This window comes from Zosterops lateralis (genome assembly GCF_965231275.1).
Source record: "Zosterops lateralis genome assembly, chromosome: 5".
Classification (NCBI taxonomy): Eukaryota; Metazoa; Chordata; class Aves; order Passeriformes; family Zosteropidae; genus Zosterops; species Zosterops lateralis.
In genome coordinates this window covers 49508318-49569265 of record NC_139766.1, presented here as the reverse complement: position 1 = coordinate 49569265, position 60948 = coordinate 49508318, and the positions used below count along the sequence as shown (strand labels likewise).

General features: G+C 37.6%; 2 protein-coding genes across 2 annotated transcripts; both read right to left on the bottom strand.

Annotated features, from left to right (window-relative positions):
- Nucleotides 1-639: 639 nt before the first annotated feature.
- Nucleotides 640-37261, bottom strand: CENPE (centromere protein E; the record flags this gene model as incomplete). The annotated part of the gene is made up of 45 exons (XM_083860803.1): nucleotides 640-1451; nucleotides 2270-2532; nucleotides 2941-3100; nucleotides 3663-3760; nucleotides 4277-4389; nucleotides 4975-5178; nucleotides 5817-6038; nucleotides 7143-7352; nucleotides 7916-8125; nucleotides 9345-9557; nucleotides 12066-12212; nucleotides 12288-12488; nucleotides 13381-13623; nucleotides 14287-14445; nucleotides 14549-14836; nucleotides 15755-15958; nucleotides 16465-16707; nucleotides 17490-17648; nucleotides 17752-18039; nucleotides 18577-18786; nucleotides 19264-19422; nucleotides 19605-19916; nucleotides 20719-21033; nucleotides 22483-22637; nucleotides 23096-23273; nucleotides 23865-23999; nucleotides 24352-24474; nucleotides 24725-24799; nucleotides 26759-26926; nucleotides 27007-27063; nucleotides 27373-27467; nucleotides 28442-28586; nucleotides 28949-29107; nucleotides 30077-30196; nucleotides 30830-30956; nucleotides 31138-31225; nucleotides 32033-32084; nucleotides 33307-33378; nucleotides 33460-33527; nucleotides 33726-33807; nucleotides 34748-34867; nucleotides 35894-36012; nucleotides 36090-36179; nucleotides 36944-37035; nucleotides 37206-37261. The coding sequence occupies 45 exons, from the start codon at nucleotides 37259-37261 to the stop codon at nucleotides 1354-1356; spliced, it is 7095 nt and encodes a 2364-aa protein (XP_083716929.1). The 3' UTR covers nucleotides 640-1353.
- Nucleotides 37262-38448: 1187 nt separating this feature from the next.
- LOC310909160 (radial spoke head protein 6 homolog A-like) lies at nucleotides 38449-44329 on the bottom strand (the record flags this gene model as incomplete). Its single annotated transcript, XM_083860723.1, has 6 exons — nucleotides 38449-38668; nucleotides 39268-39385; nucleotides 39678-39816; nucleotides 41010-41753; nucleotides 43385-43619; nucleotides 44097-44329. 6 exons carry the CDS (start codon nucleotides 44327-44329, stop codon nucleotides 38449-38451), a joined length of 1689 nt encoding a protein of 562 aa, XP_083716849.1.
- Nucleotides 44330-60948: the final 16619 nt, after the last annotated feature.

Here is a 60948-nt window from a genome sequence, read left to right as displayed (position 1 = left end):
CTCCATCAGGTAAATAATCCTTGTGTGACTCCCCCAATTCCACTAAATGCTGAATGCTCAGGAACATCTCAGTGTAGCCATTTGCTTGTCAGTTTAGGTGACCCAAAGACGACCTAGCATCACTGAGAGATTTATTCCTATAAAATAAGGATGATGCTTTTGATGCAGGTATCTTGCTTAGGTATGACTTTCTCATCTCATGATGATTTCATCCTTAATGGAGTTGATCTCAGGTTCTGAGTGCCCAGTTCCTGTTTAGTTGGCAGTGGAGGGGAGGAAAGGGAGGAGGATCTATGTTTTACACTTCAACCATTTTTTGGCAAGACTCAAAGAATCAAATAAGAATCTGACAACAGGAAATTCTGCACAAGTAATTGCTGCACAAGGTTATAGAGGACAGAAACAAGAAGCATAATAATGATGGAAATGATGAAATTAAAATGGAAATGATGAAACATAAAATACAGTACTTTCATAACATTTAGCCACTGAATGTTGTATTCAGCATCCTTGGATCATAGCACAAGTAAACAGCAAAACCATTTTTACATATTTAACACAAAATTTTATTGTCAAGTTAAAGTTTCTTATATAAAACATACAAAATGTAGGTCTCACAATATAGATAAGTAGGTTAATATAATAGTCTATCTTGCCCCAATGATCTTATTTGTTTTCCCTTCACTAGAAAAGCAGAAGAGTGTTAAGTCCATTGCTTGCTATTAAAAAAAATCCAACACACAACTTCAGACAGGTATATTGAAAAATGCTGCAAAATTCAAAGTTACTCATGATACCATAATTTTGATGATCTGCAGAAACTTTTAAGGCGTTTAAGAGGAACCCTTGATTGTGCACTCTACAAACAGAAGATCAGTAACTTCGGTTGCAGTGTCCAAAGAAGTCAAGATTGTGGTGAAAATGCAGTTTCTGTTGGCTTAAAGAAAGTGTGGTATAAAAACCACATACTAAGAAACAAAGTGGTTCAAAATCACCCTAGAAAAGGGCTGTTTTAGGAAAGACAGAATGTGAAGTTTTGAGACTGAGAAGTTTCACAGTACGTTAGTTTGTGATCCATTCCTTTTTCTATTTTTTTCTTCAATACATTAGCTTCTCTTTGCCATCAAAAAAAATCCACATCAAAACCCCAAAGTAGAACATCAGCAGATTAGCAGGTTGCGGGACAACATCTAGTTTTCCATTTTCATTCTCATATTCCAGCTTTCCCAGTTGAGGGAAGTAGAAACTCCAAGAAGATGAAAGAGACTGATGGTTTTTAACTTGAAGCAATTTTTTTTGTATATGCAGATCATGACTTTAGCCACTGTAAGGGCAGCTTACGACAGAGCATCTTTACTGGGTGCTACAATCAGGGGCTTTATCTTTGTCTGAAGTCCCAAACAAGCGCTTAAGATGTTCTTCTGTGGACTCTGTGCCTGCAGGTCGTGTATCTGTACATAAGACAAGAACATTAGAGCCCTTTCTCAGTTAGATAAGCAGCAGGAATACAGTGATTTAATCTTGATTAGTGTTTTGTACATCAGCTGTGAAAGGTTCCCTCTGAGGAGCTTTGTGTTGTGAGGAAAGCTGCTAATACCAAGTCGGCCATCACAAAGCCAGCAGTGAGTCATGTTCTATCTGGAAGTCTGCTACTTATATCTCAAAAACTGGCTACTCTTCAACATGCCTGCTGGGGCCTCCCAAAAGCTCTGAGAAGCATGAGGGCAAAAGGTCTCTAGAAGTCAGCAGGCCAGATATAAGAAATCTGAAGTGAGGCTGAGGAACACAAGTTATCATCAAAACAGCTATTACTGCAGCTAGAGCCAGGCAGAGTAGCAGAAGCAACATCAAAAACTAAAGTCTACCATCTTGAAAAACTTCAGAAAAAAGTTAACCAGCAGTTAACTTTATATAGTTTTTTACCAGAAATCTGTTTTTAACTGATGTAAAGTTAAAAAAGCTGAACATTTCAGAGCACCAGCTATCAAATAACAATATTTTGCTGATTCATTTTTAAAAGTCACTCATCAATATTTCCGCAGCAGAAAAGGAAAAAAAAAGTTTGTATATTCTCCAGTGGGTGGAGGATTCATTTTGGTATTTCAATTCTGTAGAGCATACAGAAGCTTCACAGCTCAGATCAGCTTTTCAACAGTCAAATGACAAACCACTCAGGAAAACTGTTACCATGCAAGTTTCAGATTTCAGGCCATATCCCTTACATTTTGCATCTTCAAATCTTATGGGACACTACTACTATGTTACGTACCTGTTGGCACACCCAAGTTGGAATTATCAAAGAAATTGGTTGGACAAGCCAGAGGCAGAGGCTTGGGAACATCCTGAGTCACTATTTCCTGAGAAACAGTTCCTTTGGAGGGTGAAGGCATTTGCTCTTTAAAGAAATATGACACTGCCTTCTTAGGAGACTTTGGAACAGTCTCTCGAGTAGTTTCTCTTGAGGATCGTTCTCTCCATTTTAGTGCTCTCTCTTTCCATTTCCTGAGTTCCTCTTTCAGTTCAAGTTCATCACTGTAAAGAAAAGAACCTCAGCATTCCATTAAGAAAAGTTTAAAGCAGTTTCTTTAAGGAAAAAATCCTGAAGAACGGACAGTTCCTGTATTTTCAGATGACATATCATAGGCATGGCAATACAATTGCCATGTATCTTGGTTTCAGAGGATTTTTTTTGAGCTGAAATCCCTTCCAACATACAACTCAAGTGTATCTTTTAGCATTTAAGATTCTTAAGAAAGCAAGCAATTTAAAGCTCAAAAGGCCTTTCTGACTTTTTAAGCCATAAAACTAGCTTTAAATAAAAGTTTATGATGTGAAATCTAAAGTTAATGGTTACTCAATTCCATATGTCTCCCAGAAAGAAATACTAACAATGTACACAAATACAACAAATGATTTGTTGCTAGGCAGCTGTCCACTTACCTTAGTAGAAGGTCATTTTGTTTCTTCAGCTGCAAGTTCTCTTTCTGTAGCTTAGCTTGTTCAGATTTTAGAACAAGTATTTGTGTGCTCTGCACGATACCACTGCCACCACCACAAGTAAGGGGTATTTGGGATTGCTGAGGATCTGCTTCTTTCAGCACTAGAAAACAGATTTAAACATATGTGTGTGCACATTATCTGGAGAGTGTTCAAGCCAATACATTTTTTAGCCTATGCCTTCTTGTGGTCTTATATGTGAAACCTCACTGGGTTACAAGTGCCATTACAAAAGTTACTCTTTTTTCTACACAAAATACACCTCCCAGTATTCACACTGCCAGGTATTTAGAAGCATGACAGATTCCTCACTAGAATTTAGAAAAATTTAGAGGTAAAATAGTTATTGTTCCAGATATGCCACAGCTTTGATTAGAACTAGGTATTCATATGTCAGGGAAAAAGTGGCAATATGAGCTACCACCACTGCAGCTTATCCCTCCACAAGGGCAAATGTGGCTGGAGGAAAACATGAGAACAGCTGTGGTTCTTGTGCAGTCCATATGCAGCTAATTTAATCTACTTGCCATTTCATCTTCCAGTGCACCCAATTCTCCTCATACCCTTTGAATACAAGGCCTACATACCAATGTAGTCTTTACCCATATAACCTCAAAACTCAATGTTAAACATAAAAGAGTCCCTTCTATTTATCTTGAATTTACCAGTAACATCTTGGTCTTGGTGTGCTCTTCTTAGTTCTTCTTTTAGCTTTGTTAACTGTTGTTCTCTGTGTTCTGCAAGGGCTTTATAATTAGCAAGTCTATATGAAGCAGGAAGCAAAAAAAAAAAATAAATCAGAAAACCTCAGTTGAATAGTTATTACAGTCTCAGTGAATTCCAGTGAGCTATCAAATACAAGACACACCCACATTTTATAAGAAAAACTACATAAGCCTGGCTGTCAGAGTTTAGGTAAAGTGCACAAAGATTTTAGGTGAAATGCACCCAAAAGTTGCACTAATTATTTTTGGTGCATCCCTTCTCTCTAGTGAAGTAGAGAATGCTTTCAATTACTGTTTTCCACTTGCCTTCTTTTGTCAGAATAGTTATTTCATTTACGGTTGAACATGGTTGGTTGTGAAATATTGGTGGGTGTATAGGGAAAAAGTTTTGTAAGCAACCCAAGGTGCATATAGATTTTACTTTCTCTAACTACCATAAAAACTTACAACATCAAGCTGAATGCTTACTTCTTGTTATATGGGAAAAATAAAGAGGGAAGTAGAAGCTAAGAATAAAGCAGTGAGAATTGTAAGAAGATAAAATTTGAACTTACTTCACTTCAAAGGAGTTGGATTGTTTCATTCTTTCCAGATCACATTTTACCAATTGTGTTTTGAGATGGTCAATTTCTTCTTTGTACAGCTCAGCACCCTTATCTAATTTTGCCTGAAAATAAAATATTTAGTACAAATAAGGGCTTGTTACTTAGCAATAAAATTAAGGGTTGTTTCCCTTGTATCTTTCCTATTACTAGATTTTACAGGACAAGAGCAGGAATGGGAAGTTATTTTACACTAAGGTGGCTCACATTGCCAACTAGCAGTATGGTATCACTTGGTGTCCTACTCTGTATTACACGCAATCATATTTTAGCAAGGTTTGCTGATTTCTGTGCAGATGCAAAACTGGGAGCTTTAAAGTACTGTGCAAATGTATCACATTGAGTAAATACCTCATGCTTCAGTTTAAAAGTTTTAAAATGTTTGAAATGTTTCAGAAATGCATCACATACAAGTCACACATTTAGTTTCTAGTATCATAACATGGACTCTAAATGTTGCCACTGAAGGTTGTACTGGTAGAATGTGAAACTGCCCACTAAACAGGTGAGTGGAGTGTTTTACTCTAGGAGTGCCATACAAAACAAATACATTGACAACGGAGAGCTAAGTTTCACCTACAACTGTCGCCAAGCTTGCTTTGTGTCTTTCATCAGAGGAGAAAGAGAAAAGGGAAGGATTTTGCTCATACCTGAAGACTCTGCTTCTCTGTTAAGGCAGTCCTGAGGCAATTATCCATCTCATTCAGTTTGGCTTGCAGTTGAGTGAGCTCACTAGTCTCTGTTCTTATTCTTATCTGTGCTTGTAACTTGCTTATCCTATCATCTTTCTCTTTGACACTTTCTCCTACTTCATTTATTATGTTTTTTAACTTCTGAATTTTTACTTCCATAGCCTGTTGAGATATATCAGTCATGAGCAGTTATGTCAAAAGGTAGTAACAGTAACAGCACATGGTCATATTCTTGACAAAAACTAGCTAAAACCCAAACCACACAAAAAAACCCCAACAATACAGGCTCTATGGCAGCTCTTCATATCCAGGTCACTGTTTTGTGTCACCTTTTAATAGTCTAGAACACTCAAGTCTAAGAAAAGACAAAGTGCTTTGGAGAAGGGTAACCGTGACAAAAAAATAGGAGAGAGAAAGTGAGTTCTCAATTCCTGTGATTTAGTAGAGAATTCTTCTCCAGCTTTATGTCTGACATAGTGAATACCATATACTTACAGGAAGCATCAAGAGTAGCACCCTATTAAAGTCTATACTTCAAAAGCAAATAAAAGCATTTAATATGAATTTCTAATCTGAAATCTATTTGTGTACAGAAATCAGGCAATTAAAATAATCACGTTACAGGCAAGAGCTCAAAATTCCACTTTGGAAATAAAAGAGCAACTAAAATAAGTGTACTCTATTTGTATTGTGGTGGCATAGATGTACAGTTGCCATCAATCTTTAATTTCAGTTGGGAGTACTCTCCCTTGGAAAGCAATCATCAAAGGAACTTTTCCTTAGAAACAAGTATTGGTTACCTTTTTATCTTGTTCTGCAGCCTTTAATTTGTTATGAAGGCTATAATTTTCTTCTTCTAATGCCAGACTGGCAGAGCCACCAGGGGCCAATTTTTCTTTTAGAGTGTTTAGTTCCCGAAGCAACTCTCCATTTTTCTCTTTTCTCTGTTTTAATTCAACATCGGCATTTTTACTATAATCGGCAGTTCTGCCATCCAGCTCTGAAGAAAGTTCAAGAAGTACCTGAAAATCAGTAGCATCATATAGAATAATTTTAGTAATTTATTGATCTGGTAGAAATATGGCAAGTGAAGAAAAAGGAAGTAGCTTAGCCTGTATTATTTTCACATTCTTGTTTCAGTGCCCCTTTTGAAAATGCTTGCTGTCAGAAATGGTATCATTATCACTCAAAAGAACAGTTTTATTTCCAGAAGAGAGAGGAAGGCAGGAAAGGGGACAAGAAGATGATACTGTATTGCAGGTTTACTATTTCTGCATTAACTCAAACTCTAATATTAGAGAAATAAAGGAACTATATTGGGAAGACCTCTTGAATGTCAGCCACAGGAAACTGTAATTATTCACAAAATTTTTTACTAGAACGTATTCACTGACTAAAGGAAATTAAACCAACACATTGGACTATTCTAGAAACCCACATCTTTAACATGTCAGATACATAAAAACTTCACAATTATCAAGAAAATGACAATGGTTTCTAGATTTTTGTTTGTTTGTCAAAAGCTTTGATCCATATAATATTAGGGTCAGGGAATTCTTCCAGAAACCTTGCCAACACTGCAAAATTCCTAAGAAGTCGAGGCTGACTATTAACTCTACAAAAGGAACTTTAAAAAAATAGGCTAAACATAAGATTTAATCAGAAAGATGAAATCTTATGAAATCCTGTGCATGATGCACTAAACCCTGAAAAATGCTGTATAGGTTTTCAAAAGAGGCAAGAGGTAAGCATAAGAAAGAAAGAAGTGTAAATATAAATTTAACTGTGTTTTAAAAATGGCTATAATAGTTTTGATAAAGTTTGGCAATAAAAGTAACATTTTCCAGAATTAAGACTAATAAAACCTCAAATAAACAACCCCACACCCCCTCCCATTTATTACCTAGAAAGTCTTTTAGAAAGCAAGTTTCCAACTCTGCTTGGTACATTAGGAATCTTTAAAAGTCTTTTTTAAGTATTCCTATGTCTTACAGTTAAAATATGAGTAAGTCCCGATTATAAATGAAAGATCATTTAAGAGCCTTTTTTGTCTTTTTTTCCAATCATAGGCATTTGCAGAGTGTTTACACAAAATACATTTCTGATTCTATAATATTTAATTTCACCTTTACTTTAGGAGTCCAGAATTTAAAGACTTGCAAGAGTCTTTCATTATCTTTCTTTAGTTCTTCTTTCAGTTCCTCTGCATCCCAATGAGTTCCTGAACATGCTTCCCAGAACTGTATTGTTTCTTTTCTAGCACTTTCTTCCTGCTGTAACTCTGCTTCTATGCAGAGAAGTTCATTTTCCATTTCTGATGCATCTTTGAGAATGCTCTTAAAAAAAAAAAAAAAAAGGAATTAAAATATAAATAATGGTTTGATTATCACATGTCTAAATATACCTTCTGTCCTCTCAGCTATCAGTATAGCAGGAAGTCTGTTTTAGTATCTAATTATCGTACAAGAAGAGCTTTGCTAGACATAAAATTACACCTTGTTGGGAAAGCAAGAAGAAAATTACATTCCTGGGGCAGGTGGAAATGGGGGAAAGTAAGTGCTTATTAGCAAAAGTTTATTCCATTGTTTTAGAACAAGTCATCTTGGTATGGGATAGAATGTATTGTAGAGGGCAAACAATTAAATAACATTCCTGCAAACAAGTAAGTAACATTCCTGCTATTTTCTAACCTATTAATTTTATTTTCAGCTGCTTTACAAAGCAAAATCCTCTTATTATAGATTTAGTAGCATAAAAAACCAAATCTATTCCTTCACACCCTCCCCCACCCTTGAGTGAAGTTCTAACAGATAAACCCACTGCCATTAGATTCCCACCACCACGTGACCCCATGCCTTGGAATGGGTCTTTATGTCTATTTTTTTTTTCCAAATATTACCTCTGCATGCAAGTGGAAACTCTGGAGCCCTTCACTGCTGTTTAACTCTTGAGATGATACTTCATTCTGCTTCAAATTAATCTTCCGGAGACATCGAATCTGGGATTGTAGGTGATCTTGTTTTCTCTTTTCCTCAAGCAATTCCATTTCATACTTGTGAACAGTAGCGTGATAGTCTCTTTTCTTTGTGCAAACAGAACTGAACAGCAGCTGTTGCAAAAGCACAGGATGCATCAGTGGGCCTGTTTTAATACAGTACCTTGATCCAGCTAAAAGACAGTATTTTATAATTCAACCTGTTTACTCCCTGAGCCTCTAAATGTCCAGGATAACTAACACATGGCTAAGAAAATCAGGTTCACAAGTGCATTACAGTAACAGCATGTAAACCTTTGAGCTGAGACAGCACTTTTCCAGTATGCTGTTTTTTATAGACTCCAAAAAAAAGCAAGGGAGTTTAAAAGGCTCTAGACAGCCTTCCACAAATCTAAACTTTGAAAAACAGAATTAAGTGCTCTTTGTTACATTTATTTTCTCTTTAGTTGTGAAAGGTACAGATGATCTATGAGAATATTATCACCATACTGATTCAAAACTTTATTATAGCACAGCTCTCTAGTTGAATCTTAAACATTTTTAACCATGAAAGTTAAAAGCCATCTATGGAAAAAAAATTAAACCTAAAATGGCTGCATTGAGTTATAAAATGAGGCTCTTTGGAACATTAGTTCAATTTCCAAGTTAATGGATATCTATAGACATTACTGACTCTCAAGAACTTCACCCTTCTCTCCAGACCTGTGCAGGTTTCCATGCCCCAACCAAAAAAAACCCAAAAACCCAGCCCTTAATATTTCATGGTAAATAAAGAAACAGAAAAAACTTTATCATGTACTGTACTTCTGCATATGCTAACAGGAATTCTTGCCCAACTACCCTTAACCTTTTTGCTGATAATTTTAGTCCAATGGAGAAACTGATTCAAAACTGGGGAAGATCTGCAAGGCTGCAAAATCATCAAACTACTTGGGTAGTTTTGCAGAGTAAGCATGCATTTCCAAGCCATCTTGTGTGTATCTTTCCCCCACAGAGAAATGCATGCTTAGTCATCTATTATTTGATTTATAGAGTACAGAAAGAAATTTTCATTTTCCAATTAAAATGGAATAATATTAATGAAATAATTCTGTGCAAAGCAGCTGAACTACAGTTAAAAACTAAGTTTGATTTACATAACTAAGTAGGTTCCAGTTTTCTAAGACTGTAAAGCAATTACTATCAATTTATTTTCTCCAATGTATGGATTCTCAAAATCCAAAGCTAGAGTATATAAAATCCTAGCTGTTACCATTGAGAGCTTATTTAAAAACCCCAGACCCAAATCCAAGCAATATGAAGCATCCACTTAATCAATATCCTAAGTTGGTACCTTCAATTTGGTCAATAACTTCTGGAGACGAGTGTTCATTTCCTCGTTTTTAGTTTGAAGTGTTTTGACTTGTTTACTCTGCTCCAATGTAAGCTGAGGCAGTATCACAGCTATCAGTGCTTTCTGACTATTCAGTTCACTCTTTAGCTTAAGAGACACTGTGGAGAGACACTCATATCTCTTCCCCAAATTTGGAAATTTCTCAAGCAGCTCCTAAATGCAAGTGAAACAAATTAATTTATTCACAATAAGGAAAGGTGTGATTAGGTATAAACAGAAACATAAAATGAATTACCTGACTCCAGGACTAACCCCTACAGTATGTACTGGTTTTACAACAGGAAAAGTTATTTTGATTAAGATTTCAGTTTTGACTTGACACAGGGATATGACAAAAACACTAATCCAGGCACAAACCCAGATAATCTCTTAGTTTTCCAGCAAGTCATTTCACAAGCTCAAATTGTCTTTGTGGTTTAGATTGCCTGGCCACATCAAGACTAGTAAGTCAGGCATGAAAAAAAATTATTGCTCCTTCACAAGGCCAGCTGGCCTTCCCTCAGGATAGACTCTCAGGTTTATCTGCTTCTCCTTTCTTGAAGGAAAGGGCTCATGAAGTGGATCCTAGCACTCTGTCATGAAAAGGAGGGTGTCAACAAGCAGTGAACAGGCTCAGTAGTGCTACAGGCTTGAAGACCCAGTAAACTGCAACTCCAGTATCATGTTTAATTATGTCTATGTTTCATATTTTAAGATAAGTATAAAAATCCCCTGACCCACTCCTTCCTTAGTTCTTAGATGAAAGAACCAAGATTCACCAGTTTTCATAACACTTCACTTCACAGTAAAAACACTGGAATATTAGGAAGAGGTGGAGCAGATCCTTTACAGAAGCCAGAAGGGGAGAGTGCTCTTAAAAGGGATCAGCTGATGTTAACTTCCTTCATTATGATTTAACTTTACCAGTTGTGCTGGTATTTTGTTTTCCACTGGATTGTGGTTTGTAAAGAAAGTTCTATGTTGTTGTAGTAGGGTTTGAACTCTGCTCTTTGATTGAAGTTTGAGGGTTGTAAGGGTTTGTTTTGTTGAGTTGCAGTTTATTTCTTCATTATAATTTTGCATTTTGGGTTTGTGAGGCTTTGTTATTGGTGGTAGTTTACTTTTTCATTGTAATTTAATTTCTTGTTGTTTGGGTTCCAGATTTGACGATGCAGAGTCCCCAGGCAGTGCAAAGGAGAGCCATTTATTGCAAAAATCACATCTTTTGAAGCAGTTAGCTGGTGACCAGTTTACACAGTTTTAAGACACAACAAGCCCAAGGCAACCAACCAGCATACCTCATTATGTGGACATGTGGCAGCCACCCAGTGTCTCTCATGTCTCTCCAGCCCTGTTCCAGCTGAGTCACTCTCCCACAGTTCCCTTCTACTTAGCCAAAGTAGCAGGCCTGAGCCATGATTTTGCAAGGGTAACAAGGCCCTTATAAAATAAGGCTTGACATATATGCAATAATACACATTCATAAATCCTGGCTTGTTTTGGCTTTTGGTAGGTTACTAGCACTTCTCATACCTGTGTGAAAATGTTCTCAGGATAGCTAACTAACAAAAGATCTGAGGAATTCCTACTTTGAGGGCAGAAGCACTTGAATGAAATTAATTTATTTGACACCAATTTAGTATTTGATGGGGAACAATGGACAGGAGGATCTGGGGGGATTTTACAAAACCAGAGTGGCAAAGTGGTTCTATTTGACGTTCAACAAGGGGAACTGCCGGGTCAAAATACCTCCCATGCAGTACTACAGGCTGGGGGAATAGTGTCTGGAAAGCTTCCCAGAAGGAAAGGACCTGGGGGTGCTGGTCAACAGCTGATAGAACATGAGCCAGTGTGTGCCCCAGCAGCCAAGAAGGCCAAGGCCTTCCCAGACTGTGTCAGGAATCATGTGGCCAGAAGGACTAGGAAAGAGATTGGCACTAGCAAGGCCACACCTCAAATCCTGTGTTCAGTTCTGGGCCCCTCACTACAAGAACAGTGAGGTGCTGGGGAGTGTCCCGAGAAGGACAACGGAGCACAGGTCCTGTGAGGAGTGGGTGAGGGAGCTGGGGTTGTTTAGCCTGGAGAAAAGGAGACTGCAGGAAGACCTCACCCCTCAAAGGAGGGTGTAGCCAGGTGGGGATCGGTCTCTTCTGTCCAGTAACATGTGATAAGTTGCACTTTCATTAGAGGGAGAAGTTTAGACTAGTTAACAGGAAAAATTTCTCAATTGAAATGGCTGTCAAGTACTGAACAGGGTGCCCAGAGAAGTGGTGGAAACACCATCCCTGGAGCTATTCCAAAGATGTGTACACCTGGCACTTAGGGACATGGTTTAGCAGTGATTGTGGCAGTTCTGGTTTAAGGGTTGAAACCTATAATCTAAGAGGTCTTTTCCAACCTAAGTGATTCTATGATCCTACATGAGTAGTTACTTTCCTTGGGATGGCTGGACAGTAATGAAAGCAAGTGAGATGTTCTGTGAAGATTAAATTAAACTTCCCAGTTGACATGAGATATGCAATCACTGAACAACAACAGCAAATCCACTGATCCCATGGTATGCAGCATCTTAGCAAGATACGCAAACCATTTTATACATAATGCACAAAAGGTTTATGCTCCATGACAAGTGTCATTAAGTTCCTCTGTGCATTCTTAAAACAAGCTGAAAAATAAGCTTACCTTAATTTTCAAGGTTTTTTCTTTCAAGGTGTCGTCAACCACCTGCTCTGCAAAATCCACTGGGTTTCCCTGAATGGACATATTATTCAGGTTTCTCTGCTTCAGTTGTTCTAAAGCATCTTCCAGTTTTGTCTTTGTTTCAACACACTAAAATAAAAGTGAATGTATGTAAGTACCATTCAAGGTTATAAGTAACTCAGGTATGCAAATTGCAACACTCACCATCTCAGAATTTCTTTGCAAATCTGTCTTGAGCTGGTCCCGCTCAGACCTGACAGCCTGAAGAAGTTTTTGTAGCTCATCTTTTTCTCGATTAACTGATGAGATTTGTTCTTTAAGTTGTATAGAGTGACTAGTTCTTTCAGCTACTAACTGGTTCTTCTCACCTGATACACTATTTAATGTCTCAGTTAACTCTTGAATCTACAATGAACAGTGGAGAAAAATGCAAATCACAATTTGGTGGGTGTGGTCTTTATACATCCTATGAACTAGTCAAATCAGTCGTGTCAAATACAAAAATCACAATTTTTAATTACAAAAATTCACACTAGCAAAAAGAAAAGTTTAAAAATAATTTTAGTATTCTAATACCAAAAAAAATAAATAAAAGGAAGAGGAATAGCATGACACTCAAAAAAAAATCTACATCAGTGAACTTAGGACTTCTGTAAAGCAAGAGGAATCAAAGAAAAAGGCAATCAATCTATGTCCATATCACAAGAAAATTAAAATAAATGGAAAATGAGCAAAAAAAATGGACAAGATCTTTATATTTCTTCTACTGAAGAGTAATATTTGCTAAACTGATGCAGTCTTCAATTATACTCTTAGATCTGCAAAGGAAGAATTAGACAGGTGAAAAGCTCAAAAGTACACATTATGAAAAGAATGAGCTGGCCAAGAACTAAGTGCAAGACTTTTAAATTGTCTGGTATTCAGAAAGTGTGCAAAGCACAAAGGATTCAAAACCCAGTTAAGTTCATGCTGTCTTACCCAGGAATTATCAAAAAGTTGGAATATAGGTTCAACTACTGATTATTATATTAAACGTACACACATATGATAAATTCACATTCGTTCCAAAGACAGACCAATGTAATGAGTCAGAAAGCTGAAACAAACTGAAGATGTTATTACTAAGTATCAATAAAGAAAGTTAGACAAAAACCTTTGCCCGTGTTCATGTTTGTTTGCCAACCATAAAAATGATGCACTGAGAATTAAAACTAAATAGTTTGTGCAAATGTTTAGCACACCCGTAATAAAACACCAGAATGCAAAATAGTGACTAAACACCACGTTTAGTCCTCACCTTGCTTGTCAGGCTGTCCTTCAAAATCTCTGATTGCCTCTGAACATTTAACAAGTGTTCTTCCCTTTCTTTACAAGTCTCTACCATTTGCTGTAGCTCATCTCTCTCCTTGTTAAGTGAAGTGATCCTCTCAAGCTGCTGACACACTTGCTCATTCATTGCCCTTTCAGCTTGTTCCTTTTCTGCCAGGAGGTTGCCATACTCAGCTGAGACACGAGTCAGGTTTTCAGTGACTTCAGTGAGCTGCAATAAACAAATCAAAACCAGTACTGGTATTTATAAACACCTTTTGAAAGGGCAAAAACAATTTGGTACTTTGGAGAAAAAACAACCAGTAACATTCTAAGTTCCTAAATTTTCTTGACCCAGCAATGAGGTTTGGATGGAAGAGTGTTATTGGATCATCATTCAGAAGCACTGTCTGCTCACATATGAGCTGTTATAAAAGGATTATTTTAAAGGAAGACATTCCCAGTAGTTTACTGCTCTAATAGGTAAAACCCCAAAAAACCCAATTTTGCTTAAAAGCCCATCAAGTGTCAGTGCTTCTGTCTCAGTGGTAGGCAAAAGTAAACGTGGAAATACATGCAAGACATTCTAAATCCATAAAGATGCCTCAATTGCTGTATCCACAGCGGATGGGAGACATTACTGAGAGTTAAAAATGAAGCCTACAATCTAAAGTTGCTCAAGGATTTACATTACTGGACTGGGAAAATGGGGAGAGGTCAAAGTGCATTGTTGATTCCAAATAATATTCAGGCATTCAGCACCAAGACGTGTTGAGTTGTAAATAATGGGATTCTTTATTACATCTACTGGAGCCCTACAAACTGAAGTTTGCAGAAGACATGGGCTGCCAAGCTCAACAGAACTTCTGGTTTTCTTGACAAAACTCCTTCTGACCTTCTGCTGCAGTTCATCGCTTTTTTCCTTCAATGCCTCTTGTGCCTTCAAGAGCTGATTTTCTTTCTCTGAAATACTTCCTTTCAGCTCCACAATTGTCTCCTGATGATGTCCAAGAGATTCGCGAGTCCATCTCAACTCCTCCTGCATCTCCGAGTTCTTTGGACACAATAGAAATACATTAATACCTGAACAACACGTCCAAAATCTAACACAGAAATCTCCTAAAGCCGTTCTACAGGAAGAGGACCACTTTTATTACCTTGCTAATTGTCTCCTGTAGAGTTTCTCTTAGCTGGTCTCTCTCATGCTGGAGATTTTCCAGTTGCATTTTAAAATCATCCTCATCATCTCTTTCTGTCTGACTGCTGACTTCCTGGGAGTCACGTGGTTTTGGAACTGCCTCTATTTTTCCCATTTTCTCAAATTCTCCTTGATATTCACTGGCCTTTGCTTCCTCCATTTCATGCAGTTTCCTTTGTGCCTGGCTCAGCTCTTCTCTCAGAAGAGATAACTCTTGCTCCATAGATTGTCCTTGAACCTGTGGTATCTATTTTGTAAGAGATACAAATAAACAGATTCAGGACGTAGCTTTAGGAAAAGCATATCTGACACTTTTGACAGGTTGATTATGTACAACAGTCAGCAACACTGCTAGAGAGAGAGATTTGTACTTTTTAAGAACATTAAATTTGACCAAACTCCATATGCAATTGAAGTTTCTTGAAATAAGAGACATGTAAAAATAAAACTTGAAGCAAGAACTCCTAAAGGAAATTATCAGAAGTAGAATTTCACTGTCGCAGTTTAAGCATGGACGGGAATAGCAACAATAAAGGAGCCCAACAACAAACTTCTCCTGCTTCAAAACTAGAGACCTTATCCCTGTTTCTAGTCTCAGTAGTATATAATGCTAGGTAGGCCCAGAAAATTAGTTACTTGAAACTCCTCCACTGCCCCTTCAGTATGAAAATAATTGTACATACAATACATTTCTTTTGAGGTTTATATTATATACATATATACACACACCCTCACACACACAGAGGTACAATCAGCACATGCAAAAATGCGTTGATTGAGATGTTCTTTTCACTGCCAGGAAAAAAGTCAGTTCTATATATACTTTAAAAACAGCAGAATTTCCCTTTCCAGATGAGCAATTTTTAGATTCAGCTTAAGAGATTGTAAGAACTACATCCATGTGCAGATCAATGCAGAACATCACCAACCTGTATCAGGTTTGTATTTTACTTACAGAAAAACATTTGTCACATTCTGTCACCAGATGCCTATATATATATATATGTATATATAGGGGAGATCATATCCCAAGTAAACAATAGATCTGATGTTTAATGGTCTGCAGTCAAGTAACACAACTTTTCTGCAGTATCTTTTGCAGATTATTTCACTCAAGTGAAAGCTTAAATAAGCAAGCTTTCCATTACAGCTTTAGCATAATTACCAAAGTTCCTTCCCCAAATTCTTCTGTTTTCAAACGTAAACTGTCCAGCTTCTCCTGCAATGAACGGTTCTCTTGTGTAAGGAAAATGATTTGTTCCTTCTGCACCTGAAGCTGATCACTTTCTCTATTACGTTCTGATTTCTCCTCAGCAAGCTGATCTCTCTCTGAGGTGATGATTTTCATTTCTTCTGTCATTTCTGAGATCTAGTAAAAAAAAATGTAAGGATACCATTTTCATCAATTCGAAACAAAATCAAAAGGCAAATTTTGTTTGATTCACTCTTCTACCATGTTCTTATCAAACCACAATAATCAAAGAAGAAAATCTTCCAAACCAAACATGTTATTCAGAAAGAGTGCAAAGCACAAAGGATTCAAAACCCAGTTAACTTCATGCTGTCTTACCCAGCACTTATCAAAAAGTTGGAATACATGTTCAAGTACTGATTATTATATTAAACGTGCACACATATGATAAATTCACATTCATTCCAAAGGCAGACCAATGTAATGAGTCAGAAAGCTGAAACAAACTGAAGATGTTATGACTGAGTATCAATAAAGAAAGTTAGACAAAAATCTTTGCCCGTGTTCATGTTTGTTTGCCAACCATAAAAATGATGCACTGAGAATTAAAAATTAAATAGTTTGTGCAAATGTTTAGCACACATCAGAATGCAAAATAGTGACTAAACACCAAGACTCCTCACCTTGCTTGTCAGGCTGTCCTTCAAAATCTCTGATTGCCTCTGAACATTTAACAAGTGTTCTTCCCTTTCTTTACAAGTCTCTACCATTTGCTGTAGCTCATCTCTCTCCTTGTTAAGTGAAGTGATCCTCTCGAGCTGCTGACACACTTGCTCATTCATTGCCCTTTCAGCTTGTTCCTTTTCTGCCAGGAGGTTGCCATACTCAGCTGAGACACGAGTCAGGTTTTCAGTGACTTCAGTGAGCTGCAAAGAACAAATCAAAACCAGTACTGGTATTTATCAACACCTTTTGAAAGGGCAAAAATAATTTGGTACTTTTCAGAAAAAACAACCAGTAATATTCTAAGTTCCTAAATTTTCTTGACCCAGCAATGAGGTTTGGATGGAAGAGTGTTATTGGACCATCATTCAAAAGCACTGTCTATACATATGAGCCGTTATAAAAGGATTATTTTAAAGGAAGACATCCCCAGTGGTTTACTGCTCTAATAGGTAAAACCCCAAAAGACCGAATGTTGCTTAAAAGCCCATCAAGCGTCAGTGCTTCTGTCTCAGTGGTAGGCAAAAGTAAACGTGGAAATACATGCAAGACATTCTAAATCCATAAAGATGCCTTAATTGCTGTATCCACAGCGGATAGGAGACATTACTGAGAGTTAAAAATGAAGCCTACAATCTACATTACCTTCAGACATGAGAACAAAAAGCATGGAACAAATTTATAATAGTGTAATAAACTAAAGAATAAGCTAAGCTGTCCTAAAGTTGCTCAAGGATCTTCAGAACTACACAGCTAATTTACATTACTGGACTGTAAAAAATTTAAGACTGGGAAAATGGAGAGAGGTCAAAGTGCATTGTTGATTCCAAATAATATTCAGGCATTCAGCACCAAGACGTGTTGAGTTGTAAATAATGGGATTCTTTATTACATCTACTGGAGCCCTACAAACTGAAGTTTGCAGAAGACATGGGCTGCCAAGCTCAACAGAACTTCTGGTTTTCTTGACAAAACTCCTTCTGACCTTCTGCTGCAGTTCATCGCTTTTTTCCTTCAATGCCTCTTGTGCCTTCAAGAGCTGATTTTCTTTCTCTGAAATACTTCCTTTCAGCTCCACAATTGTCTCCTGATGATGTCCAAGAGATTCGCGAGTCCATCTCAACTCCTCCTGCATCTCCGAGTTCTTTGGACACAATAGAAATACATTAATACCTGAACAACACGTCCAAAATCTAACACAGAAATCTCCTAAAGCCGTTCTACAGGAAGAGGACCACTTTTATTACCTTGCTAATTGTCTCCTGTAGAGTTTCTCTTAGCTGGTCTCTCTCATGCTGGAGATTTTCCAGTTGCATTTTAAAATCATCCTCATCATCTCTTTCTGTCTGACTGCTGACTTCCTGGGAGTCACGTGGTTTTGGAACTGCCTCTATTTTTCCCATTTTCTCAAATTCTCCTTGATATTCGCTGGCCTTTGCTTCCTCCATTTCATGCAATTTCCTTTGTGCCTGACTCAGTTCTTCTCTCAGAAGAGATAACTCTTGCTCCATAGATTGTCCTTGAACCTGTGGTATCTATTTTGTAAGAGGTGCAAATAAACAGATTCAGAACGTAGCTTTAGGAAAAGCATATCTGACACCTTTGACAGGTTGATTATGTACAACAGACAGCAACACTGCTATAAAATCACACACACAAAAGTGTAATCAGCACATCCAATTACAAGAAGTGTTTGTTGCAATATCTCCTTCAGTGCCTGGAAAAAAGTCAATTCTACCTTTACTTTAAAAGAGCTGAACCAGCCTTTTCAGATGAGCATTTTTTAGTTTCATCTGCTTAATTATAGAACATTTCTGTGCCCATCATTACCATCCTGTATCAACATAATATTCTATTTATAGTCATTCTTCTACTAGATGTCCATATAAATATAGATATATTTATATAAACAATATGGGTAGCCTATATCTGAAGTAAACCATAATAAACTCTGAGTTTAATGAGGTGCAGTCAAGTACCATAACCCTTTTTCTGCAGGGTTTTTTGCAGTTATTTCACTCAAGTGGAAGTTTACATAAGAAAGATTCCCATTACAGCTTTAGCATAATTACCCAAGTTCCTTCCCCACACTCCTCTTTTTTCAAAAGTAAACTGTCCAGCTTCTCCTGCAATGAATGGTTCTCTTGTGTAAGGAGAATGATTTGTTCCTTTTGCACTTGAAGCTGATCACTTTCTCTACAGCTATTATGTTCTGATTTCTCCTCAGCAAGCTGATCTCTCTCTGAGATGATGATTTTCATTTCTTCTGTCATTTCTGAGATCTAGTAAAAAAAATATGCCAAGACAGCAGTTTCATCAATTCAATACAAAATTAAATGCCAAAGTTTTGTTTGATTTGCTCTCCTACAGTATTTATAACAGCCTTTTGCAGTACATTGGGAACTAATCTGCCATTGACAATCATGTGTTACACTTCTCACTGGAACTGTTATAAATAATGATTTTTAAAATATTTTAAATATAAATCAGCCTCATTTCTACACTTATGTAACCTTCATCTCCTCTTCCATTTCCCATCCAATGGCACCACTCAAATCCACAACCATGGGACACACAAGTTAAACAAAAGTTTATTAGGCTGTACATTGCACCTTGAAGCTCCAGGTGGTAAAGACTTGGATTAGGCAGTACTGTTTCCTTGCCCACTTGCTACCAAGAACCTAGCAAGTTTTTAGGGACATGCAGGAGACTACAAGCAGATTAACTGGGCTTGTTTTAATTATTGTAGAAAGTTTTACCTGTATTTGGAGTTCTTTAATGGTTTTCCCTAGTGCCTCTTCAACACTCAGAATCTGAGATTCTTTTTCAGAAATACTTTTTTCCAACGTCTTGATAGTGTTCTGGGATTCCTTCAGAGAATTTTGTGTATTTCTCAGCTCTTCCTGTGCCATGATGTTCTTCAGAATACAAGAGAAAAAATCCAGAAAGAAAATACATGTATTTTGTAATATTAGAAAGCATGCCTTGATTAACAACCACCACGCAAACTCCCACTCCTATATGCTCCTAAATATTATAACATTGTTTATAAGTCTCTCCTAACAGGTATGATCTATTTCTAAAAAGGCAAAATTCCTACCATTGAAACGGTGTCCTTTACATCCTCTCTGAGTTGCTCTGTCTCAGCTTGGAGAGACTCCCATTTTTGCTTCAGGTCATCTCTTTCCTGGGTTAGAGATTTTATTTCTTCCTGACATTCTGTAAGCTGCTGTAGGAATGCCTGGATCTCCAGATCTTTGGCCTCCAATCTCATTTCACTAATCCTTTCTTCCTCTTTTAATTGCTCCATTTCGTTTAACTTCTGCTGAGTCCGAGTAAGATTTTCTCTTAGCTCAAGAAGTTGGTTTTGCTCTGCTGTTTTTTCTTCCAGTTCTTTCATTTTGCTAGAGAGCTTTAGGTTGCAAACGAAAAGGAGAGACACTTTCATTGTAATGCAAAACTCCATTGCATGTACATGTTCTCACAGCTCTTCTATGAGCCAAGAAAGGATGAAAGATGCTAGCTAGCAAATTCATAATTTCTGTTTAAGTCCCTGCTTATACTCTTGCCCACAATAAATAAATATTTGTTTATGGAACTTTCCTGTGATGGCTCTTTGGCAGCGAAAGTCTTACTAAAACATACACATGAAACTGTAGCATAGCTTAGGAATTATCAAAACCATAGCTGGAATGTGACAGCCAGAATAGTGCCCAAAGCTTTATCAAAAATATGTATGTTTAACTTCCTTTTCTTTTTAATGTTTTTATATTTATTTTTCCATTCTAATGGCCAAATTCTGTGGTGATTCTCTCTGGTTTGAACAAACTTCTGTTCTATAATATCTCCAGTTCCCAAGGAGGAAACTTTGTTTCTATGACTTTATATAAAGTAGGTGAGAGCAGCATTGATAGAAAAAACTGGCATAATAAAGATATTACTTAAGAATGGGAAAAGAGGAATTAAAAGGTCAATTACAGAAGAATCTGGGGCAACATATATTTCCATATATTTTTTGCCTATAAAAGGAGACCATTGAGCTGACTAATCCTTCAATATACTCCTGGCACAGAATAAGTAATACCCAATCATACCAGAAGAAGTCAGTGATATGGTAATTTATACCTTTAAGAGTATTTCTCCAAAACCTTTTTTTAGCGTTATGAATTAACTCCCCAAGTCTCATATGTGGAAAAGAGCAAGATGACACTGACCTCTAATTTTACTTCATCCAAAATTGTTTTAGACTCTTGTGCTTCTTTAGATAGGCATTCTATTTGGAGCTTCATTTGTTCATTGGTTTCTGATGCAGCTATGTATTTTTTTTCTATTTCTTCATGGAGCTGTTTAAGTGCTACATATTCCTCATCAGACTTCACATATTTCAGTTGCGCATCTGTGAGACTGTCTTTTGATTTTTCAATTTCTTCAGACATATGTTTAAGTCTCATTTCATTATCAGCTGCTTCAGAAAGCAACTTTTCATTTTCCAGTTTTAATAAGTGTAACTCCTCACATTTTTCAAGAATCTGCCAACAAAAAAACAATATTAATATATAGTGGTTTCCAAATCAGTATTTGTCAGAACTACACAATTAAAAAAGGTACACGTGAAGATATAGGAAATAAAGTACAGGCAAACATACACTGGGTTTTGTCCTGTTGGGAGGCAACTGTCTAGCAAGGCATCTTGAAAGGAGAAAGAAGACAGTCAAACCCCTTCCCAAGTCCTGAAATCTCTCTTCTACGCCTTTAGATATTCTTCAATACTTCCTATATCCCATGTTTGAGCCAAGACTGGACTCCTAAACTGCATATTTACATATATCAATACTTTCTTCATGATACTGATGCCTTGGCTTGGCTACCTAGGACAGAGGCTAAACAGAGTTAGAGAATAAAGCAGGTATTTATTAAAGGCCTTCAAAGGATACACCTTGGGCAGTGCTAAAGCCTGGCAGAGGCTACACCCAAGATGGACAACAGTCACAAGTGTTCTCAGAGAGTTGTAAGTTTGGTCTGCTTGCATATCAGAGGTTAATTTTCCAATTATAGCTTCAGGTAATGAAGTCACATTCCCCTGGTTTGCTTATCCTCACTATCTGATTTTTGTTTATACTTTTCAGGACCTGAGGCAAATGGTGTGACCTTGGTTCTCAGGCCCAGAACGATTGTTTAGTCTGACCAAAATGTGAAGAATGCTAACTAGCATTTTATCTGAGTTCAGAATTATACACTAATGCAGTACAGAATCTGAAAAATATAAAAGCTAAAAACTTAAGGCATCAATACAGAGATTAAATTGTTAGCACCTAATTACATTTTGTTGATTAGTGGAAGTAGACTCTTGCAGGGTTTGGAACTTTTTGCAACACATTAATGAGTTTGTAGGTTACTTGCCCTGAATAATTTTCACTGCACATACTTAGTAGCAAATGATTCTTGGAACAAAGAAAGCTAGAAAGTGTTTGCAAACAAACCTTTTAAAACATTTACAGCATACTTAGTCTATAAACCCCTTACCTGCCAGGAAATAAAAGAGCTTGCTAACAAGCTTTCCAGAATTTGCAAAGTAAATCTCTCACATCTCAAGCAGAATTTCTACTAAGAGATCTTGACATTTTCTCTTTGCTCAGTTAGACAAAGTCAGTTTTAGAATCATGTTCAGGATCAAACACCATTATAGCTATACATTCAGTTGTCAGTGGTGACCATAGCAAATAGACATGCAAATGTTGGACTAGAAAAATCATGATTAATTATAGCAATCTGTGACTAAACATATCAAACTAATCAAACTTATTCCTATATACAAATATTAAATATCTGAGAAGCAACAATTTAACAAACTTAATGGTAAAATCTCATATTGACTCGTGATAACTTTTGGCTTTAAAACTTCATATCCAATAGATCTCCATTAGTACATTACCAGTAAAGTACAATACAAAACAAATAAAAAATGTTAGAATTTTTACCTCTTTCTTTTGCATCTCAACAGTATTTGATAGCGATTGAGATTCTGATAGCTCATTCACTTGTTTTTGTAGAAGAACATTCTCTTTCAAAGCATTTTCTAGTTCTCCTTTTAAGTCAGCTGACTTTTTTTCCAGTTCCACAAGAGAAAGCAAATCTAGAAAATTTAGTTCAGAGAAGAGAGAGCAAGAGAAAAAAAAAAAAATGTCTTAAATTAGGCAGAAGATTCATAATGCATTCTGGATGTCATATAGTTATAATTCCAGAAAAGTACATTTTACTGTTGCCAACAATTAAAAGACTAAGCTCCTGGTCTGAAATCTGTCAGCACTTGTTAGGTTGATACTTAGTTTATTTTAGATTCTCTCAAACAATCTTCATTAACTTGACTGTGCAAAATACAAAGTATTCTGTAAGCTCCAATGTTCCAGAATGTTCAAGAAAGTGCTCAAGTAGTTACTCCATGCCAGCAATACCAGATAGCCTGGTTGCTTTATACTGACAAAATCTCCATGTATTGAGAAAGACAAGAGCCAAATCCTTGCCTATCTTCCACCATTACAGGGAAAAGGAAGGAGAGAGGGAGCAGGGAAAAGGCATCACCTGGAACAGTACCTTTTGGAACTTTACCCTCCATCAGTGAAGTTAGTCTTGTGTTTTCTTGAAATAAAGACTGGAGCTCTCTCTGCAAGTCAGCTTGCATTTTTCGGTAACTGGCTTTTCCCGCTTCTATTTGCCTCTGGTATAATTGAACATCCTTTTGCATTTGGTTGTGGTTATTTAAGAGTTCATTCTTCAGGAAAACAATACAACATGCAAGTCACACACAGAATAAAAGTCTATGTACTTGACATTTAAATAATGCATCTGGTACATTTTTGTTGTCGCTCTGACCAGCTTTGATAAATATGGCAGAATAAGCCACAACTTAACAACTGCATTCCTGTCAGAATCCTCTAATAAAACATGCCTTAGAGGTCAGGGCCATAACTGCTGCTACTATTTTATCCTTACTCTTTCAAAGCTCAAATTAAGCTCTATCCCAGTTCTGAGTCCACATCTCTTATTCTCCTTTGTTCTCTGGTAAAATTAGGTCTGAAGTCTTATGTTCTGATAACACCCTCAAGACTGCTTCTTTGCTCTGTCTCCTGGTAAACCTAAAACTAACCACCTACTCCTATGGAAAAAGCCTTTACTCTCCTTTAATCTCTTTCCTGAAGACCCATTTTCCAAAAATTGCATAATAAAAGTATTACTTCTAGTATTTGGAGAAAACTAATGATGAGTGCTCCACCACACTGATGGCCGCCTTCACTAGTCTGGAAGCAGACAGGCCCTTAACAGCATTTGGTACAGCTATAAATGCAGTTCAACAAGTACTTGCCATCTTCTCCTTCAACTCCAAATTTTCACTTCTGAGAAAAGCAGATTGCTTTTTGGCATCCAAGGCTATGGCTTCACTGTCTAAGAGGGATTTATTCAGCTGCTGGATTTCTTCAGTTAGTTTATCAGAATCTCCCTGAAAAAGACAACACACAAAGAAGCAAAAAACTACAGAGCCATAATAAAGCAAATGTGTTCATTTTAATGTGGTTAAAATGAAAATGCAGGCTAAGAAAACTCAGTAAGTTTACTTTAAGAGGAAGAGTAGCAGGTTACTTGAGAGATGGGCTAAACAGCAGCATTTCTCGTAGCTTGGCTTCCCCAGACTGCTCTATGATATGTAGTAATCAGCATTTTAAGCTTTGTAAAACAAAATTTCCCAAGATCTGTAGGGAAGCAGATGTTTGTCGTACAAAGGCTAAACCTAATTTAATCCAAGTCAGAAAAAACAAAGCAGTCTCTCAGCCCAACAGAAGACTCAAGTTTACCACTGAAAAAGATGTCTCCTTTTTTTCCACTGCTGCTTTTTGTAATTCCTCCACACGATTCTGTAATATTTTTATTTTGTTCTCTTTCTCTTTTAGCTGTTCCAGTTTGGAATTTATTTCTGCCTAAAAGTTGGAGAAAAAAAAAAGGGGAAAGAATATTCTAGTGCTCAGTTTGGTTTTTCAGATCAGATCAACAAAAAAACCAACACAGAAAGCATTCACAGTTTTTAGATATATCCTCCTCATAGCTGGCAAGATTAACCCAAGCACAATAATGTCCAGCTTGTCCTTAGCAGATATAGTATTTCAAGCTAAACAAACCAAGCATATTTCATACAAGTCTTACTACCTGGAAATTCATGGAGAGGCTCACCTCAAGTTCCTCATTGTACACTTCAGCATTTGAAACTAGATTCTTTAAGTTGGTAATTTCATGCATTAGTTGAATCTGTGGAGCAAATTAAAGCAAAATTGCAGAGGATGTTAGAAAGCACCCACGCCAGTAGCTTTAGTTGCCAACACCATGAAAACAAGCCAGGCCTATCTTCTGCTTTATTTTTTATTAGTATATACTCACACATCTACTTAAACAGCTACAAAGCAAGATGCTACATACTCTTTCAAAATGGATACATGAGATGCAAAGCTCTGTTTCAGCTTCCCAGTAATTAGAAAGGGTTCAAGTACAATTTAATCTACAATAGTTTGACAAGCAAGAGCAATATGATCAAAGCAATTAATGCAGAAAATGTACAGATAAAACACTTCAAATTCTAGTCATGCTAAGCAGGTTTTTATGACACAGCGCGGATTTTTTTTATTTAATCTATTCATTAACAGGAATGAGAAGGTGCCAAAATGGAAGTAAAACAAGCCATGAACACATTTAGTGCCATTCTGTGAGAGAAGTCACAAGTAGAAGATCAGATAGCTTTTTCAATTTCTCTCTTTTGGTCTTTTGTTAGAAAAGTTTTACAATAAGCACTCATCTACAAGTACTTATGCATAGCCACAAGCAAAGGTGAGAAAATGCATTCTGCAAATTTAGGATCAGTGAAAAAGCTTTAAAACAAGCACTCTCCTGTGATATTCCTATGTAGGTTACCTGTACAAACTGATACATTTCATCTAATGTATTCGGTGAAGTATGTGACCTTCCAGTATTGTTATAATTAATCTACTACATGAGTATCAATAAATGCTTACATTTTATGGACTGTCTTCAGATATCTGAAGACAAATTATTAAAAAACAATTCTTGCAGTGTAAACTACTTTAGACATTACATCTGTTATTAAATATCCAAAAACTTTGCAGGGAAAACTATAACTTAGGATTCATTAAACTTTAGCTAAGGAAGATAGCACATTCAGTCTAACATACAAAGGGTCTTCTAAAAAGAATCTTAAATACAAGGTAATATTTTATGGAGCCATTTTCTTTAAGATCCAGAAATCATTGTATGGAACACAATGCAAATAAGCAGTGACATTGTTAAATTGTAACCTGAAACAAAAATGTTAAAGGATATAACAAGCTTCAACATTAGCATCATGATCAGAAGATATTACACAGACTAATGTGCACAAGTAATGTCCAGCAAAGGTACCAGGAAAGAAATGGAATAATACATCCATGTCTCAATACCTCAAGTTACTGTTTTAGATTGGGGTAATTTTTTTGCCATAACTTATTTCACAGCCTAGACTTTAGGCAGGTAGAACCTAATACAAGTGGTAAGGATTTTGGACAGAATGAGAGCATAAACATTTGGACAAATAAGGAACAACATCAACACACAAAGAGGTGAAGAGAACTGAAAGTCAACATTTCCTATATTTTAAGTTATCCAGTAGATAACTTTACATTTTTGTGACTTCCGGCACAAAGTACAATGTTTTGATTTTATTATTACTATTATTTTAGAATAATTTCATTACTAAGTTAAATAATATGCTAAAAGTTAATGCTCATGTAGTCCATGGATTACCAAAATGAGCTATCTTGGAATGTAAGACATTTTGCACAAGAACTATGGGAAATATGGTTTAGCAACCACACTTTAACTTCAAAGCAGTTCTAAAATGTATTTAAGCAGCAAAACAACTGCCTCATTGAAGTCTAGAGTGAAATTCAAATCACACATTTATAAAAATAACATAGATACATATTCACATAAATACATGCTTAACCAGGCTTCATTATGAAACTCTCCAAAAATTTGTCTCAATTCTACCCTCCAAGTAAATCCAGTTTAAATCCTGGGTTCACTCATTCTGTTGCCGAATGTAGCTTACAACACCATCTGTTTATGAATCAACATTCAAAGCCAGGTACACTGAATAAACTCTAGAAATTCTCTATTTGAGCATACAGAATTCAATCTCTCTATTTCAATGCACCTTACCTCATGATCTTTTTGTGTTTGCTTTTCCAGTGCTTCAAATTCATCTATTTCTGTTTTTTCCTTCAGTCTCTCTTTCATTTCATTTATTTCTGATTTCAACTGCTCATTTTCCAGCACTAGGTTATTGAAGTTAGCTTGCAGGACATTGACCTCATTTACAGCGATATCCTAAAGAAGCAGCACAAGAAATTTCAGAAGCTGTTGCTGCAATGTCAGCCTTATTGCTAGAAAATTCAGAACAGATCTACCTTTTCTAGTGCTAATGCTTCACAGAGTTGCACAGATTCTTCAAAGTCTTTCTGGGTCTAGAAAAAGAAACACTCTCAGTTAGCATATCTGTAAGATCAAACGAGTTGAGTATTATCTTCCTTGTTGCTTCTCTTTTCACAGCTAGTCCCATTTAAAGACTAAAGTTGACTGGATCATTTGCTACAAACTCATAGAAGCACAGAACCATACCAGAGCTTCACAGAGATGTCCAAGAGACATTCTAACTGGGTTCAATAATTCTGCAGACACTGAATACTGGTGTTCTACAGAACAGTAACTGATCTTACTGAGAAGCATGTTATGTATGCACAGTATCAGAAAGTCAAAACAGATTATGATGTTACCCAATTCATGTTAGGACCAGCAATCCATTCTGCTTCTGAAATTTGATCAGGAACCATCAGGCAAGGGCTGTCGTACTCAGAATTCTCTAAGGTAGCTGAAAGAAAGATGTATTAACAAAAGTACCAGTAGATTTTAAACTGAGCATCAAGAATTTTCTCATCATTTTACCACATTGGAAACAATCACTCAATGGCAAAACCACAGCACACTGAGTAAGACTTCTAATTCTCATGATTTTCTGTTATGAAAGGGAACACCACTGAAGTCCAGTACCTATACTTACGTTGGACCATCTTATCACAAGTTAGTGTCTAAACCAAATGCAGAATATATACTTAACTACAGACTAGGAAAAGTCTGAGAGTCAAGGAGAGAATCACTCAACAGTAATCTGCAAGATTTATAAGGCAAAAAAGCACCCCAGACTCATACAGGAAAAAAGAAAAAAGAAAAAAAAAGCCCAGAACAACCCACTTACAAGCAAATACATTTGACAGGAGAGATAAGGATGCAAGATGTAATTCAGCAACAGTATTGCTAAACTGTCCTCTTGTCTTCAGTTCAATTTTATTTTTCAATTTTCAGTTCACTCCTCTTTGGAATCCTTGAATTTCTGTCTCAATCTGATCTTTGAGTAATGACTTCCTATTCTTGTTGAGGATTTGGGGATTTTACACACACACACCCCTCTCCATTTTTGGAGAGAGAACATGGGTTGAAATGGATAGTCTGTGTTAAAGAACACCTTCCCAAAACACTAGGGGATGTGGGTAGGCCACATGGCAAGTGTTTGTAGACCCTGCCATTTACCTCACAGCTCTCCCCTCTGGTTTTAAGAAATTAAAAGCTCAGTATCAGTACAGGATGGTAGAAGCACTTTTCACTGAAAAGCATGTACAAGAGCACTTGGAGTCTTGTTAATTTGTACTATCAAAGGATCAACTTATTTCCTTTGGGAAATGTAATGCAATGTTTGCAAAGCTGTTTATCAGGAATTTCAGAGAAAATTAAATAGACCATAGAATGGTTTGGGTTGGAAATGACCTCGAAGACCATCTAGTTACTTACAATCCTCCACATCTGGTACTGCTGGCAGAGACAACTTCATTTTTTTTGTTTCAGTCGGCATTGCATTTTCAAAGTCTTCAAAAAAGCTCACGTTTGCCTGGTTTATTTTACCAGGAGCCCAAGTAACTCTTCTTCTTCTCTTGGCCTTTAAATAGAAAGATTTACAGAAAAAAAAAAAAAGTGATAAAACCAAACCACTAGGTAGAGTAAATGCTGCCACAGGCTAGTTCTGCACCAGTACCTGTATCAGCAGTTAACTAGACAGTATTTTGCAGTTTCCTCAAAATTAGCTGGAAAGCAAAATGTCCCTGCAGTCTGCTCACCACAAGGCAACATTGAATTGAGAGTCAGAAGTTAATTTAAAAGTTAGCCCTTTAAAAATATGAAGAAAAAAAAAGTGAAAATAGCCCATCATACTCTTCACTATCAATATAAACCTCTGTATTTAATGTTACCTTTTGCAAAGTATTTCAGAGTTATCAGGTAAGATCTAGAACAGGTGCTTACTTTAACATTCTGTTTTGAGGCAAAAGAAGCAGAAGTGACCAGCATCTCAGTTAAGTTTCGTATTCTGTCCTCCTGTACTTTTTGAAGGGAATTTTTTTCTTCCAACAGCTGAGCCAATTGGTCCTTTTCCATTGCATGAATCTGAGTTTTTGAAGACACCTTCCATAAAGAGAATATTAATCAAACTGACATTTTAAGAGCAGGAATCACTCCTTCACAAACAGAAGATACACAATTACTGATACTTAAAAACAACAACACACATATACTCTTTAAAGTCTGGAAGAGAAATCTTTAATCCTTAATAATGAAACTGACAGTTTCGTCTACAATTTTACTGCAGACTTAGTATTTAAAAGTGGTCAAAATTCCCAGAAACAATACAGCCTCAGATTTTTCTAGGTACAATAAAACACATTCTTTCATATGAATCACTACCTGCTATCACAGAAGATAGGAAACATACTCCCAAGTTCATTATTATTAAAAATAAGAAATAATTTTTCTAAAAGTTCTCTCTAAGGCTACTCATAATTTGAAATAAAAATACACATTCTTTGATTTAATGTGAGTTTTAGAGAAGGAAAGACATCAGAGACTACATTGTTTGGTGAGAAGTTACTATTGTTCATTTTCTAAATACAAGTTCCACCTACACATGACCTAAGTTTTGCCAGTGATATTCATGCAGTTGCAACATCCTGCAACTCAAACTGAAGTTAGACATCAGTAAGGGAGGAAATATGAAGTTGGGATCTTTAACAGACATTCAATCACTTCTTAGATATCAATAAATTATATGAACTGTTTCTTTTGATCAGTTAAAGTATGTATAAGGCATCACAAATTTCTGTTTCTTAATTGTTAACCTACTGATTAGGTGTAACCAAGTAACAATTCTGTCAGTTGATTTCATTCAGCCTTACCTTGCACACAGAGATGTTGACTATCATTAGTTGTTCTAGACTATTCATCACCTATTCAGTTTCTATTCTCTCAATAAAAATGGCAGATATCACTTTCAAGAGTTTACCTACCCCTCCAAATTTAACTGCTTTTGGTTTAAAACACGTAGTCTCCAAATAGCTATCAGTACTAAGGATTGATTTATTTGAGTTTATTACATACTTCCTCCAGCTGCTTCTTCAAATCCAAAATTTCTTTGCGGTATCTCTTCAGGAGGGCATCATCATCAAGTACTTCATTGACTTTCGGTGTATTCTTCATTCCTTTGGCTGTATTGGCAAACTGAAAGAACAGTCTTTCATGGACAATAGTTGAAGAACAAATACCAAAAAGGACTTATTTTGTCCCATATATCCCAACAGAATTAAAGGAAGAATTTATTGGATAAAGAGCAGGATATAATAGAATACAAATATTTGCATTAGCTTATTTTTAATGTATTCTAAGCTTTGAAAAGGTTAAGTTTTCCTTGCTTGATGTCAATACCTAAAGCATGAAGGATAACATTTAAGTAAGAGTATCCCAAGTTATTTTTATTTAATAAAAAGCTCGAAAGATCGTCAAAAAAGAAAATAATCCTACCTAAAGAATATATACTGTTCATTAAAAGTTCAATTCCTGTAGTGCCTAACATCTTGTGCTAGCAAAAATTTCTCTATGTTTGGAAAAGGCAAATGTGATAAGAGTGGTTAGATCTCCTGCCTGTGAAGTGAGAGAAGTAGCTTTGTTCCGACTTCCAAAAAGCTCTAGGTAGACAACCTAGCACAAGATGATTGGGAAAAGATGCTGGGTACAAAAAAAATATTTCAAGTTCTGAGCTCACAGAGGCCCCTCAGAAGATCCAAGCAGATTACATTTTCCACCCCCAAACCTGTCCATAATGACTAGTGCTGGAGAAGAGGCAAGAAGCTTTACCTGTAGAGTGCTGAGTGTCTCATCAAAAGAAACAGGAGTAATTGTACAAATAATAACTGTTTTAGCATTTCCTCCAAGGGAGTTCTGCAGAATTCGAGTCAGCTTGCTGTCTCTGTAATTTATGAAGCTAAGAAAAAAGAGGCAACAACAAAAAGAAATTCAGATTTCTGCATAAACACAATAAATATATTTTCTAGAGGTAACAGGTTATTTGAAACAGTTACCTAGATAAGATTATAAATAAAGGCTTTTAATTTCTTAGTTTAGCAGTGCTTTATCTTATAACAGATACACAAACAGTTGCTTACCCAGAAGGGTCATCACAAAGCTTTTTGATAACTTGACCCAGAATGAACAAACTCCGATTTATATTGCAGCCTTCTTTCAGTCGAACACCTAAGTACCACATATTTTATTATTATTTTAAATTTAACACAATACTAAGATACATTTTCAACCTGTCAAGCTTTTGCGCTATGTTAGCTGCAGAGGGATTGATGTTTCAAGAGTTGAACTTTAAGTGCCACAGTGCACTATTGACCCATTAGCAGGCAGTACCCAATCCTCTGTGATAGCCAAAATGCATTTGAATAAAACAGTAATCAAAAATAAACATTTTGAACCTTTACATAGTAACCATCTAGGGCCATAAGAACTACAATTCTGCTTCCTCTTTGAATTTTGCATATGCTCACATTTACGCATGTAACAAACCAGTCTAAGATACAAGTTCTAGGTTAGTCATTCTTTGTAAGAGACTATTACTTGTGCCCCTCTCAGATCACTTTTTTCTGATCAAGGCATTTTTGTGCAGCACCATGCTGTCACTGTCAACAGATGAGCTTCCTCTGAACTAAAGGGTGAGCCATTTTTTCACTCTTCACCTTTACACACAAGTCTCTAAAAAGTTTCTTGTGATTTTGTTATTATATGTGCATTTTCAGTGAGTCATCTCCATTCTATTAGTTCAGTGCAGGACTGTTGCTGGGCCTGCAATTCTAGAAAATGCATATTACTTCTTAACTGTTTGCACTTCACAGCATTTCCCTGAGTAAATCCTGTCCTAGCAAGAGGAAAAGGCCTTATTCATAAACAATAAATAGCACAACAGCACATGAATCAAATAATCTCCTTTCTATCAGAGATTCTCATAAGGGTTAATAAACAGAAGCTGTTGTCAGTGGAGCCTCATTTAACACTCACCTTCAGATCCTGTTTGACTAGCTCTTTCACTGCCTGCCAGATCTACCAAGTTCTGTAAATTCATTAAATATTTCACAGGTTAGTTCTGAGGAAATTTACTTTAAGTCCTTGTAATTCTAAATCTCTGCTAAAAATTTCATACAAAGAAAAAAAAAAAAAAAACAAGGGGCTGTCATTACTGTCATTGTGGAGATAAGGAAAAGAAACAAAGGAAAAACCTTACTATGAACCTGGGTCAAAGACAACCAGAACAATATGGCATCCCATAATGATTTGCCTGAGCAAGTAGCCCTCACTTTAGTTGATTTTTGCTTCAGAGGAGTAAAATCCTGTACTAACACCACCAATCAGCAACAGACCAAGAGGGCCAAAACCCCTCTCCCTTCACTGCTGTTACTCGCGGTTACTCTAAAGTCAGTTGGAACCGAGATGGGGCAGAGGGAGGTGGGGCAGGAAGAGTAGATACTGTAAGTTATGGTAAGCACAAAAAAAAAAGTATTAGTTTGTTGAGATGCTGCATGAGCAGTGTTTACATTCAGACCCCAGAGCTTTTTCACATGAAGCCAGAACAGAAAGCTCTTTCCACAACGCATGTGATTAACTTAATGCTATTTCCAATTCTGAGTAAGAGTGCTCATCAGATTTTAGTAGGCTCAGTTTCATATTGGTTCCATTCCTGCAGTTGTTTCAAATAATTTTCTGAGAATCGAGAAAAGGCTGTAGAAAAGGTTTCTGAAACCTTAACATTTCCCTAGAGGTGTCCAGTGGTATTCCCCCCAGTTTATGGTATTTTATATACCAGTAATCCACCAAAGAGACACTAAGTGGGGTTACTTCTGAAAAAAAAAAAAAAAATCTTTTGGCAATTTCAGATGTAGGCCATACTTCTTTTAACAACAACTAAATCTGAGGATAAGGGAAGTCTTAAGGTTATCCATTTTACAAGTTATTTCACTGGACTTGTCAGTGGTCAGAAACAATTGTAGGCAATATATATTTAACAAAATATGAGAGCACTCTGACATAGTCCCTACAAGGTCCTAACACTGCCCAATCCAGCATGAATAATTCTCATATAGAATTCCCTCTGGTGGAAACATCTTCTCTAGATAATGCCACAGGAGTCTCCCTCTATACTAAAGAAACATCTGTCAGAGATAACAACAAAGAATTCTTGTAAGGCATTATGAAGTACCATTAGTCTCTCATACAAGCAGTAACAGTAAATTCTCTAGTTAACCTGTACTCCAAGAAGGTATCAAATAGACATTTACCAAGTGGGAAACCATGACTGCTCCATCGCAGTTTGCATTCGCGGGGTCACTTCGTTCTCTGCTTTCAATGATCTAGAAATGCAATGAAGTGCAATGACGTTTTTGTTACTTTGAAAACAATAAAACCACTCCCAGTAGTGAAACAGTTTTTACCATTCTGAAGATAGTGTGAGAACGGCTGCTGTGTTCATTCATTTTGGTTTCTCCATAATGGCGATTTCCTGTCAAAAAACATTATTAGAATATTTCTGCTTATAATCTGATAAACTGGAGATAAACAGACTAAAAGCACAATTTTAAAACTTTCTGAAAAACTTCAGTTTATAAATATAAACCCAAAGGGATACCTCATAGTTCCAAATATACCTGATTAACCAACACTTTTTTAAGCTGTCAGCTGACATTGTCTAAATACTTACTTTCTCCTTTTCTGATCCATTCCATAACTTGTTCCGGAGCAACCACAACTTCTTCAATCAGATCTTCTACATATGTATTCCTCTACAGAATAAATACAGTAATAAATTTTATTGAACTCCAAGACGCACTTCAAAACATAAAGTTAACATTACCAGCAATTATTATGGTATTTATTCAACAGCTGAATATCTTTTTACTCCAAACACAAGGGATGGGTAAAGTTTAGACTTTGACCAAAAATGTGGCCTAAGGGCACAAGAATCAAACAACAGATTTAGAAAGTTTCCTAAAAACAGAACTGCTGAATGAAATATCCTTTTTGACATTTTCTCAGAGAATTCAGGAGTATATTTCACAGTAACTCTTACAAGGACATAGCCATACAATTGGTAAATTTCCCTTCTTCCTATGAATAGGAATTTCCTGTGTTCCAAACCCATGATTATTTAAGGCAACCAAAAGAAAAAAACACCCCAAAACCCAAACCAACAATCTTTATTATTTTCTATAAAATTTAACATAAAGAAACTGAAGATGGTGTTAATAAAAATTTCTTTTTCTATAGTGATTATATCACTGAATAGTTCTAGTCTCATCGTTATTCTATGCTAACAGCAGAAGAAAAGTGTATCTACTTGGTAGATGATATGAAGATGATATTAAAGTAACTCCGTATATCTGTTAGAAACTTGTAACACATGGAGCTTAACGTGATGTTTGTAAAAGTATCATTAGCTAAACAATTCTTGAGTCTTTACAGTCAAAGTTAAATAAAATATACCATCCTGGAAAACATTAATCCTTAAAGTGAGGATTGAGTCTACTTTTATAAAGATGAACTAGCAATAGCAAGCCTAAATTCATTGCTGTTATTCTACTACATCAAGTGTCCTGCTAATGCTGAAGATACAATTACATAATTTGTTCCAGAGAAGTTTTCCACTGGATGCTTCTGAAGACTTTTTTCCCCCAACTTCTTTTATTCCAAGCAGATACAAACTTCTATATAACATCCACTTACATTCATATCCTCACGAATTCCCAGAGGCTTCTTTTTCCTATTATCGCAAAGCAAATCAGTAATTGTTTCATTGTAGATTTCCATGTAAGAAACCCTTAGCAGGAATTCTCTATCTGGAATCTAATGGTGAAAGAAAGAAAGAAAGAAACAACCAGACTAACTGATGGACATCTTTTAATGCAAGTATTCTTAAATTGGAGATAAAGGTTTGGATATTGTTCCACAGATATCCTTCCCTTCATCCTTTCTCTACATTAGCATCTATAATTTTTTTCTACCCCACCTCTTTCCAGCTGCAATAATGGTATACCACTTCTAAGAGGTTATAAAATTAAGATAACTGCCCTATAGAAGCATGACAATAATCCTACTTAAATGTCATTTCCATAACCAAATTCCTCCTGCTTAGGCTCTTTCCTCTCTGTATACCTTGCCTTCTCTTTTTTTGCTTGCCTGGATTTACTTTGCGGCTGCTTCTTCCCCTGCCTGCTCGGTAGAGAACATTGGGGTGAGGAAAGGCTGCACAGTGGACTCAAGGAAAATCTTCTTGCCTTTAGTTACTTCTATAAACCCTCTAATGGTACTCTGCACCTCCTTAAAGGAGCAGTGACCATTTCACTTCACTGGGAACAATTACCTGAAACCCTCAAGGCAGAAGCAAGCATATCATGTTTGCTTATCTGCATATCATGTTTTGGAAATCACTGTTTTAACATACACTTTTTCTTTACTTTTATTACTATTCTTTCCTAAGTCTGAAATAAGTAAATAGTGTCATATTCTTCCCACTAAAAAAAAAAAATTTGTTAATTGTTAATTTTTTAGACTTTTACAATAGCAGAATAAACACAAAGCTTCACATTATCTTATTGTCAAGTGAGGTCCTGTTTTTATTTGTAATCAGTTTAACATACTTGGAAGGTTAAGAAACATCCTCAGTTTTGTTCTGATTTGATTTCAGCTAATAGAGGCCCCATTAGCTTTTTGTTTGAAACACCTTTACCAGGCCAGCAAAGTAACTGCAAGATACAGTCCAATATCAATTAATTTCCTTCATAATCCTTTTGATACTATTATTAGCTTTTATGTAACTGTCACAAATATTACTAGTCCTTTCAGTCACTTCAGTTTAATAGAATTGCTCACCTCACAAATAATTTTGAACACATGTTGAATTGCCTTAGGGATAATGCCCACGGAATCTTCATTCCCCATCATTGTGTAAGTCTTCCCTGAAGCAGTCTGTCCATAAGCAAAAATTGTCCCTAGAAAGATAGTTAAGTTTTATCAACTATCTCTGAAATACTTTACAAAAAGGATTTAAACAGAGTGTAAAACTTACCATTATAGCCTTGCACAGCTGACTGTATAATTGGAACAGCTACACCATCATACAACTGCTGAGTGTTGTCACTTGAGTGAAAGACACGATCTTGAAACAACAAAAAAATAAAGCATGTGAATCCACTCTATTGCAAGTCAAAACAAGCTGTCATTCAGCATTGCTGACTTCAAATCCAGTAAATTTGGATAATCATTTGTAGTTTTATTCAAATATAAATGCCATTGTAACACCACTAACGCAAGCTTTCAAAATAAATATTAAACACAAAATCAAGGAAGACATAATACACAGATGATAGACAAGTAAAAAAAAAACCAAAACAACCCTAAGAATGATGAACACAGTTAAACAGTCATCTCATTTAATCCTAAAAAGTTTTGGCTAATTTATCTACAAGGATGGTAAGGCTAACAAGACAGGTTAATTGTTAAACTCTGGCCTGGTGCATGCTTTTATTGAATCTGTATTTTGGGAAGAATGCTTGTAGTGGACAAGTAGAGTCGATCAGTAGGAAAAGACTCAAAGGGAGCCAGTTAGTTATGAGGATCCAACATTCACACTGGTCACTTTTGGGATGGTGTTCTCCCATACCTTTCTCTCTATACTCTGGACTAGCCCTTGTTTAGTCCATTTATAACTGGATTTCAGATTTTAAAAAAGCGTTCCAAAGCCACCACTATGGCATGAACCAGGACAGAGAAAGCAACGCCCTCAACAGCACACTCGGTATTGCCTACACCCGAGATCCTGCGTGCCCTAAGGACACTCCTTCGGAATTACGGAGCTGGGAAGGCTGGGGGGACATTTCAAGAAGCTCAGTCTAAGTAAAGCAATTGCTTTCACATTCTTACCGTAAGTAAATATTTTGGTACCATTCACGTCGGAAACAGTATTATTCTCGCTTCTCCAGTGCAGGGACACTTTATCTCCTGAGGCATTTTCTCTAAAAGCAGAGACACTCTGTTACCTTTAATTGAGCGAAGGCCCCACTCCCCAAAGGCGGACCCCTTACCACAGCCCCCTTTTTCCCCGGCTCTCGCCAGCCCCTCGCGGTGATCCCTCCCTGCGCCTCCCTGCCCCAGCCGGGGGGACGGCGGCACCTAGGCGGCTCACCTGGCGATGAGTGGCCGCACACGCACACAGACCGTGACGGCGCCCTCGTCCGCCATAGCGGCCCGGAGCAGGAGGAGCGGGACAGGGACAGGGGACGGGACCGAGGGGAACCGGGAGCACGGAGCGTCCGCCCCAACCGCCGCCGCAGTTTGAACTGCGCCCGCAGCCGCTCCCTATTGGCCCGCCAGGGACGCACGCCGTGCGTGGAGCGCACCACTCGCACAGGCTGGCGGGGAGGCGGGCGAGGGAAGCTCGGTCAGGAGCAGGGGGATGAGCGGCCCCTGAGCTCTCCCGCGACACTTTCCCCCCCCGCCCCTTGCCGGCAGTGCCCAGGTGGCAGGGTCCGGGAATCAAACGCTGACCTCGCATCTGCAGGTCTTTTAAATCTTTTAAACACCCCCGGGGACGGATGACTCCGCCACTCCCCTGGGCAGCCCTTCCAAGGCTGACAGCCCTTTCCATTGAAGATTTTTTCCTAATGTGCCATGTGAACCTCCCCTGGCGCAACCTGAGGCTTTCCTCTTGTCACGTGGCTGGTAACCGGGGAGAAGAGGCCAACTCCCAGGTGGCTACACCCCCCTGTCAGGGAATTGTACAGGGATAAGGTCTCCTCTGAGCCTCCTTTTCCTCCAGGCTAAACACCCCCAGCTCCCTCAGCCGCTACTCTCAGGACTTGTGCTCCAGACCCTTCCCCAGCTCCATTGCCCTTCTCTGGATGCGCTCGAGCATCTCCATGTCTCTCGCAGTGAGGGGCCCAAAACCGAGCACGGGATTGGAGGTGCAGCCTCCGAGTGCCAATGATGAGCAGTCTCACTGCCGTGCCCTCAGCCAGCACCTCAATGAGCTTCCTGCTGAATCTGAATAGTACACTTTTACACATAAAAGTGACGCTGTCATGGGAGTTAAAAAAAATTTATTTAAGTAAAATGTGTGTATATGTATTGAAGTGAGGGCTAGAAAGACTGTGAACATCTGGTGGGTGGTAGTTCTTAGTTAAAAGCAGTATCAGTTTAGGAAGCAGACTCTGCTTAGTCAAACATAGAAAAAGCGTTCATGCCAGTGCGGGCAGGTTTGAGGGGTGGGGAAGGAGAGGAAGATAGCTGCAAAGAAAAGCTTACAGAAATAATAATAAAAAAAAGCCACGCTCCAAATGCATTTCTTTTGAGATCAGGAAATAAATGACTATGTTATGAAAGTGCTGTTTGTGTTCAAACTTTTAAAACAATGTGTTTTCTTCCATATTTTAATCATCCTCCTCTTCCTCATCTTCCTCTTCCTCACCTTCGGCTAAGGCTTCTTCCTGTGCCATCTTGAAAGCCATTTCCTCTTCCACACTGGGGTCTACTGTCTCAGTGATTTCTGGCGCACTGGGGAATTCTACTTCTGCTGGCGGGGGCAGTTCAGGAGTGTAGCTTTCAGGACTGTATTTGTGACCCCAGCCAAAGTAGATGTTTTCAAATTTCCTGAGGAAGAGAAATAAAAGATCACATGTTCATCCCCTGACAAAATATTAGCAGAGACACTCTCAGGCATCCTTACTCTGTTGTGCAAGAAGTCACTGTGATGCAGATATCTTATAGCAGAAGAATTTTAAAGATGGCACCTCTTTTTAACTGCTCTAATGATTATTAATACATCTTCTATTTAAAATGATGAAGTGTCACTGCACTGCACTACAGTACAGTGTGGTGGAACGACTGTGTAGTGGAAATGTACATGGTAATAACCACCTGTAGTGGAAACAAACAAACATTAGAACCACAGAATGTAGCTGGTTTTGTAAAAAGTCTCACAGACACAAGAATATGTGTCTTAAATACGGGACTGTGCTCAAATACTAACATGGTGTTTCCATCCATTAACTTTATGCCAGCCTTTCCATTGATTATTTGTTTTCAGTCTTAAATACATATTTACTGTTGCTGTGCACATTTAAGTGGCCTTCTCCGTCATTCTCTGGAATAGCTAGAATTCACTCAATGAATTAATAATAAAGTAACTCTGCCTACATTAGAGAGGCACCTGTGTGTAGCACTACAGTCAGTATCAGGTGGACTCTCACCCGCGAGATGCAAAGGCATAAGCTCCAGGCCATCGGTTAGACCGCAGGATTGCAACGGAGTATTCCGGGATCAGGTTTGTAGAAGCCTGAGTTGTCCAAGCAGGGATGTCTTTCATGCCTGGAGACAGCCAAACACACACTGTCTATGAATAAATGGACTTGATGAACCTCCACAAAATATTTAAGACTGAGCTACAAGACTTGCACAGAATTCAAGCAAGGTTTATATTAAGTTGCATGACAGAAAGAGCCAGAAGTCAGAAACAGTGAGGGTAGGCACTGATTTCAAATGATGTAGACAAAGTACATTACTCCAAGAAGTCAAAGTTCTGTAACTTCAAATATTTACTGCTAAACAACAGCATTCCTAGTGACTCTCTATCAAAAACTTCATATTCCATGAGGAATACCTTCATCTTCAGAGATTAGAGTAAGAAGGGGTGGTCCTTTTTCTTCCTGTTGCTCTTCCTCCTCCTCCTCTTCCTCCTCTTCATCTTCTTCATCATTTTCCTCTGATTTTTGAACAGGATTAATCCAAACACAGCGACCCTAAAATCAATGTGGAAAAGTAATAAATACGTCTAATCATTGAAAGAATGCAAGTTAAAATTAGTTAAAACAATTGGCTCAGACACACACACAGTTAAGGGACGGGGAGAATAAAAAGACGTATTCCATAACTGGTATATTGTTAACAGAATATTGTATCCTCTTGGCAGAACGTTCCCCGCATTCCTCCCCTCATTCCTTCCTGCTTACTGTTTGAGAATAACCTTATACCTCTGTCATCAGCTTTTTGTCATTTTGTATTCTTCAGTTCCTGGCCAGTTTGGTTTATATCCTTGCTAGATTATGAAAACTATGGACTTATCCCTTCTTTTTAAAATCTGCCTTGTTATTTGGCTACCAGTCAGAGAAACATAACAGAATGTTCTTAAGATTCTAATGTATATAAATTTTGTTTTTTACAACTATTGTTTTGCTGGTAGTAAGTTTAAACCTTATTTCCTATTATTTGCTGTTATTTTACACTAGCATTCTTGAATTGTTAGACTGGTCATCAAACCATCCAGCAATGAAAACCAAATTAGTAATACCTCTTTCTAGCACTAGTCTGATAGAACATGTTTTTAAGGTTCTTCATTTGAATGTTTCACAGCAGAAAGTATAAAACAAAAAATTAACCAGGAGAAAACACTAAGTCACTCCATTTAGCATACAACCATAAGCTATCTGCTTTTCAGCATCCTACCCAAGAAAAGAGGATTTTAAACATTTTTGTCAAATAAAGATCTCAAAGCAGAAAATCTAATACAGAAGATTGCAAGAAATCATTGTTACCCATCAGGGTGTAGCTCCATACTGTTATTTAAAGACAGGTTTCAATCTCAAGAACATGTCACTGGCAAAAGTACTAAACTTAGAGGGTTCCTAAATATACACACAAACACACACACACATATATATATACACACACACATACATACAAATAGATGATATATGTAAATACATGCAAGATATTTACATATTATATACTATATAAAATACATGTTTTATGTGTAAGATATTTTGGTATTATATACAATATAAAATGTATTTTCTATACAAACATCTTTCAATCCAATAACATTTCTTTGAATAGTGTGCATGTGCAGGTGAGGAGTGTCATTCACACTCTGTAACTCCACAAGCACTCAGTGTGAGTGGTATCCACGGTCCAAGTGAGCTATGCTGACACACACCTGCTTTAGAATGCCCTTGACATGGTGTGCCCATGTGGCCAGGGACTCCACCATTTCAGCCACAGGAGGAGGCTCAAACTCGGCGTTTTCTTCATATGTATCTCCTCCTCCTTCTTCTTCTTCTTCTTCCTCATCTCCAAACTGGTAAAATCCAGTGGGGGAGACATGGGTTCCTGCTGAGATTCGAGCTATCTGTGCGCGCAGGTAATTGGCCTCCTTTCCAGGAAAAGGAGGAAAGCTCACAACAGGAGCATCCAGCCAACCAGTGAAGAACTTCTTGATTTTCCTGGCACAGACAATCTGGGCTGGTGTCACTGGAGGCAACTTCACCCAGGGTTTTCCTGGCTCGTTACAGACAAAGTAGACATATTTATTAGTCCCAGTCCCATTTGGTTCTTTTGGGATCGGAGGTGGGGGTTTATAGGTGGACTTTGGTGGTTCAGCTTCTTTTTTTTCTTCTTCTTCTCCAGCCTCACCTGTCTCTTTCTCTCCCTCTGCAATAGTTTCCTCTCTTTCCTCTGTTTCTTCCTCCTCTTCCCCTTCCCGTAACTGTACTTCAGCTATAATATAGTTCATTTCCAAGCCCAAAATTTTGCCCCAGAAGCGACAGGTTTGGATTGGCTGAACCCGAATTAGGTTTTTAAGGGCAAGGAATATGTAATAGGATTCATCTTTGTTCAGGCCAATTCCAGCCTGTTCAAAATAAAAGGCTGCTTCCATCACATTTGGTAGAGCAGGCCGTCCCTAGAAAAGAAGATTCAGAGTTAGAGGTAAAGAATAGAATAATTATCTATTTTAAAAATTGAACATGTTATCTACCCAACGTTATACTGCACTTTCCTGTCGTGCCACTCATTATCTCAAAGTGCTTTGCACACATTCATTCACTACTGTTTTTACTATCATTTAGAAAAATTAAAAGTGTTTTAGTGGTAAAGAAGAGAACACAGATGAACTGCAGCTCTTACAACACAGGATTTCAAAATTCAAACTCCTAATTACTGCAAAATAAGGAAAGTCAGCATTCTTACACAAGATCTACAAGGGATTCAGTGCTAGGGCATGTCAGCTAAGAGGCCTTGATGCCTGCAAACAGTGACACTGTGTTGCCTTGTGTTGTAGATAATAGAGATTTTATGCATTTAGGCACCAGACCACCAACATTTCTCTGGGATGAATGTTACTTGGCATACAGCTCCCTGCAGTTTTTAAAATATTGCCCCCTGCTCTTATCAAAGTCCATTGTAAGACTCCATCTGGCTTCAGTGGAAGCAGAACAAGGCCAATAATTAAGTATTTCCCATTGCTCTACCACCCATCTCTTATTTAATGGGGGGTAGGTGATCATAAAGCACAGACAAAGTTATCACAAGTTGGATATGACAAGGTAAGGAGTTTGGAAGAATCAGTGCTAGTTTCATATGAAATTTCTTTGAATCTGACAGGTTTCTTATATCAAAGCAAGACTGACAGGAGTATGAAAAATTCAGAATTCCTTTCTGAAATACCCTACTTTTCTTCCATTTTCAGCATCCTATACTGTTGCTGTATACTGTAAGATATACAACAAGCTATGGAAAAGATGAAGAATTATCTCTTCTGTGGTTAGTATTTGTACTCTGCAGTGGGAATTCATTTGAATATATACTGGTTAACTTCATATGAAAATCAACAACTTGTTGATTTCCCTTGGCTATTATAATTCTCATTTATAGTCTTATATTTCTCATGATAAGAATTCTTATTTTTCCTTGGGTAAAAATGCTTCTGCATATAAGCAACCAAATAATGAAAAATCCAGCTTTAAGAAGTGACTTTTCAATTGTATCCGTTCTTCATTAAAAACATATTTTGTTTCAGTTGGAGAAGGACTGACTGGAACCACATCATGAGCTGGAAGAATCACAAAATTCTGCATTCTGCTATTTTACAGTAGCAGCTGTGCACAATGTTGTCTAACTGGTATCAAGAATTATGATCACCTCAGTAAGGAAACATCCCTTTTATATAAAGAAAATAAACTTGGATGCAATATTCCGTGCTGAAGTGGCATACAGGAGATGTTATAAGCCTTACTTTCTGTTTATCACTTCTCAAATATCCCTGATTAGAAAGGCTCAGGATATTAGATTTACTACTAGAAAAAAAATCTCAAGTAAGTAACCAGATGGGGCTTTTTTTTTCGGCGCTAGACACGGGAGGAGCTCAGCTGAGAAGAGGGTACATGGAGCTGTGACTGCAATTATTTGTATGGTCACGAGAGGCAGCGCCACAGAAGAGACCACAACTTCCTCCCTTTCTCCTTTCCCTTCCCACCATCCACCCACCCCTTCCCGGCTATATTTGGTACCTGTTTCACTCCGATAATAACTCACCATCTCTTCTTCTACTCCTTCATGTTCTTCTTCTCCACCTTCCTTGACAAACAAAGCTTTACACTTTTGTGCAGCTTCAAATGTTGGAGGAATCAGAGGTTCATCTCGAAGAGTGTCCATTTTTTTCCGAAACTGAGCCCACTTCACATCCTTGCTGATATTCTCAATTATGTCTACTGTATTTGGGGGCTGTTCATCCAGGATCTTTGTTAGTATATTAGCAAAATGATCGTATCTGTCATATAAATGTAAATATTGTTGGCTTACTATACAAAAGTCTTAGAATATTATGATTTTAGTAAAAAAAGTAAAAAAAGGTAAAAAAAAAAATCATCTGAATCTTTGGCAAAATCATTGGAATAGTTAGAAGAAAGGGGATCATGGAGCATTAAGGCAAATTAGAGTTAAAACTAGTCTGATTATACTTAAGAGCATTCCCATCTTCCATTTCTGGTATATACCCCATCTCTCTCTGAACTGAATCTGAATTTAAAACTTACTCTCCATCATATTGATTTCTTTTTGAACTCTCTATAACATTCCATTAGGAATTTTGGTTCTGAAAGACGTTGGACACATGCAAATATCACTAGTGATGAAATATTGCATGTGTAACATTATCCCATTCTCTATGTACCTCCCTTTGTCCCTTAACCTTTCTCTCCATTCACACTTCCTACCCTATTTGATTGGGATCCTTTCTCAGACTTACAAGTTCAGGCCAGATTTCGTGCTGGTCTTCAGTAAATAAGCTTTTGCATTCTTGATGGCCAGCATCCGAGCCTGGGGATCGGGAATCTCATCCTCATACGGGTTGTATCCCGGCTGCTCAAGGCCGTAGCCCGGTTCGTGTGGCTGGTACGGGCCGTGGCCCCGTTCATCGACTTCTTGTGGCTCTGCACCTTCAGATTCCTGTGAAGGCTCTAACTCTGGTGACTGATCCATGCCGTGCCCTGTCCCCGGTGCCCCGGGAGCCTTGTCTGGTGTTTACTTGCGGCACCTGCGGCTGATCAGCGGCTGCGGGCCCTGGGTGTCCGAGGTGCTGAACGGGGCCCTGTGACCGACACCGGGCCTGTCCCGCCGCACGGCCCTGCCGGACACCTCCCTGTGGCCCTGCGTTTGGGGGGGTTCTGGTGCGGCTCAGAGATGCTTTTCTTTAGTCCTCAGTGGCTGCTCAGACCCTCGCCTTACTCCTGGTATTCCCAGGGAGCCGGTCCGGGGGCCCGCTGGGGCGGGAGAGCGGCGTGGGGACTGTTCGGGCCAGAGGCAGGGTTCGGCCCTTCCCTGTGCCGGGGGCTCGCTCCTGCTTTTCCTTGGGGCTCGCTGCGGGCCCGGCCCGGGACACGGCGGCCCCTCAGGCAGCGGCGGCGGCGGGCGGGGCGTCGCCGGGGGAACGGGGCCGCGGGAGGGAGGGAAGGCAGCCCCGCTGACCCGCCCCGGCTGCCGCTCCCCGTCCCACAGGGACTTCTCAGCTCTTCTGTATTACTTTCGGCGGGACTCAGGGGTGATGGTGAAAGGGAGGTGGCTGAGGGTGGTCTGTACGGGCTCCTGCGCTGGTGAATGGCGTCCCTGCCCATGGCATCAGGGAGTGCCCAATGTCCCTGCCAGGCCAAACCAGTCATGGCCTGTCACACCATGAAACGCTGTTAATACTTTCCCTTGGATGTTTTTCAGAGTCTTTCAGCCATCTGCTGAGAGCAAGAGAGTGCGTCTTCAAAAGTTTAACCTTGTTTTAACGCGTTGTTGATTTGCCTTCATTGCTTTTGTGTGCATTTTAGTGCTGTCTATAATGTAGAAAGGTTTTTCTTTTAGGAGAAGAAAAATACTGTAAAATCTGGTGTTTGCTTAAAAAGATTCTGTTCATGGATCCAAGGGGGAAAAATCCCCAAGCGGTTTTAAGGTAAGTTGGAATGAAGAGTTAAGGGTGGCCATCATGTGAGTTAACTTTCATTTGCAAGAGTATTCAAACGCTACATTGTTTAAAGATTTGGTGTTATTTCCCATTATCCTACTCTGATTTCCTTGGTGGAGGATTCAGTCTATTTCTCCAAATCTGTTTTGCCTGTGACAGTAATAGGTGAATGATCTTCCTGCTCTTATCTTGACCTGTTGTGTTTTTTCCTCCCCTCTCCAGTTCAAAAGAGGGAGTGATAGAAAATCGACTTTGGGGGGCACCTGGGATTCAGCCAGAGTGAAACTAGCACAGTGCTGTAAAAAATCTCAGCAAAATGCCCTGTTAAAATTATAAGTTGTGTTAAATAAAGTAGTGCAATACCTGAACTCTAAAATATTCTTCTCTGTTGTTGATGGATCAGCTAATATACCTTTTAAAAAGTGTGGTTTATTTTGGATATTTATTAGAAGCAAGCAGAAGAAATTATGAAATAGCTGTGACAAACTTCTGTCACATTCCAAGAGAGAAAATGCTAGAAGTATCATCGAGGAATCTGACCCACTGTGAAAGAGCAGCAGAACACACTTTTCCACATCCTTAACAGGTGGAGCATTTATATCAAGAACTAAAAAGTTTCTGCATTGTGTTCCTATGATTCCAACAAGTAAGACATCATAAAGAAAAAAAAATAGTTCTGCTGAGTTTCTACTTGTAGAAGTTTTTAATTGATCTTTGCAAGGAATGTGCCCAGGTTCATTTTACAGAACTTACCCATTGACTGCAGAGGGCGATACAGTACTTGCTAATTACTTGTGGATTCCCTTTGATTTCCGTATCTCACATTTGGAGGGAAAACTTGTTTAGCAATTCACTTCTATTTAAACTGTATGAACTAATTTACCTTTTTGCTTATGTATTGAGTGAAGTAGCTGCTCAAGAAAGGGCAAGTGCTTTGTCTTTTCAACTTTATTCAGCAAAGAAAGAAAACTGGGGGCGCTTATATTGCAGTTGTTTAAGTTAGGACACATGTAAACGGTGCAAGGGCTCAGGACAAATAATACTTCAGTGCAGAAGGATGTTTCACCAAGGTGCTATGATGGTCTTTTGTTGAGAGAGAAAAGTAGGAAATGGATATGTGCAATGTTACAGCATAATCAAGCTCTGATCATTGTCAGTAGTATGGGTTAATTAGCTGAACAGTAACTAAAATATTAATGTTTTCCCTTTCCAAAGGAGGTTTGTATTGTCTCTACTGTGGCCAGTATTGTTTCTTGTTCTGTGGAATTAATTCTGCTTTTCAGTAGGGTTTGTTTTTTTTAACTGAACTTCTACCTGTTACTCCCTTTGAAATGGAGATCCAGATGATAAAACGTTGCACACAGAACTGGGCAGCTGTTGCATTTCTATAGAGGTTCATTTGTGAATTTTGAACACGTGAATTTTGCAGTGAGAAGGGAACGACAGACAACGTGAAGAAACCTTCCCTTTTCAGCTGATAATCCTTCTGTGCTCTATTGATTTCTTTACAAACAAGTATTGAATTGGAAAGCCCAGATTCAGGTCCCACATGTGTCTTCCTAGAAAAATGCTTTCATCTCTAGACCAGTTAAGAAGCACCTGTAACTAATGAGGCTAAGCTGGTCTCTCAGCTGGTGTACCTGGCAAGGCAAATTTAACTTAATTCCAGCCTATACAATAGGAAGCAGCTGCTGTTGCTTTCTGCTCAGAGCTTGTTCCATCAATTAGTTGCAGGTGTGCTGGCAGCTCTCTTACGAGGAGGGCATAAATAGTAGGTTCTCATTGACTTTCCTATGGCATAGGTTTCAAATGCATGCTGAGGTCAAGGCTCCAGTTCCTGAGGGTCTGAAGATAATCAGACAATTCCTTTACACTGTGTTTATGGATTAAATATTTATGCTTGCTCTGACTGCTTCCAAATGACTTCAAGAGGAAAGGTACTTTAAAAGTACAGATTTTTGTCTTGCTACCTTTGTTAATTCTTGTTAAAAGACTATTAACTATGTAACTACTTTTTAATCTCTTTTTCATAAATATTTTTAGTTCAGAAGCCAGCGACATTTGGCAGTTCCAAAAATGCCTCATGCAATTTCTATGCTTGGTTAAATGTGCAGTGCTTTTAATTGTGTAGTGGAGTTTCCACTTTTACTAATTTTTTAAACCCCAAGAGAATAAAAATTTATTCCTGCATCATTTTCAGGATATTGTTTTCCATGTGGTCAAATTCTTCTTTATATGTAACTTCTGATAGTAATCTCCTGCAAAGTATCTAAGGAAGTTCTTGTGTAGATAAAAGTAAACATTATTCCCTGAATTTTAAGTGTTTATTGTGTGGAGAGGAAGAGCTACTCATACATGTTCTCCTTAAATATGACAGACTTTGTTCTGTTGGTTCCAAAGTTTTCACTGAGTCGTAACTGCAGGCATGTATCTTTCTTCTCACATAGGGAGATTGATTCTTTCCTCTTCTTTGGGCTGTATACTCAAGTCAAACTGTATTCTTCAGGTGGTCACAGGCATTAGATTAGTACTGGCAGTCTGAGATGCTTTTCTGTATGAGATAATATTATGGGAAAGCTGAGAGACCATCATCCTTCTGCAGGAGACTGATAGGAAATGTGTTTGGTGCTCTGAAGGAAATAATAATGATATTTGGAGATCTAGTGCTGGCTTTTGCTCTTATTGAAGTCAGCAGGAGCTTTGCTACTGACTTCTGCGAAAGTGAGATTAGGTCCTTTGTCATTCATTTTCATGTTTTGACATAGGTGAAGATATATGCCAGGAGACAGACTGGTTTTAATTCTGACTTATGGTGGAGAGTTTCTGTGGTTAATGTGGAGTGTGACTTTGCATCCTGATGTGCAAATTCTGTATTTTACATTCCTTGATTCAGAAAATCACTATGATGTATCGGTAATGGTGCAGTGGCTGTTGCATTGGCATAGACTAGTAAAGTTTCAAGGGAGAAAATGTTTTTTATTACCTGGTAATCTGAGTTCTAAAGCTTTGTTGCAAACTAAGCTTTTGTTCAAACTATGTTATTACAGTAACATGGTGAGTATGTTTGTTAGGAGAAGTGCAGGAAATTGAAGCTCACAGTTTTCTAGACTCTGGAATGTAATGTCTTTTTGTATGTGATTTATATTACTGAAGGTGATGGTATTTCTCTGGCTACTGTGTAACTGGCTAAAAAATGCACAGGACAGCATGATTAGTGCTTCTTGGGTGCTGTATCTCTAGTTTATAATAATTTTCATTGATGCTGATATATAATTTCTTACCTGCCAGTACTATCAGAGCATGGTGGGGTTTGATACTTAAGAGGAGAAAGCTGAATTTTCTGGCAAAGAGGATGTGACAGTTGTGTATCTTTTAAGTAAATGCTGAGTTTAACCACTGCCAGATGAGGTGCTTTGTGCTGGTGCTCAGAACCTCCATTTCCTACAAGTCTCTTATATCACAACTGCAGACTTTGGAGTTGTGTGACACTTTCTGGTGATTCTTGCTAGCACGTTACAGATGTGATACAGGATTCAAATGGGCCTGTTTTGGATCCACATAGGGCCGACTCAGCTTCTGCCACATGTTTTTGTCAGCCGGTGTGCAGAGGAATCTGAATGTCTTGGTGGGATGGTGTCTTCCCTCAAAAAGTTCTGACTGTGCATAATTGTATGTTGCAGCACTATTCTCATCGACTGAACCTGTGGTTCATATTGAAGACATCCAGTCTGTTCCTCAGAGCAGTATAGATCCTGATTGTTGTGCTTCAACAGTGCAAAACCAGACTGTGGGAGTTTAGGATCTTTGCTGAAGTTACCAGGCAGCAGTAGTGTGGTGGAATTAGTGTCAAATACCCTCCCCTGCTCGGGCTGGTTGAAGGCTTGTGAAACCTTACCAGGCTTGCTTTCTCTTTGCTGTGCATGTAATTTTCTTCTTTTGAGGTGATGGGTTAGATTTAGGGGGAGGTTTTGTTCATTGTGGAAATTCTCGGGGACTTTGTTTCAGTGAAGAGTTAATTAAATAGCAGTTAAAATGGAGCAATGATTTATTGTCATTACTGGAAGGGAGATTCACTTTTTACTTTGCGGATCTGGAACTTTGCTGTAGTTTTGAGAGTCATCTTTTATATTTATTAGATACTGCATTCCATTTACAATGATTATAAAGTTTTTATTCTTACATGAAGCTGAGCAAGTGCAAGTACTTGAAGATGATTAAACATATCAGTCCTTTTGGTTTTCCCTAGCTGTGTGTGTCACAGCACTTTAATTATAGAGAGAATGGATTCTTTCATTTTCCTCCCTACTATGGTAAGCCCTCTAGTCTGCAGCAGCAGGTATAATGATTAGCAGTATTTTACCAAAACCATCTAAAACATGCAGAAATAGAGAACCAGTCCTGACACTTTCCCCTTTCAAAGAGGAGGAGGATAGAAGCATACCCTTTGCTATTTATTAAAAAGAATTAAAATCAAATTATAAAATAAATATTCCAAAATCAAAATCCTTCAAAAGTGTAGATGGAATTGTTTCCATTAGAAAATGGAAAGGGCTATGGGGTTTTGCGGAACTTAGGGATATATGGAAAAGGTTTAAGTGTTTCACTAGCTTTAGTCATATATGTAAGTTCAACCTAATTCTTTACAGGAGGAGCTTGCCGTGTTAGACTCCATGAATATGAAATTCTACTTGTTATTGCAGTTCTGCCATGAAATTCATGCTACTGAATATGACTTTTAAAAAATTCAGCTTTTCAGGCCATGTTGTTTTTCAACACCACCCAATCAAGTTGTCCTGTATTACAGTGTTTTGACTGTGTGATATGTAATAATGGGCATGTTTGAGGATACTCAAAATAGTGTGTTTAAATTTTATCCACCGAGTTTATAATGCAATTGCATTCTTAATTGGAAATAACACTCAAATCATAATGAGGAAGTTCACTGTGGTTTCCAATAAAGAATAATCCATCTCTATCCTTGCGCTTTCATGAAATGCTATTAGATCAGTCATTTTATCTGGAAATAATTTCTACAAGTTCAAACATTTTCATTGTAAATTTGACGTATACAATCAGTATCTATTGTTGCAGACAATTTTGTCCCATTTTCTTTTTGTCTGGACTTGTAGAACTTCCTGTAAACAATCTTCTCCTAGTAACAAACATGCTTACTTAAAAACTGATTTTGGTTTTGTTTTCCTTTTTATGTTGGATAAGAGCTTTTATTTGCAGTTAGTTGTTTAGTCACTTTTTCCTTTTTCTCCTCTATGAAAGCATAAGATAAACAAAGCAAAAATTTGCATCACCATTCAAAATATTATGTTTAGGGGAAGTAAATTGGAGTACCTATGAAGTGTCTCAGATGTTTCTCCTTACTTTATATTAACTTTGCAATGTCTTGACTTTCCATCCTGTTTTACATATAAATAAGTTTTCCATAGAAAATATAGCATGAATTTAGATAGTACAACAGATTCTATTAGTCTGTGCTTTTTAAACAAAATATTTATAGAACCATTCTGGACAGTGTCTTGCTCACCTGCATTTGGAACTTGTTTCCCTCTATGCTTTTTTGATGAAAACTGCTTCTTTAGCTGTCAGTGTTAATAAGTGTTCAAAGCATTCATATTAAACCATAATATTTTTTTGCATTCCTTTGTCAAAATATGAAAAAAATATATTGTTTCCAGGTAAGAAAATGTAAGAGCATATGAAAATGCGCCCTTAAGTATGTAATACTTTGGGACTGTAACATTTCACTTATAGCTGTCTGGAGTGAGATTGAAAACTCTTTGCTTGGAGTTAATATGCATGGGGTAAAATGTCTGGAATTTAAAAAGACATTACAATCCATGCATTGAGCAAGGATTGCTTAGGTGAACGATTGGGAAATTTTGTCATCATATGCTATAAATTATGCATCTCTTCAGGCTTTAGTCTTTATAACAGAAACCCCCTTACTTTTTGCACAGTTATTTGTAAGTGTGAAGCAATAAGAATAATGCCTTGAGTTTAAAAGAAGAAAACTAAACCACTTATTTATAAGGTGGTGTATTTACAGATGAAAATAAATCATAACAGGAAAACTTCCAGCAGTCTTAACATGCCTGCTGCCTGTGTTGCATTTTGACTCTTCTTGACAGCTCACGGTATTTGGTGCTTTAGGTTGAGATTATTATTAATAAAAGTGCTACTGAGTGTTATGAGGTACTGCTTTACCTGCTGCTTTGAGACAAGCATCAAAACCTTTGTGAATAGCTTTAGACACTGTTATTTGTATTCAAAAGAATATCATGGTTGTGAAATTCTGAATTAACAGGTTTAATTATGCACCATATGACTGTGAATTAGCTAACCCAGCACCTGAAGACACAGTGTATTAACATTCTTCCTTCTGTGGAGATTAAAATAGCACCCTGTTGATTTCCCTACCACGTTTGTAAACTCTCTACCTGTTTTTAAGAGGCACTTCTTCAGCCTGAGATCTTAGAGACTTAAAGCTTCTTTTAATATGTAATGCAGAGTTTGAAATTTATTTCAGTTTGAATCTATAGATTTTGTATTGATCTGTATGATTATTAATTGAGCAATTCTTGCCCTGTATTCTTAATCAGCCTTTCACTGTATATTAGATAGTTTTGTGATCAGAAAATTAGCCTTTGATAATTAAGCACTAATAAAACTAGATTATTTTTACATTGTGCTTCAAAAAAAATCATGTTCAGTTTTAAATTGTATAGTTCGTGTTGCCTTTCTCTTCATTTGCTTAATACTGAAGTACAACAAAAACGGGGTGAAAAAAGCTTCTAAATACAAGTATTAGGACTTTGAGTTTTACATCTCTTAATCCTAACATTTTTACAGGTTTCTGGCTGTATTATGAGTAACATACAAATCCAAATAGAATAAAAATCAAGACAGTAATGGCAAAACTTGCCAGGTATCTTTATTTTTGGGAAACCGTGTAGTTTCTGAAATCCTGGATCTCTTCCAGAAGCTGTATTTCTTTCCCAAGCCTTACCTCTGCTCCCTTTTTCAGTTGTCGTCCCAGGCGTTTCTTGAAAGCTGCCTCTGTTGAGGGAGGTGTATCCTCCATCTGCAGCTGATATGCTGTTAATTCCTCTAAGCGTGTGCTATAAATTTATTTACCAATAACTGTCTTCCATCTCCTCTTCCTGACTGTGGAACTTGCCCTTGAGTGAATCTGAGAGCTGCTAACTTCAGGTCTATGAGCTCTATTCATCTGAGATGTGTGGGGAGAGGAATGGAAGTCTAATAATTAATTTCCTGCTAGGGAGAACACTGTTACTCTGTTATGGAGTTTGTCCTCTCTCATCTCTTCTTGCAGTAAGGTCACAAATTACCTTTTACCCTGATTTGAGATTTTTGATCCAGTGTTAACAGAAAAATCATTCAGACAGCTTGCCTGTTTTCGTTCCAGTTTAATTATACAGAAATTACTGCCTGAATTATGGGGAGAAGAGAAGAACACTTTTTAGCATAAAAGCAGTAAATGTGCCACTCTTTGAAGATACTGTGTTTAAATAAACCCCATTTGTAACTGAAATTATTTTTGTTTTGTTTTGGACAAAGATAGTGAGAGGCAGAGAAATAGCCATAATATTTTCTAAATGGATACAATTGTAATTAGAAGGCTATTTTCAACAGGTTTGAATCAGAACAGCTCTATTGCAATCTATAAAATGGGATCCCTTTGGTAGATGAAAATCTCTCCTTTGGTATCTGAGGTATTCTTAATGGTATCTTGCTATCTTTTTCTCTTCCAACTTTTTTTATCTATTTTAATTCCAAAGTGAAGGATCAAGAGTGCTTTTTGAGATGAGCAGATGAGATTAGATGGATGTTTTTACTAATCAGTAAGTTGATTAAGTCTCAGGAAAGGCAAACAGATTTGACTAATAATATTCCAGAAGACATTGAAATGCCATGCCTACAAGTCAGCAGATAAAGGCAGTAGTTATTTTACTTGTAGAGGTGACATTCCTGAAAGAGGTTGGGGTTGCAGTGACAATAGCTGTGTTGCTAAAATGAATTTCCTGAATCAGAGCTTTCTGCATAAACAACAATTACCAGAGAGGAAGCTCATACTTTTCTGGTAGATTTCACAAGATGTAGACCAGAGGCATCAAGGCAAAATCGTGGTGAGCTTACAAAAATTGAAAAAGACCTGTTTTGACTCTCATTGAATGTTTGCAGTCTTTCACTTTCAACTGGCTAGATCCCTTCTGGTTTTGAGATTCAGTGGAAGGGCAATGAACACAGGACACAAAATCTATAGAAAATATTTCTCTGGTTAGGTGTAATGTACTTTCAGGAGCATAAGTTTTGTCTAGTAATGCATTTGTTTCTGTAAACAGCCTGTAGAGTGAAGTAATAATGTTTAGAAAGTCATTGCTTGATGAAGGAATATAATTTATTTGTTGTCAGAAACAATAAAGTGTCTACTGTGTCTAGTTTATATTATTCAAACCTTGAAATCTTTTGAATCATTAGATACACAGGAGTAAAATATAAAAAGGAAACATTAGTTTTCTTATGGTTTTTTCATGTGTTGCATTTGAACACAAAATCTGATGTTTAAACAGTCCTTCAATCTCTCTTTAAATGCCACAAGTACTTTTTCTCCATTATTTTAAATATATTCATGTAAACATCAGTTAAGCTCCTTTCTGCCTCAATTAAATGTGTTTAACACATAATCAATCTGAATTAACAGCAGGAGACTTCATGCCACTTGTGTATTTATAACAGATATGTTTAGATACTTCTGTGCATATATCTGGCAATGAGGGGGAATCTGCTGTGATTCACCAGTTTCCTGGGAGAAGACTTGGGGCACACATCATCTTAATTAAGCCTTGTTGCTTTAGGCTTCTGACACTTAGGATGAAATTAAATAATAGTTCATTAGTTTCTGTATCAAACACTTGTCCTAAAGGAACTTTTACGTCTCATCTATGAAGAAGGGCCTTTGAAAGGAAAATTTCTGCTAATACCTTTAGGGAAAGAATGGAAAATATTTTAACAAATGCGTAGTAAATAAATTTTTTGATTCCCAAAACTCAAACCCCCCAAATCTGCTGCTTGCAAGTGTTCAATCTTCATTTAATATACAGAGGAGTAAATATAACAGGGAATAGCTATGTGTGTGAATGTTTCCTTGTTATGGATTTATGTCAGCCTTTATTTTAGTTTTTATTTAGTCTAGATTTTTAGCCAATTAGAATGTTTGCCCTTACAGTTCCCTTCTTGACTTCATTGTAATCACTGTTTTGTGTTTCTCTAAAATTGGGCAGTGTCCATTTACTTAATGTGAAGGAGTGGCTAGGGCAGCAAATCTTATGCCTTATCTACATGGGAGATTTGAGTCCCCAAACAGAGTGAAGCCTTGTAGAGGATTAGCTCTAGTTCTAGATTTAAAAGTGCGGACTGGTTCTGCCGTGACTGAATGAGTTTTGTAACTTGAAAGCAAATCTGAAACTAAATGCTTTCTGTCCTTCACCAACTCGTAAATAGTGCTCACCAGGGCAGCATGTGCTTGGTGTCTGGTTTAATGTCACAAATGTTTATGCTGTAAAACCCTCACCAGTGGACAGTTCACTCAACCTCCTGGGAAAAGTGGAAGAGATTTCCTTATATTACTTGAGACTTATTATTTATGGCATATAATTTACATGCTATCTGATTGTAGTGGTGTGGGTTTGGTTTTATCAGTTTTATGTATGTATTTGTTCCTTGTATTAAGTTCATTTTTATAAGTTATAATGGTTTGCCCCATGCACCCATGTTCCACCCTCATTGGTTTCATCCCAACCCCAGTTATATGTCAATCAGAAGTTATCCAGCCCCTGGGCCTTGTCTGTCACTTTGGGGTCTCTCCCAAAAGTCTGGAAAGTTCCATGAAAAACCCCAAGTAATTGGACAAGACTTCAGCTGTCTCCCCACCTGAGTTATTAATTTGTTAGTATGTATGTCATTTATCCAGAGAGCCTTGCCCCTTTGGCCCCTGATTTGTCCCCAGTTAGATCCCAGACTCAGGGATCTGAGTTCCTCCCCCCAATAAAAGGTGCTGCATTGGGGGGGTTCGGAGAGCTTTTTTCCCTTGTTTTTCCCCCGCTGCTTCTGCTGAGGGGTGTCTGCTGGGGCAGATACCCTAATGAATAAAGCCAGCAGTTAACCCAGAACAGCCTCCTCTTTTTTCCTGCCGTCGTTGCTTCACTCCTTCAACCAAGCAAGAACTCACAGGGTCAGTGAGGTTCACCCTGCTACCGAGCCGCCCCCTTTACTGTTGAGGTGTCAGGGCTAGCCGAGGCAGAAAAAGACACCTCAGCATCTGATGAGACAGGTGAGACAAAATAAGGAGAGAAAGATCTGAGTGGTGATGCTGTTTGTAATTAAAGAATTCACTATTAACATATTTTATTCTTTTCCAACAGGATGAACTGGAGAAATTAGAGACATTTCTTTAGAGATATACTTCTGAACTTCATATAGAAGGTAGTTAGAAAAACTCTAGCTTTTTGGGGAGCTACAAGAACAAACATTATTTCTCAGATGGCTCTGTGTGCAAAACCAAGGAGCTCTTATCTTTTTGTCATTAAGCAGTTTTATCTCGTGATTACATGTGTATTTGCTTTATTTTTTGGTGGTAATGTGCACACAGATGGGAACACCAGCCCACATCTTACCTGTAGAAGGTAGGAATTCATTCTTACAATAGCTGCTGGGCCAAGGGGCACATGTGTTAGCATGGGGCATTTTCATGCATTGTGGTTGTGTAATTATGGCAGGAACACTCTTAATATGACTTAGAGTACAGATACTCTGATATACTCTGCTTCTGTTGTAGAAGATATTTTATATTTGATATATATAGTTTCTGTCACTCCTCTGTTAGTTTCATTGAAATGGGTTTGATCTTGAGTGCAAGATTCTCAAAATGGTAGCAAGAATTGATTTATGGTCAATGGATGGGTCAGAGTTTCAAGCATCTTCAAATCTAATTCCTCAAGTCTTATGTGAAGAGCAGATAGTGTCTATGTGTTGATATTAACATTAACCATCTGGAAGGAGTAGCTGAACTAAACTCTTTTCTCTGCTAATTGTTTTTTCCCATACCAAGTGAATTTGCTAAAATAAATCAATGAAAAGACAAATCATAACACTGCTTTAGGTAGGTGGGCCATGTAGTAGTACAGTTTTACTGCTAAAATTACTTAAACCAGTAAACTAGTAAATTAGTTGTGGATATGATCATTCTTTAAAGCACACACAAATCCACACACATTGTGGATGATCATTTATCAAATTGAGCTGCTTTTAAATAGAAGTGGTTTGGTGAAGTTTGTGATGAACAGGGTTATTTTGTTGATATTAATATGTTGGTATCTGACATAGTTATTATGAGTAGTTCAGCTTAATTAAGATATAGTTATATATTATATAGTTTTAATATTGTTATATTTTTCCTAATTCAAAACTGAAAAGGCTTTCAAAAATCAACAGTTTATGAAAATTGAATCAAATAATTTTAGACCTGTTTTATTCCTTAGCTTTTACTCAAAGTAATAGGGCTTAACTCTAGAGGATCTGTTTGCTTTCTTAGAAAAGAAAAAAGCTGAAAGAATCCCAAAACACCTTTGTGTTTTCCTTCTTGAGGAAAAGTAGAGTTAAAAAAAATAAATATCTTCTTTCCGTATTTGGATTCAGTCTTGAAAAATACATTCTAATCCTTCGTTCTGACAGGAAGGATAACATTATGTTCTTAAGATGACACCATGCTCTTTCTAAATAGTAAAAATAGTGAAAATTTTGGAATATAATTGTGCTGGGTTTATAAATTTTTTTGCCAGTCTCAACAAGGTGGTGCTCTCAGTCGAACCTTAAGTTACCAAAAAAAAAAAAAAAAAAAAAAAAGGACTAATATATAACTCCAAAATAAGATGTTCAATTGGCTGTATGAGAAATTGTCCTTTTTGTGCAATGGTTAATTTTGAAGTGTTCATTTATCTCCTTGAGGGAAGATGCCTACTGTTTCAGTTGGTGGGAAGTTTCAGTTTATAGGAAAGGTTATTCTAGTTTGCCACAAGCAAATGTTTGAATAGTTCTTCCTAACACAAGCAGCCATTTAATGTCTCATTGCCAGGAATAAATAAATCCTGTAAGATTTGAATCAGCTCCAGACACTAGTGGAACTCGCTTAGATTTCATTTCTGTTAAAAGGTGCATATCAACCACACAATCCAAAACTCAAAATGTGTTCCAAACTGTCCCAAAATTAAAGGAGATTCTTATGAAACTAAAATTTTACTAGAATGCTTTTTGGTATTGAAATAAAGAATTGAATTTAATGTGCTGAAGTCCTGAGCTGATAATGCTTGAGTTTTGCTCTTGTATTTGTTTTGTTTTGTTTTTTTTTTAAGATTAAATTTCCATTTCCTTCCTACTTTTTCCTCCTTATTTGTAAGTGTAAGTCCCCATATTTTCTGCGGGTGTTTTGGTAGCTGTGCTTTGCTTGTGGTACTAATCCTGTCTTACAGGCTTGCAAGTCAAGTCTTGCTATGTTCATCACACTGAATTTAGTTTTCTCAGCATCAGCTAAATTTAATCACTCCCCTGAGCAGAGATGGAAATTGAACTTGCCTCCAGCCCACTCAGCTTGGAAAATACTGGTTTAATAGGAGTGAGAAAATGAAAATAGTTGCAAAACCCACTGTACATAATCCCTTAATCCAATATGGAGGATCCTTGGTTTGCCTGTACAAGCATTGAATACTGTCACAGAACATAAAAGAAGCATTAAAAGAGATATGAATACTATTCTTTCTGAGAAGAGTATTGGGAAGGAAAATATTTTCTTCTACAAAATATTAGAGATGTGGGTGGCCAGATGTTATTTATTTGTACCATTATGTTGTGAGAATTCCTTTGATTCCATCCTGGTCTTCCTTTCTTTGGTCCACAGCTGTCCTCTGGTTAGATAGTATCTGCCTTCTAATGTTTTCAATTGGTTTGAGTATGAATTATGTGATTATTTTCTGTTATCTCTGTTGGTTATAGTCTCTCAGCATAATTTAGAGCCCTAATTCTGCTGCAGAGGAGAGGAGGTTTCTGCTGTATCTTTCACGGGTGTTTGGGGTATAAGCTGAAGTCTAAGCTTGTCCTGAAGCCTTTGCACTTGAACATGCTTAACTTCCATTTTGCTTTTAAAATGTCAGGCCTCATCTGTCCCTATGAATCTCAGCAATTAATTTAGTTTGTCTCCCTTACAGTCAGCTCAGGCATGGATAAGAACTGATTCTGATTTTGAATTGGTGTAGAATAAAAGAACACTGACAGAAGATCAATATTGAAGAAAGAACCCTCTCCATATAATTAAAAAATCTATTTTATGTATCTTTGTTTTTCTTTTATATTTTTCCCCATGAGACTTCATGGAGGACTTCAGTGGTGGGAAAAAGCACAGTTATTGGTTGGGCTTGGTACAAGGTACATTTTGAACTGCTTTGCTCAGTTCTCTGCTGATGCGTGGGACATTAACCTGAAAGTCACATTGAGAAATGGCACTAGCACCATTAGGTGACCACTGTGATTTTTTTTACACCTATAATTTAAGTTCTTTCTGTGCACACTCTAGTTCTGAACCTTCTCTTAGTTATGTTCTTTTTATTTTGTGGATCCTGACTTACTTTATGAACACGCTGGATTTCTTAGATGCCAGCTGAAAGAAACCAATTCTTAAATTTTCCCAAGATTCACTAATTCACAGTCTTTTAGTTCCTTAATTATCTTGATTATTTGTTGTATGATTTCAAGATTTTTGCCGAATTATACCTCTTGGTTTTTTTCTTCAAATGCCAAAATCTTTGCTTGTGTCATTATGTTGCCTCCTTAATTTAGAGAAATTGCTGTAACAGATCCTTCCAAGTTCAAATTTGGTCTAAACTACATGAGCAGGTTTTTTTAGTGGTGGTGGATTGTGGTGGTTAGTCAAACAGCTCATAAGCTCATCCTTCTGACTGCTCTCCTTGAGATACATAAGGTTGTATATCTCTGTTGTAATGCTCCTTATAGGGTAGGACTGCAATTCTGATAGCACAGAGCAGCACTGAACATTATCTGATAGATAGCAATCTCAAACAATATAATTTATAACCAAAAGATTGACTAGTATTCCCAGCAAGAAAACTAAGACCATCGTGAGTTTTGTCCCAGGAGTGATGGGTAACTTTCCAAGACTTTTAAGGAAGGCTCTACATCTATAAACTTGATGTATGTATAGTTTTGCCTGTGGGGCAAGATGTATGAAAACTAGAGTTTAGATCTGCCAGATCTCTGGTCTTAATCTAACACAATACTCTGTCCATGGTGTTATTTGCCTGCAGATATAATCTCACCCCACGTGCCCTTCAAGCTGTCCAAAACAATATCCTTCAATGAGTGTGTCTCTGAGCCTGAGCTAACAACCCTCATTCAGGAGTACACAGCCTATGGTTGAAAGCTGCACCCACACAGCTACACATACCACGATTGTCTGAATGTGAGCAAAACTGTCCAGAAAGCAGGTAGAATGTCAGCTTATGAGAGATCAGTCGGATGTCCCCTCACTCAAATTTAAGTATGAAAATAATTCCACCCAAAAAATGAAAATAATGTACCACCATTGTCCTGGGTTGTAGTATGGGATGTACACAAAGTATTTATTCTATCACCATCTTTATGAACTGTTAAACCAAGTGGGGCAGTGCTCTAGTGTTGGGCTCTCTTCTGCTAATGGCCCATCAATGCCTTGACCATGATTCACAGATAACTCTGTCCAGGGGTTATCTCAGTGTAATGGACCATCAAGGACCCACTTCACACTCATCATCCCATTGTGAGATGCTCCACCCAGGGGGAGGAGCCAAGCATTCTCACCTGGATATAAGCTGGGATTTGGGACAGTACAAGCTGCCCCTTACCCACTGGATTCCCAGAGGACCAGAGCTACCAGACCTTTCTACAGGATCACTGCTTCAGGAAGAGCACCTCACCTGGACTGCTTCCACCATCCTGCTCAGGTTGCATTCTGACTCTGTCAGTGGTCCTTTGTGTTATTGCATTTATTTTATTTTATTTTTACCTTTTTACCTTTCTTCTTATTAAATTATATCTCTGACTTGGAGCCTCTCATTCATTTTGCTTTCAAACCACAACAACCATGAATATCAGTTTTGGGTGTTTCACTAGTGTTGGTCATAAGGAACACTAGACCCAATAAGGTCATTCTCCAGTGACTACCTCAATTTGTTTCAGTGTAAATTTTACTCCTTCCTTCCCTTTTGTAAATAAACCAGCCCTTTTGCTGAAACTGCTTATTCTTCAAAAACTATAATCAATACTTGGTTGCTAGTTTACCTATCCAAATAAAGCCTACAGTAACATATTTCCTATGTTACCTGGGGTTGTGGTCAATCCTTGATCATTGTTTTTGCTGTTTCTTGTGTTGAGATAGAAATGCTGTGGGGAAATTTTACTTGTTATCCATTATGCACTATACATTGTGTTTCATTTTTTCCTACAGAATAGGGAAGATAGGTCACCTCACTCCTTCTGAGTTGCATAAAATGTGTATGTGCAGTTTACTGGGCAC